This window comes from Magnolia sinica, chromosome 1, assembly GCF_029962835.1.
Source record: "Magnolia sinica isolate HGM2019 chromosome 1, MsV1, whole genome shotgun sequence".
Lineage (NCBI taxonomy): Eukaryota > Viridiplantae > Streptophyta > Magnoliopsida > Magnoliales > Magnoliaceae > Magnolia > Magnolia sinica.
Window position 1 is genome coordinate 47,381,418 of NC_080573.1, and position 72,089 is coordinate 47,453,506.

The 72,089-nt window shown below is 39.0% G+C and overlaps 1 protein-coding gene across 2 annotated transcripts; it reads right to left on the minus strand.

Annotated features, from left to right (window-relative positions):
• Positions 1-5,218: 5,218 nt before the first annotated feature.
• Positions 5,219-56,455, minus strand: LOC131248257 (pentatricopeptide repeat-containing protein At4g21300). Of its 2 annotated transcripts, XR_009172176.1 has the most exons (5): positions 53,693-56,455; positions 31,693-31,813; positions 6,861-7,042; positions 6,543-6,649; positions 5,219-6,027 (listed from the first exon to the last, which is right to left on the minus strand). XR_009172176.1 is itself a non-coding variant. In XM_058248452.1 (2 exons), exon 1 carries the CDS (start codon positions 56,258-56,260, stop codon positions 53,693-53,695), a length of 2,568 nt encoding a protein of 855 aa, XP_058104435.1. In that variant the 5' UTR covers positions 56,261-56,455; the 3' UTR covers positions 31,481-31,813. The 2 variants fall into 2 exon arrangements, 1 of the variants encoding a protein (XP_058104435.1); XM_058248452.1 differs by lacking the exons at positions 5,219-6,027; positions 6,543-6,649; positions 6,861-7,042 and having other exon boundaries at positions 31,481-31,813.
• Between the last annotated feature and the right edge of the window lie 15,634 nt (positions 56,456-72,089).

Below are 72,089 nucleotides of genomic sequence, written 5' to 3' on the forward strand. Positions count from 1 at the left end.
TGTATTCCAAACTGTCCTAGGTGAGTTGTACAAATTCAGCCTCATTCATGACTACTTTGCATTAGTTTTTCGTTCTTTTAAACCGAGCAATATAATTTTTGCATGATTCACCTATTAACTATCAAAAACTTGTAAAATTGGTTATAGAAATTTTCCTATCCTTATAGAAGAGTTGGTCATGAAATTTCTCTTCCATTTCTTGCCACATTTGAATTGAGTTCAACAACAAATACCAAGTGAAAGCCATTATGATTAAAGAATAGCCAAATAGTTACAATTTGTAATAATTGTTATTGGTCAGTTCTCCACACTGCATGGTATATCGACCTATGTGTTATATGGTTGACTAATTATGTCACTTGTAAATAGTGAAAAATTAGGTTAGTAATTTCTCAGGAATGGATGTTGTTGATCGATCCATTCAAGATAAGGTTTGTGGTAAACTATAGTGGTAGTTCGACAAGAACTTCTTCTACCACTTCTTAGACAAATTGTAAAACTTGGCCACGGTCCAAATGACGAGATTTATCCATTAGAGATGGCTCAGTACCTACCGGGTATTGTTCCCCATTGTGAGGGATATTCCTAGGGAAAGGCTGCCCTAGATATTCCTTAATTTCTGGACTTATAGGAATGAAATTCCTATTCTCCTATTTAGGTCATCTGAACTTAACAAGTGGAGGAACATTCCACATTTCCTGTACTTGACCAAGATGTGTGTTCCTTTGTAAAAGAGACATTGGGCATACTAGTGGTATTAGCACCAAATTTCTGACAGAACTAGTCTCAATAGTTTGATGAGGCACGACAAGTGTTCTTTTAGTAAAAATAGACATCATCTTTTTCCAACGCTGAGTCTAATTGGCCATCCATCTGTTAAAAGTTTCGACCTGAATTCGTGACTGCTTGACCTGGACTTGTAACTGCTCTGTAATATGTTGAATCCCCATTTGCATATTGAATAGCCCGGCCATCATTATCTAAAGAGGATCAGTCCGAAATGAAGATGCTTTATCCTGGCTTGGATTAAGCAATGGGTTCGGTTGTGAATCTAATAGTTCAAGTGTTGGTTGCACCTATATTTCCTCCTCTAGTACAGGAGGTTCATTAGCTCCAAAAGTATTACGAGTATTTCTTTGGTTCATATTTTACTATTACACTGGTATATTTACCAAAAATCTAGTGTCCCAAAGGGCGTGCTAACAATCGTTAGCACTCTTGTTTCTTTTTCTTTTTTCTTTTTTTTCTTTTGGTCACGTGTGACATGTGCAGGCATGCCAGAACTGATTGTATGGCTCAATTCAAACCAAACAACTTGACCCCAAGCACCAAAATAAGCAGATACGTCGAATGCGATTGTATATGACTGAGACCTGAGAAGATCGATCACCTATTCAACCACTCGCAAGATTAATTATAAGAAAATCAAGCAATTATCGAAGGGTGGGGTTCTTCCTCTGAAGATAAGTTGCACCTTGCCTTCTGTACAAATGGACTTTTATAAGTAGAAACAGTCAAATAAAAATGAAATATTTACAGTCAATCACAGGGAGCAACTGTAAGATGCCTTTCTGAAAAATGAATTAATTGCATTAATACTGGGAATAGTCTAGCGTAAAAGCATACCTTGGATTACAACTAAAGATTACCGCTAATGGATTATAACTAAAGATTACTATTACTGGATTATCAGTACTCCTATGATAAAACTAAGCTATGATAAGGAAAGATAATTTAATTGGTTTGGTGTGAGATTCCCTACTTCATTGAATCCTTGTGTTATTTATAGATCTCTTTTGTGGCTATCTTTCAAACATTTCTTTATTTATTTAACGGTTATGATAGCTGATTCGTTGCCAATTTGGTCTTCCAGATATTTCCTTCTCCTCTTGATATGTGTCATTTTAACCGCTCTTTCCAATCGACCACTTTTCCACCTCTAGGTTTCTCAGTCGTGCCTGGTCATTAGATGACATGTATCATCATACCAGCGCCAGCTGTAATTCCGTGAAAAGCGCTCTAAATATCTCTAAAGATCTTTCGCATACTATACATTTTTCGTGCAATAACACGTGTCCTTTTTTAATAGGCTATCTCAAGAATAATTAGAACTGCAGTACAACATATGTGTATATCCGCTTATCAATAAAATATGAATTGAACACAGCCCTTATTTGGACCAAAGTTTGTAGAGGCATTACATCGCAGGATTTGATTAGATGATAAATCACTATAAAATGGGGCTCCACTAGACCTATCCTGATTACCTGCGTCCAATCAAATTCAGCCATATAAAGTCTATACTGACCTCAGTACAGGCAGTGCACTAACTAGTTTTCATCCTAATCATCCGCAGAGGGACTGAAATCTTCTGCAATTGTTTTATCGAGCTATGTAAAATACCGAAGCCATGTAGAGCCAACCACGCTCTATATGTAAATCCACTCTGTCCATTATGTGGGAACATCTATTTAAACTGTGCATACAAAAAAGCAGCCGGGTAAAAAATTCTGATGGACCACACCAATCAGAACAAAGTAAAATCGCTCCTAAAACCTCAGTTCATACAGTGTGGCCCGCCTAAGTTTTGGAGCTCATTTTTGTATCTTCACTTCATCCTAGTGAATTACACCTGATTAACGGGTTTGTTGTAAGATAACACACCGTTGTAACCCACACACAAACTTATGGTTAGCATCCCGTCCCCATTTTCCCCTTATACCCACCTGAGTTACAGAATTGGCTTAGTTTTACAGATTTAACCATAGAACCTGATGAAACGTAGTGGATTTTACATATACGACTGGTGGGCCCCAAAGAGCTTGGGTCTTTTCGGTTTCCAAAGAAAAAAAATTTATTTGTGAGATTGTAACGTATACCATCACGTGAAAGATTAAAACCGTCTAGAAGACACGATATCAAGATAAAGGCCCAGTTTGGAAAAACAAAGCCCATTGGATAAACAAGTAGAGACAATTGTAAGCACAATCTTAGCCGTTGGATCTAAAGACTTCTTATGCCTGTCAGAGAAAAAAATAGACAGAAAACATTTTGAAAATGAGGGCTGATCCATTCACTAGGTGGGCCACACCTTATGTTCAGCCAGACCACTGGTTGTCCATTCATTCGAACAGCCAGGCAAGACCGAATGAGTAGACCAGTCCAATTTTAGACAAAATTGATCTTCATGGTGGGGCCTACCAATTTAATGGTACAGATGCCTTGAACAAGTGGGATGTTGGCAGGAAAGATGGTATGAAACTACAAGAAACCATGTTTAAAGTTTTTGTATCCATCTTATTCTCAAAATGTGAAAATCTTAAGGCTGCCCCTTATTTTTGAGACATCTTTTGAGGTCCTTATATGGTATCCAAATAAAATGCATTATATTACATTGCTTTCCTCCTCTCCTCCCCACCTTTTCTTTCTTTTTTTAAAGTAGTGGTTGAGAAAAGTTTATGCTTTCCTGGGACCCACCATTTCCTAAATTAATCTCCAACATCCATTATACCAATAGTGGTCTTTTTAATCATTACCCTCACATTTTTTACTTGGCTAACTCTCTCTCTCTCTCTCTCTCTCTCTCTCTCTCTCTCTCTCTAATTTAAGATACTAAGATCAATTGGCAAAAATATTTCATTCTGAGAGTTGTTTTTTGTGTCCATCATCTATGGTGAGGCCCATTGTACTAACGGTTTGGATGATTCAAACATGACTCTATATTGACCTCCCGGTATATCCTATAACAATACATTGGGACGTAATGGTAACCAAGCTCCCAAAAGAGAAACCTACAATTTCAACCACTTCTCCTCTGTGGATCCCACCACTTGCAAACGATTTCCTCTCTCCACATGCATTGCACGTGCAAATCTTGCTAGCGGACACCGAGAGCATCCATGTGCAGTGCCTTTTTCTTAATAGCACGAAACATAAAGAAAGTCTTCGTACGCAATTGCAATGGCGACGTATAACAAGACATTGATTGGCAGGACGGCGAGCAAGAATTACACGTGCACAAATTTTAAATAATGATTAGACATCGTGGGCGCATTTGGATGCACAAGTGAATTGGATTGCAAAATAATCACATTTAAACAAAAAGAGTGAGAAAATTGTAAAGGCGTTTCCATGTAGCTAGTAATTGCAATCTCGAGCCAACCCCACAATGTTAATGCTTGGGAGGTAATTACAATTTGGAAATCTCTACTCTGTTACAGTTGCATTTGGGATGCGACAAACATCATGAAATTTCATAATTAATCAGTCTAATTTGGTGCAAAATATCATGATATCTGGTGCAACCAAACACACCCATCACTACAAATATCAATTCATTTCAATTGGGCATCCAAACACCCTAATCTCTGAACTGGATCAGTTGTGCTGTAATGTTCTTGTTGAACAGCAATCTTGTACATACGTTCTCACGTGCGGACACAGACGTGCTTGGTGAGATAGAGCTGTATCTATTTTCCATCGATGTGGATGTATCCGTTGGGTTAGGCTGACGTTTCACCTTGCTTTTCCTAGTGACAAGATCCGAATCAATCATCAGATATTCCACACCTTAAATGGGCCGCGCCAAAAAAGTAGCCACTCTCACAATCCAAACGGAAGGTCCTTTCATCATGCACTTTTGGCCGAAAAATCTCTAATCGAAATGGTTGGGAGCGTCCCATCGGTGTGAATTTTGTGGAGATGGACAACCCAAAGTGAGGCCTACCTAATGATATGTTTGGACCTCCACAGCCTAAAAACTATGCCAAGAACATGATAGTAAACTTTTTTTTTTAGTGGAATTTGCACCATTCATTATTTTACTTGGGTCCATTTGATACCATCAATTGGATGTTAATGATTGCTTGAGCAATGTAAGTGGAATTTAGAGATATATATACTCTATCCATGTTTGACAATTTAAGTGGTGTGGATAGCCCTATTAGAGTGCTACATCTGAACATATGACCCGCTATCATTTTGAAAATGTTATTATATCATCACATGCATTTAGATATATTTTGGTGGAGAGAATATGAATTGGTCAAAGATAGATGTAATTAGTTATCTAAATGCTCTTTCTTTTACTTAAAAAACTATATTTATAATGCATAGTTAATCATCTAAAATGACTACTTGCATGTAAATATTTACTCCTGAAAACTCTCATTTTTACGACAGCAATAAAAATAAATAAATAAATAAATAAATAAATAATAAAAGGAAAAAAAAAAAAAGTCATGAAAGGTAAAAACATCATGTGATGTAAGTTTGAGTAATTGGGGAGCAAGTATACGTAGAACAGGAAATCCTGAATTTATTATGCTTGAGATAAAACTCGACCACCCAAATTTGGGCAAGACTCCTCTGCTAGTGTTGCAACATTTTGAAAATGGTTGTGACCTCATCCTCCTAACACATGGCACTGTTGTATGTCCATCCAAACCATTCAAATTGTGTGGCCCATTGTGGATGCAGCATATCTTCAAAATCAAACTAATCAAGAAATCCTAACCTAATGAACAGTGTCTATCAGATGGATGCTAAAAAGCAAAATACTGAGCGACCCAAATTCCAATGGAAAAATCAGCTATCCGGGTGCTACTCCATCTAGAGCTGGGTCAACTATTTGGACGGTTTGAATTGCCCAGCATCCATGCCATGAAGAAAACTAATACAGGAGTCTAGTCCAATAAATTACAGATGATCGACAATCTCCAGCTTCAAACGAGGTGCACAATGTTGTGTAGCTGGAAAGACTCGTACATACATTCACACATGCAGGAAATGCACGAGAAAAGGCTAACCAATGAGAAGCAAGAGGTGAGTATCTAGGAAGCAATGAATTTTCAAATGTGTGACCTGGAAAGCATAGGTATACAATGATGGTTTCTTTACCTGATTCCAAACATGTATTCCATAAGTCATGGCTTTGGTTTGGTTAGAGGGCATTTTCACACATGATAGCTCTGCATCATCTAAAGATAAGATTCACCCCCCATTACATGTCTGCCTTCAAGCCATTGACTTCAACAAAAAAACAAAATAAATAAATAAGGAAAAAAATATATATTATCATGGCTTTCCAAAAGATATGTGGCTGATATTACTTTAAATGAATGCTGTTTGGTGTGGCGTATCTGCTGCAGTTCCAAACGGGCACTCTCTAAACGTGCCAACAATGACCACTTGTGCAAGAACCGGCGCATTCAATGGCCAGCCCAATGGTGAATGGTGCTTAAATAAAAATCAGGTCATGCCCTCATCAGCTGGGTCATGCTTGCACCAAAATATAGAAGGTTAGATGTTGTATAACCAGAGGTCCACTTTTGAAGCTGGCCCACCTGCTGAGCGGGCAAACAGGATTTATTTGCTAGGATAAATTCACCCAGAGGCTCACATGATAAAGTGTTCAAGATCTCAAACAAATCACCACGTCAGCAAGTATGGGGTACTTGTGTTTGGTGCATCTGCATGCATGTATGGCTGCAAATAGCATGCCTCAACTTCACACACATGATAGAGAAAGTTGGAAAACTTACCCTAGAGAGTAGGTTGTATGGCTTTCTCTCAATCAGGTCGGCATGGATGCCATGGACAATAGGTTGTATATCATTGTCATTACCCACAAGAACTAGCAGTTGAGTACCTATAAAATGTTTGGAATATAACATTTCCCATTGAGTATTTTCTCAGCACACAACTAACTGTACATGTAGGTCCCACCTTTTGGAGACCCTGATCATTCATGCATTGGACCCGTACAGTTGGGCTCAGAACAGAGATCTCCCCGTCCAATTGGGCCTCAATGTAGACAATACCCAAAAAAATAATAATAATAATAATAATTGTAGACATACCCCAAAAATGCACCCCATGTGATGGCCCTGACCATCTGACCAGATACCAGTTGGAACATTGAGCATTGGGTGTGATTATCCATATCCATTCAGATTGCTGGGATCACTTGATAGTGGAGATACTGCGCATCACCCATCAAATGAAAGGACCCACCAAATGAATGGCTCAGGTTCTAGTGCCACTGCTACATCAAACAAACAAACAATCACTATATCCGATCTAGTTCATTGTCCCACCAGATTCAAGGTTCATGAAATTAGCTAAACAAAAAAGAGTATAATCATCATTACCACCACAGAAGCCTTATCCAAATTAATTGGGGTTGGCACAAAAAAAAAAAAAAAAAAGTAAATGAAATGCAATCTTAGTGGGAGTGGAAATGAGGAATTATCTTGGGTCAATAATCCCAATCGATGGCCAGAAAGTAATCACAAAATGATCACTTCCGATATCTTGGTCAATAATTCATGAAAACGGAGAGATTGAGAAGGATATTGTTCACAGAATTAGAGCAAGGTGGATGAAGTGGACGTGCCTCTGAAGTTTTATGTGACCACCACATAACCAATCAATGAAAGGAGATTTTATAGGAAAGCTATAAGATCAGCCATACCTGTAAGATAGAATGTTAATCAGTCAAGGAACAACACTTTAATAGAATTAGTGTGGCTGAAATGAAGATGCTGAGATGGGTCAGTAGCAAGATGAGGACGGATAGAATTGAAGTGAGTGCATTTGAGGAAACTTAGGATTAGCCTCAATAGATAATAATAAGGTGAGGGGAAGTAGACTCAATGGTTTAGCCAGGATATCAGAAGACCAAGAACTACATCAGTGAGAAGGAGTCAGCAGGTCAAGTTGAAGGCTATAAAAGGGCAAGGGTAAGGCCCTGAAGAACATGGGGGAGTTAGTAAGAAAAGATTTGATGACCTAAGGTTTGGCTGAGGACACAGTCCTTGATTGAGTGGAATGCCCGAACAGGATTCATGTATCCAACCCTAATTAGTAGGGATAAGGTTTAGATGATGATGATGATGATGATGATAAGTGGTCATTGTGTAGATCTCAGCCACTCAGCTATTTCTCATGTTATTATTGGAAGAGATACACATGCATGAATTGCTTATAAGTGCGGCTGCCATGATGATATTGACAGCCCATGTCTAACAAAAACTCGTTAATCAAATTTCTGTGGCAGTGATTGGAGGGGCCATTTTTCTAATCAGATGATGATGTTTGGGTTCATGAGAATTGAGGCCATTAATGGATCTCAGTGGATATAGAACTAGCGCATCATAGATTTCATGTTTGTTCAGAAAAGGTAATTTAGTGAGGCACCCAAATCAGAACAATATTTTCTTAGGAGGAATTATATGATCCTCAACCAAAGGATATATGTGGAGTCCATGTCTGGGTGATATGGACCATTGATCTGATGAGCATCACAATGGATGTACCATGCCCCAAAATGCCCTCAATGGGAAATCATGACCCTTCCATTTGTGAACTGCAACTAGATGGTTGTGAAAAGACATGCACTGAACCACCTTCAACTGAATGAAGGCCAAAGACTGAATGACTAGTATCTTTAATTGAAGATATCTTCAGGGAATGGTCCACCCATTAGGCAGGTCATCAGGACCAGTGAAGCATGCGAACCAATTCTACAGATTAGGAACCCAGGCTACTATGTGTATCCTCTGGCTGAGGATCATACATTTCCTCATTTCTTAATGCACTTACATATTCCTCTGAGGTTTGTCTTCTATGAAGGGGACAATCAAATCCATTTCCAAGATTAGAGCAGCTAGAAAGATGATATTAAGGACCTTAACCTTACCAAAACTGCCAGGTAATAAAGCTAAGCCTATGATTATGCATAGGTGGCCCACGCAAAAGATTTTAAGATATTCGTTACAGATAATCATAGTCACGTCAATGCATCTAATCTATCATCATTATAGAAAGAAAGAAAGGAAAATTAAAGAAAATGGTGTTGGTGGCCTAATTTCAAGCAGAACATTCAACTAGAAAACAATTAAATAGGCGGGGCCATGATAAAGGCAGAGGTAAACACTCTCAAACCCAAAAACATATTAGACTGCAATATCATCCTCCAATTTTCATATGGGAACATTTGTAGAATGAAGATTTTTCATTCCAAGAATCTATAGATCTGGATCTCTCTAATTCAATGGGCATTCTATCATATTGCTCTGAAAAGAACTAGTGAATAGGTGTTCACTGCTATTTAAAGACCTTCCTAAGCTTGTTAGGTTATTTCCATATCCTTCAACTCTTCTTGAGAGGCAAAAGAGTGACTTTTTTCAAACAGTCCTAGTTCACCATAATAAGAGGGAGACTTCCCCGAGTGACCTGCACTCCTCAGATTACTATGGAGCTCATCCTTTGAACCAAATCAGTTCCCATATAGGGATTTCATGTCTTACACCATCAATTGGGATGATTCTTGATATGTTTCTTCATACAATGACAATAACAAAGAATCACGCCAGATAATGTTACCCTAATTGCAAAAAATCCTGTAACATGAACTTTTTCTTGAAATAATAAAATTTTAATGACAATAATAGTAATAAGGTAACATAGCACATGTAGGATGGTATAGAAACCACCTCCTTTGGTGAGTTGGAGCTGAGGGATCCCTTTGCAGATTCCCACTAAATCTCAAAATAGATAAATACATAAATGGTGGGAGAATTGCAATGGGATTCACTCAGACCACAAACTCATGGAAGGAGATGATTCCCACACAACACGTGACCATGGGCACAATCGATTTCTATGCAGCACCACCACCACCACCAACAATAATAGTGGTGGTGGCAGCATTGGTGATGGTGGTGATAGAACCATGTTAGCTGGTAATTAGATTCCTTCTAGGAAAGCCCCTGGAGAGGCCAACTTGTTGGCTGATTTGTTAGCTGCGGACAGCTTTTTATTGCCTTAATGGATAATTGTACCTTCTTTTATCAATAAATTTTTATTATTATCAATCAAAGTAATTGTAGTAATAAATAACAATGATGATCATCATCATCATCATGGTGAAGATTTCGAAAACAATGTCACTAATCTTCTTCTTCCTTTTTCTTTTTTTATGAGTTCTAATTAAAATATATGGGGAAATGATAGTATGCAACCAATAACATAGAAGTACTATGTAGCTCCCTCCCCACAGCATGTAGCAAACAAGTGTTGCAATCAGGACAATTGATCTGGTGGGCCACTACATGTATGGGCTATAAACCGAAACTTGTGGTGATTGTACGAGTCTGAGCATCCAGTTGTTGAGAGTTTTGAGGTTGACTGTGGACTGTTGCGTAACGATTCCTTTTGCAAGCCAATTGCTGGGTGGCTATCATAATCCATTCACCATTCTTTTCGGCGTATGGTCAAGGTGTGCCACCAGACCAACAGTCCCAATCACCACACATGTTTGCCACTCATACCATGACCGAGTTGCAGAGTACTTTTATGAAGAGCTGCATACTAGCTGCTCTCTGAAATATACTGTTTTTGCATATTGATTTCAGCCACAACTGACGTCCTATACTGTATGTAAAACAAGTATAGATAAATAGAAAAGTATCAGGGATTCTCAACTGTTCCTCCACTATAACTAATGCAATTAAATGAGACGTGGCATAGTCATTCATTGCTCTTAATCATTCCCCCTTTACCATACAAAAGTGTTAACCATTCACCATTACTCAAAGATAAAGCTTGGCCGTGATAACTAGATTGTTGCGTATACCGTGTTGGATGTGACCAGATATCGATACTAGGACAGGATACACTAGGATACTTGTCGGAAATGTTTTAAATGAATCCTATTGTGTTTTGAAATTCTCACAAATCTAACATTCTTATCATGATTGGTGTACAATTTTGGTGAGCTTAAGCATTTTAGCAAGGTTAAAATACGATACCAAGTTTAATCTAACTAAAGGTTAATAGAGGGGGTCAAATATTTCATCCTAAAACCTTAGTTGCAGAATCCTTCTAACTAGGTGATGCTCCCACTTTGAATCGCGCTTCAGACTATCGCTCCCACTCTCGCTTACTACCTATTTATGCTTGTTCACATTCTGAAACAAACGCTTCCCAGCTCCCACACCCAAATTGGTAGCCACTCCACACTTTGTGCAACTATACATAGATCTAAATATTTATGTGATAATACAAACTGGATACCCATATCCATATAGTGGATTTTTTGAGAAAGGTAGAGATGTCTCCCTATTGTCATGTCCATGCCTGAGTCGAAACCCATAACGGTGTTTTGAGGACCAAGTTATGTGTCTTTTAAATATATACATAGTTTGGCCCCAATGATTCATCACATGTTGATTATGAGATCTTCCACGATCCAATAGATCCCATACATGTGCAAATCACATCTACAATTGAGTACTTCAATTGAGTGAATATTCTGCATCTTTGTTTTTTCAATCAAGTAGGGTTGATGGCCTAGTGACATTTTTAAGCCCAATGCTAGGCATCCCCTAGCATTTATTGTTTTAAATGTTCAAAGAGAGTGCACAAACTATTATGTTAACAACCAAAAGTTAGATGTGTAGGTGGCCATTTGTAACCAAATAAATAACTCACCCTTGTTAGCCTTGCCATCTTCCATCAACTACAAAGTCCCACAACATGTGTGAGTTACATGCCATGAATGAGTACTAAAAGTGGGGGTGGCGAGGCGAACACCAAGGGCAATCTGAGTTAAGAGTTCAGAAGAGTGCAAAGCTACATTGCTTTGATGTAGGCAGATGATATAAAGAGATGCTTGGCTTCAACACTATTTAGCCAAAATGGTTGTTTTTTTAAAAATAAAAATAAGATTAAAATTAAAATTAAATGCCCATAAGCAAACAAGTTTGGTTGTGACCAGTCATAACCCATGCAAAAAGCAACCGTTTCCCTAGTAATTTGTTTCCGGTATGGAGCCACGTCGCAGTATAACCGCTGTCAGGAGTCCCACCTACCCGGCTTTAAGTTCCGGCAAAGCCCGATAGAGATATTGTTTCAGCTTCAAAACTACAGCGTGCGTTTTACTAATAGGCTTCAAAGCCGTTGCTTGCTTCAAAACGATTATGACCATCTATTAAAGTCAAAGGCTTTAGCGTGCAACGGCTTTGAAGCCAGCAAGCAACGGCCGCGCAGTAGTTTTGAAGCTGGGTCATAGTCTTTATTTTATCTAAAGTAAGTTGTGCTCACGTTTTTTGTCTTGCTTTTATTAGCGGTTTGGCCTCTTCACGATAGTGCCCCTGATGACACCATAAAGCGTCGTTTGACATTCTTATGCTTGCTCGCTTTCACTCTTGGATCTGGATTTCTGCCTCCAGAACTATCCCAGCCCGGATCCAGCCAGGTTTACAGCTCGCTTGCACATGCTCTTGTTATCCTCAATTGTATGGATACTCCGTGGTAAGGATCACAAATGTCATTAACAGACATTAGGCCAAGTGAGGAGATAATATAGCATGTGCTGCAATCAAAGGTGGAAAGGTGAGGCCATGGGAGCATCTGTAAACTCGTTGGCAACTAAAATGCATGGGGATAACCAATTCACTTCACTGACAGTGTTACATTTGTATAGCACTAGAGAAGCTTAGCAATATCCATAGATTGCTTTGCATTGAGTTTGAATGGACCATGCGGACTCAAAGAGGATTCAACCACATTGGAAATCTTTGTTGCATAAAGTGAAGGAAGCAATCTCGGCTAGCTAGAGTAGACTGCTTGTAGGCCGGCTAGAGGAGTGCAAAGGTCTCATCTTTGCAATTTTTCTTAGTTGTTTTTGTTTCCCTTTTGGTTTTATAAAATGTCCTTTCAAAAAAAATAATAATAATGACTTTGGTAGATGACCTACCTTTAAAGGCCAATGTTGTCATGTGCAAATGGATCTTCAAAATTCAAGCATAGAGGCCAAGGTGAAGTCGAAAGATATAAGATGATGCTTGTTGCTAAAGAATCTTTACGGAATTGGTGGGACATTTTGACTATGAGTTGTTTCAAATGGATGCCAAGACTTCTTTCATAAATGGAATCCTTTCAAGTCTTTATGACGCAGACAGAAGATTTCCAACTGGCTGGAGAAGAATCTAAAGACTGCAGTTTCATATCCATCTATGGACTTAGCAAACAAGTACACAATGATACTTGAAGTTTTATGATGCGATCACAAAAAGAAAATGTTGCCAACAGCTGCATTCATATCAAGATTTATAGGGAGAGGGTGCAGATACTGATGATGCATCATGCATGTTGATGACATTCTGTCATCTGAGAATGATATCCAGTTATTATGAGAAACAAACCAATGCTGTTAGTGATTTTGAGATGAAGAATCTTGATAATGCTTCACTTCTACTGGGCATCCAAATACATCATGCGAAAAGCCATTAGATTTATCAGAAGAAGTTTCTCAAAAAAGGTTTCAAGTGGATAACTGTAGTTTGAGTGAGTCAACTATTCATAACAGTAACAAGCTTAGCATGTCATAATTCCCCATGAATAAATTCAAAATGGACAAAATGAACAAGTTCTGCCGGGCCTCATCATTAGGAATTTTGATATTCCTCCGACTTGCACACAGTTGGATTTGAATATTTCTTACTAGTTTTCTTGGGCGTCACTAACATAATCCAAGGTTAGAACGCTAGGAAGTTCAGGAAGTTCTATAACTCAAGCATGTAAATGGGTATGTGTTGGTTTGTGGGCATCTGATTCAATTGAGATGCAGGGTTGCTCCGACTCTGATTGAAAAGAGTGTAAAGATACTCTTAAATCTGCTTTCAAATATATCCTCATGATGACTAATGGATCCATATCCAGGAATATGAAGCAAATTTGCACACCACTCTCTTCTTTTGAAGCTAAGTATATTGCATGTTTCAGGCCACCAAAGCATTTTGTTTGCATAACGTATTATCTTCCCAATGTGATTATGCCTGATCAGAATAAGAGGCTCCTGGACTTGCTTTGTGTAATGAAATTGTTGTCACATTGTCCAAAGATGCATGTTGTTATTCTAGGTCGAAACGCATTCAACTTCAATACCATTACATTCAAGAGAAGGCTAACTAGAGTGAGGTTAAAGTCTTATAGATTTCTTTTGAAGATAATCTAGCTGATCCACTATCCAAAGGGCTTAATGCAGAAGTTAAAATAAGTCATATTATAAATACTAGTAAAATTGGCACGTGCAATGCACATGGAAGAGGAAGTGGGTTGCAAGCCGTGGGAGGGGGGAGGAGAAGCAGTTGAAAATTTGTGGTTTCTTTTAGGAGGTTTGCTACAATATGTCTCAATGTATCGAGTATCATTCTACAATACGCTGGAAATCAAGACCATAGCCGCTAGATCTGGAATCATATTTGAATTATCCAAAACATTTATATGATGGGCCTCACCATGGATGAGGGAGTAATATTTCAACCTCTTGATCATTGAACTTTTTTCTTTTGAATATGGAAAATCTCCTGAACCATTGTTTTGTAAACCATTTACGGAAAGTTTAGAATCTTCCAGTCTTGAAGATTTTTGGGGCAACCATCATTGTGTTTTGTATCTCATCAGATTACGGTTTGGATTGCGAAACATCAACCCAGATCTAACAGCTATAGTCCCGACATGTTGGCACATATTGTAGCCATAGTTGTCAAAATCCTATGATCTGCATTTTGCAATTTGCAATTTGTTATCTAAGTCGAATCTTAGGCAAAACTATTGGAATCCCTTTTTGGATGAATCCTATGATTCTATGATTTGAATTATACGATATACGATTTGATTCCCAATTTATGATTCAAATTATTCTTGTTCTCTTCTTTTTTAAATTTTATTTTGTTTCCTTTCTATATTTTTTGACTGATGGAGGCTCTCAGAATATTTTAAAATTGGTCAATCGTTTTTTTTAAGAGGTTAGGTCAATCGTTTTTTATCCTTTATAAGAAATTAAATAATGGATCTTGTCTTCAACCTTAAATTGTGGAGCTTGTTTTAATGATTTCTTGCATCTTAATTGGTCGAGACACTAAATTTAACTATGACCTATCTGGAATATTTTTTTGGACAGTTGCGATCATGTTGACCTATATGTATTGGGGTAATGGTGGTCAGGATTTAGCTTGAATTTAAAAACTTAATTTCTAGCTTTTCTTTGTCATATCTTGATTTCCATTTGTGTTGTTCCAGGGTTTCATTATGTGATTTTAAACTCAGGTTTATTTGATTCTTTACATAATAATGAAAACCTATGAACAGACTTGTTTTTTAAGGGAAACCTTTATGACTTTGTCTTTAAAGCATGACAAGGTTTATGCTTTGAGGGAACATTATTTTGAAGTCCAAGTTGGTGGCAATGCTTCTTTTGGGTTTAAGTTCATATGTTAATTATCCAAGCCTTTTTCTTTCTTTCTTTCTTTCTTATTCTTTTTTTTGTTTTTCCAGTTCCTAGAGTTTGGACTTTTTGGGAAATCCTTTGGACTTCTAATCACATCAATCTCTTGATAATATCATTCTTTCATTTGCAGTCAAGTTTTTCATTTTGAAGTTTTGATAATGACTTCATCAAAATCTTTCAACTAAACAAATAACCACGTTTAGCTTGACTTTTATTAAAATAATGCCCAACAATGTGCAGTAGTAAAATATTCCACAATTATCTACACAGGAATGATATAATCTTGAATATTTTATTGTATCCTATTTTTATATTTTATGACTATTATTTCAGATTTTTTCTATATTTTGTGTAAAAGATTATTTTTTTAAAAAAAACTATGAATTTACAATTTCAATCCTCTTGCAATTTTATGATCCTATTCGACTATCAAAACATTGATTGGATCAAAACGTTGATGTAGGACAATTAACCACTTGCTCTAAAAGCTCGAACTGTTAGAGTATGGCGAATTAATCCTTTTATCTCATATCCTAGGCCCCACATCTTATGGGTTAGGACCTCAACCGAACCCCCTTCGTGGGCCCCAAATCACATGGGTCGTCCACCCCGAGTGTGTCCCCGCATCCCACGGGCTACCCCACTCGAGCCCGGTGTGAAATGTGCATTACTCACCCCTGGTAAGGAGTCTCGAACACGAGACCTCCCCCGGGGCCCTAAATCGCATGAGTCACCCACCCCGAGTGTGCCCCTGCATCCAATAAGCGACCCCACTCGAGCCCAGTGTGAAAATGCCCCTGCATTAATCACCCCCGGTGAAGAGTCTCGATCACGAGACCTCCCGCTTTGATACCAATTTGATGTAGGACAATTAACCACTTGCTCTAAAAGCTCGAACTGTTAGAGTATGACGAATTAATCCTTTTATCTCATATCCCAGGCCCCACATCTTATGAGTTAGGACCTCGACCGAACCCCCTTCTTGGGCCCCAAATCGCATGAGTCACCCACCCCGAGTGTGCCCCTGCATCCAACAGGCGACCCCACTCGAGCCCAGTGTGAAAATGCCCCTGCATTAATCACCCCCGGTGAGGAGTCTCGAACACGAGACCTCCCGCTCTGATACAAATTTAATGTAGGACAATTAACCACTTGCTCTAAAAGCTCGAACTGTTAGAGTATGGTGAATTAATCCTTTTATCTCATATCCCAGGCCCCACATCTTATGGGTTAAGACCTCGACCGAACCCCCTTCGTGGGCCCCAAATCACATGGGTCGTCCACCCCGAGTGTGTCCCCACATCCCACGGGCTACCCCACTCGAGCCCGGTGTGAAATGCGCATTACTCACCCCTGGTAAGGAGTCTCGAACACGAGACCTCCCCCGTGGGCCCCAAATCGCATGAGTCACCCACCTCGAGTGTGCCCCTGCATCCAACAGGCGACCCCACTCGAGCCCAGTGTGAAAATGCCCCTGCATTAGGTTCACACTAATAACCAAATTTCCCTTTCAATTTCTTAAAAACCATTCTCAGGCCTTTCAATATTTAGTAGTTTTAGTGACTTCCAATGACCAATTGTAGGCTTCTTCTTTTTTTTTTTTTTTTTCTTTTGCCCCTATTAATTATCATCATATATAACAAAGATGGGCGTTTAAGTCATTCCGTGATATACTACCTTCATCATCATCATCTAAGCATTGTACAATTAATTGGGGTCTACTGCATTAACCCTCATTGATATGCTACCTTGACAAATTATATACATGACCCCTTTGTTATGCTGCATTATAAATTATTTTATGGATGATGGTTATTGCCAATAGACAAAATGTGGGCCGTACAGTAAGGATGTGTGGATGTGGCCTTTATATTGGGGTTTTAGATTGATTCCTTATTTGTGTTTGATTAGATTGACCCCTTAGAAGTTATGTCTTTTCAACATTATTAATATAGGTAAAGAATGGGGGGAAGTCCAATCTCTCTCTCTCTCTCTCTCTCTCTCTCTCTCTCTCTCAGTGCAAGGACTTCATGTGCAAGGACTTCATGTGCAAAAGGCTTTCGTATGAAATCCGCGCACGATCAAAAAGGGCTCGGAAGCCATTTTTGGAAGCAGAGAGGGTTCCAGCCTTCCAGAACCCTAAAACCCTAAATTCTCTCCCAAATCTCTAGATTTCTCCGGATTTTTTCACATTATCTTCCGAAATCACTTCCGTTTTCAAGCAATAATCTATTCAAAGAAAGAAAAAAAAGGGAATCAGAGATTTTCTTTGCACTAACCTATGAACAAGATGCTTCGATTCGAATGGCCCACCAAATGCAGCTTCCAATCAAGGCAATCTCTCCTACAGGTACGGAAATACACCCTTTTGAAAGTTTCTCTCTTCTTCTTCTTTTTTTTAAAAAAAATTTTTTTTACCTATTTTTTAAGATATTTACGCACAATAAAAAATTTCTTAGTCTCCTCCGACGGGTTTCGTATCGCTGGACTACAATACCGATAATATCGACCGATAGTATCAATATTTCAAACACTGGCAATATCGATAACACTGATAGTATCAGAAATTCTAGGTATCGACGACATATCACTAAGTATCACCAATGTATCGCCAATATTTTCGACTGTGTAAATTCTAAAGTCGCTTGTATCACCAGTATTTTCGACTGGTTAAATTTCAAGTGTCGCTTGTATCACCAATGTATTGGCAATATTTCAATAATATTTCCAATATTGATATCACAAAAAATATGTTTACTAAAATAAATCCATTTTAGTTTTTTTTATGTGCACATGGTTGTATGACAAAATTGCATGTTTGTGTGCGTGTGCATGCATGGATGGATGGTACCTGCATTGGTATTATATAAATCATGGATATATGCATGTTTGAGTTATTTACTTTTACGTGTTCTAGTTATTGTATGGCACCTACATTTGTATTATATGAACTCACTTTGGTTACAATTGCACAGATCTATTATAACAACATATGCTTTTAGGCCCATGTTAAATGGAAATTTATTATGTATGCATTCTATTTATAATTTTTTATTCCTTAATATGCAAATATGTGTATCTTAGTATCTTTTTAAGTTTCACTGAAAAATTCCACCAATTTCCCCATGTTTTCCCACATTTTCGATTATCGGCGATATTATCTGTGATAATGATATTGTTTCTGTACCACCGGCCAGAGAAACTTATAGCAATATTGATTACTCGAACATTGCTTGCGGTCAACAATGAATAGTTTTATCCCCAAAACAATGGAAGACTATTTTGCATAGTTTCTCTAGTGTTTGAAGTTATAAGTGTGTGATTATGTGTCTTTTAACATTTCCTAAAGTTTTATCTAAAAATTCCATAACTTTCCTAAAGTTTTTCAATGTTTCCCTCAGATTGTAATATATTATGCAATACATGCAACATTTCCAAATATTTCCTATGATTCAGTATCCCAAGGATGCAACACATAGTGCAATCATGATACTTAGAACAGAGGATAAGATACAGTGCAATCCCGATACTTAGAACAGAGGATAAGACACAGTGCAATCCCAATACTTAGAACAGAGGATAAGACATCCCATCATTTTTCTATGAACGCCTAGATCCCTAGAAGATAACCATCACTGAGACAAATTTTTATTAGGATCCATTGGTGAATCTATTTCTTTACACTTCACAGCCTAGATCAACTATATACTTCTTTTGGAATAAAAACGACGCTAGATTTGGAACAAGTTGCCTCAATCCTAAGGAACTACTGTAGGCCTCTAAGATTCTTGATTTCAAATTTCTTCCATGGACATGCCTTCAAGGACGTAAGACCTACAGAATCATCATCAATGAGAATGATATCGTCCACATAGACCACCAGGAATATCATGCCATCTTCTCAATGCTAAACAAAAAGGGAATGGCATGCACCACTCCAAAGAAAACTAAACTAGGAGATAATGCTCTATTGAATTTGTCAAACCAAGCTTGGGGGATCTCTTGAGACCATGCATGCATTTTTTATTTTTATTTTTCATACAGCCTCTTTCTTCCCTTGAATCAGAAAACTCAGAGGATCTATTAAACTTCTTCTACAAGATCTCCATGAAAAAAAAAAAAAAAAAAAGGTTCACCAAATCCAACCCACACCACAATCAATTATGCAACTATAGAAAATGTTTTAAGTTAGTTGAAGCCATAAGTCTAGTTACTTCAAGTAGAGGCACCACTCCCATGTTTCATAGATTTTCTAGGGCCTTCATTTCCTCTACCATAGCCTTCTTCCAATCAGCGTGAGAGATAACATCTTTCCAAATGCAAGGCATGGTAGCAGTAGAAATAGCATGAGTAGGAGAACTAAGAAGTGACACATTGTTTTATAGAATAACAAATACAAGCATGCTTCTGTCTCATTCATATACAAAAACAAACAAAACAAAACAAAACAAAACAAAAAAAAAAAAAGCATATTAGAAGAAACAAAACAGATGAAAGGAATAGGCAGTGGGTTAACAGAGGATAGAATAGCAGGACCACCATCTGGAGAAGACGCTTTAGTGGTTTGAGGTTGCTTCCTCACTCAGCAAGACCCAATTGGTGACCAGGACACTTCCTCGCTCAATAACATGGCGTTCGCATTGATGAAGTTGTCCTAAAAAATTGCATGTGATCCATCCATGAATGAAGACTTTAGCCTTAGATTTTGAAAATACTCCCTTTTTATTTTTAATTTTATTAAATTGAAAAGGGAGCCTAAAAAGACTCTAAACCTCACCAAGGCAGAATATAATGTTGCAACAAATCTTCTAGCAAAAGATGAATAAATGGGAGCTGAGGGGCGTCTGAGTCAGTTTACTTTGTTCATATTATTATTTTGTGTGCACGGATGCATATTTATAATTCTAAGCAGTAACGGAGAAAGTGTATGGCTAAGATCAATATGGGATGACCCATTGTGCAAAATTTGCAGCAACTGGATGATCTCAGCCATACACTTTCTACTAGATCTAAACAATCGATAGTTGGCAATCGAGATCTAGTAGAAAGTGTATGGCTGAGATCATCCAGTTGCTGCAAATTTTGCACAACGGGTCATCCCATATTGTGCCTGCCAATCTGGCCAGGATTGGATGGTCAAGATGATTGGAAATCATGTTGTATATGAATACGTGGATTTTCTTTTCTTTTCTTTTTTTCTTCTTTTGAAAGGTTAAGAATAATAATATTAAAGGGCCAAAAGGCAAAAGATACAACGAGGAAACAGAAAAAAGGGCACAAAAATGACTTCACTTCAACGGGGATCCCATTCCCTAATCAAGAAAAAATCCTTTGAGACTGCTGAAGAGGGAGAACTGATGGTTCCTAAAACAGCGGTTATTCCACTCCCCCCCAAATTGTCCAGAATGCTGCCAACGATGCTAACCTCCAACTCCTAACGCTACCCACAACAACACCATCGTGCCAAGAGGAAATAAGACCTGCTGTCGAACTAGGCATTGCCCACGACATGTTAAAAATTTGGAGGATGTTGGACAATAAGACTGAAGCGAAAGGACGGGAGATGAAAAGATGTGCAGCAGATTCTGCATTCTCCATATGAAGGGTACAAACATTAGGGAGAATCATCCCTCGCTTGCTTAATGTTGTCGATGGTAAGAACTTTATTGTGACCCATTAGCCACACAAACACTACTACCTTAGTCAGAGAACCATAAGACCAGATATGACAGCAGATGTTGCCAGGCATGTACGGCATCCTGAAACGAACATAATTGTACAACGATCTGACTGTGAACAGGCCAGATTTCTCCATCTGCCATCACAAGGAATCAGAACATGCCGAGCTTGGTCTAATACCTTGAAGAAGAGAAAGGACTTGGGATAGCTCATCCAGTTCAACATCATTCAGATTACGTCTGCACGGAGGGATCCATACCCTTTTAAGAGCAGTGCCAATAAAATAGTCTTTCACAGAAATACCTTCAATAGAACAGAGAGCAGTGAGATTGGGATAAATAGAGCTCAAAGGTCTGTACCCTAACCATAGGTCATCCCAAAAATGGATTCTGGATCTGCTGCCCAAGGAGAAACCAATATCCTTCCAGACTTTGGGCTGTAGCTGCATGATAGATTTCCATAGAGATAAAGCTCTGTAAAGAGAAGAATGCCTGGATTTTCATCCATTGTGTGGGGTCCCGTATTTGCCTGCTATAATGGTCTGCCATAAGCTACCCTCTTCACATCCGAACCGCCAAATCCACTTGCCCAACAGGGCCAGGTTCATGTCTTCCAAACGCCTTAAACATGTTCCCCCTTCTTTAATAGGATTACAAACCTTGTAAGAATCGAGAAGGTGAAATTTTTTCTTTGAAACTGCTCCAAACCAAAGGAAATCCTTCTTGAGTTCCAATTTAGACAATACTAACTTAGGGCATTTAAACAATGAAAAATAATAAAGCGGGAGATTGGAGAGGATGGCTTCAATCAAGGTCAGCCTTCCCCCGAGGAAGAGGTGTCTATTCTTCCACGGAGATAATTTCTGCTCCATCCTTTGAATAACTTTATCCCAAAGGAACTTGGGAGGTTTACCTATACACAAAGGAAGTCCCAGGTAAGTAGCGGGGAATGAAGTGGCTGGGCAACCAAAAATTGCAGCTAACCGATTCACTGGAAGATGGGTGCCCAAAATCTCACATTTAAAGAGACTCACCTTTAAGCCAAAGACCACTTCGAAGCAAGTGATGATCTTGCGGAGGTTGTCAACCATGTGATCCTTCGCCTAGCAAAAAATAATCGTATCATCAACGAATTGGAGATGTGAAATATTGAAGTCAATGTTCTCTATCTTAAAACCTTTGAATAATCCAACCTCCTGGCCCTTTGACATTGTCTTGTTAAGTGCCTCGGAAATGACGAGAAAGGGGAGAGGGGATAGGGGGTCACCTTGCCTGAGCCCTCTAGAAGCCGCAAAATAACCAAAGGGGGAGTCACTGAGCAGAAGTGGGAAACAAGCTGATTGGACGCAGAAATTAATCCATTTTCTCCATCTATTTCCACACCCAACTCTTGATAGCATATAGTCAAGAAAATTCCTGTCAACATGGTCATATGCTTTCTCCAAGTCCAATTTGTAAATGATGCCTTGAGATCCTGCCCGATGGCAGGAGTCAATACACTCGTGCGACATGACGGCACTGTCGATAATTTGCCTTCCCGATATGAAAGCACTTTGGGACAAGGATATAATCTTTGGGAGAATGGCTCGAAATCTTTGAGCTAAGATCTTGGCAACGATCTTATAGGGGTCAATGATCAAGCTGATGGGCCGAAAATCCTAAAGATTTTTAGCACCTTCAATTTTAGGAATCAACACTATAAAGGTATGGCCCATTTCAAAGGGCAGAGATCCCGAGGAGAAAAAAAATTAAAGATAAAACTTTCTAATCATTTTTTTATTACCTCCCAAAAAATCTGAGAGAAGGCAAGAAGGTAACCATCCGAACTAGGAGCTCCGTCAGGATCAAGAGACCTAACAGCATCCTAGATCTCCTCTGAAACTTCCTTCTCCAACAACTCAGCTTCAAAACCACATAAGGAGTTGAAATGAAGACAATCCAGGATTGGTCTAACCACATTTTCCCCGATGAGGGAGGGGCGAAAAAGGAGGTGGAAGCGTCTGAAATCAGCCTTTTGTCCTCAGTTCTGGTATCGTCTATCAAAGCAAGCATATTCTATTTGAGCGGTCTCTTGCACTCTCCAGGCCATGGAAGAACTTGATATTTTCGTCCCCCTCCTTGAGCCACGTAGCCCTCAAACGTTGGCGCCATTTGATTTCATCTTCCTTTAATAGACTCGTGTATTCTGAAACAGTGTTTTAAATATCGACGATATCAGCCGATATATCCCATGATATTTCTTGTATCCCACCTGTGCGATACGAAATGCACAAGTATTGGGATATATCCCACATGTTTGATCCGATGAGCATTTTTTATTTTCAATCCTTTTTTTTTTCTATAAATCATGTTAAATTAGTGTCAAATTGTTACAAATCCATGATTTTTCATATTTTGCATGAAAATTCATGGATTGGGAGCTGCGATGTTGAGATTTGGGGAAAATTGAAAAAAATTAAAATTTTCCCAATTCTCATAAATTGGTTGCAATCTTTGTGTCCAAACATAAAATTAAACAAGCATGTAACCTGATTTAGTGATCCTTCTTTTGCTTTTGAATGTATTGCTTGTGTTCTCACATGCCTTCTTACATTTATAAATTATATGAATAAACTTTGAACATATTTGCATCAATTCAGTTAGACAACGCATAGATTAGGACCCTATACAAAGAAAACCTATAATGTGCACTTGTTTTTCGTAATATTTTGATTGGTAAGTGTGTATTGATGTCTTTTTTAACAATCACTAAAATTTCATTGAAAAATTTAACCAATTTCCAATGTTTCCCCATGTTTCTAACGTTAGCGATACATTACGCGATACAACCGATATATCCTATGCGATAACTGATACGTATCCATATCCCAAGGGTGCGATACGTAACGCGATACCGATATTTCGAACACTGTTCTGAAATAAGATGATCTCTTTCAGCTTTTACATCTACAGCTAAGGGGCTCCTCTTCTAAGTCCAACTCCTGGATTTTCTACAATAAGGAGTTGGACTCCTGCTAATGAAGACCATAAACCTCCCGGTTCCATAGCTTTAGGTTCTGTTTCAAAATCTTCAATTTTTGAAACAGGCGAACACCTGGAGGGACTTCCACAGAAAAAGAAGACCACCACTGAGCCACTAAATCCCAGAACCCATCCACTTTTAACCAAGCTAGCTTGAAACGAAATGGGTTTGGGGCACCAGTTTTCCACATCGACTTCTGAGAGGAAAGGATTGTGGTAAGAGATGGGATGAGGAAGACATCTCTAAATGACTTGGAGGAAACGGCTCTAGCCAAGAATGAGAGACCAGGAAGCAATCAAGTCTGGACATAGCAGAAGATTCCCAACCATTAGTCCAAGTGAACTGAGCACCTCCCAGGGGAAGGTCAACCAGACCGTGGCTAAGAAACCTTTCATGCTATTGGAAATGCAATCATCATTCAACTTCTCATGAGGGAACCTCACCACATTGAAGTCACCTCCTATGCACCAAAGAACACTTTATCTATTAATATTGTTTGATAGTTCTTCCCAAAGCTAAGGTTTCTAATTAGGCAAATTGGGATCATAGAAGCCGGAGATAATCAAAGTTGATTTTAGAAGAAATGTGTAGAAGTAGAAGAGAAAGGGTAGAGAAAGAGAGAGAGGCTAAGGCAACTTTTGTTGTATATGTTAGCCTATTGATTAGCTCACACACACACATTAACTTAAAAGAGACATACAATGCTCCACAAGAGTACAAAACATACATACACACACAAACACAGTTATATGTATCTCTGCACTCCCCCTCAGGGTAGAGCATAGATATCAATCATGCCCAACTTGGAATACATAGAAAGAGGATGATGATGACCAACATGGGCCGTTGCTCCCCTCAAACACAACAAAGCAGGATACAAGATCTTCGATTGTTGGTTGTCTATAGAATGTAGCTTGAACTTTCTTCATTCATTGAATCTTCACTTCAAATCAGAGGCCAAAACGAAACTCGACAACCATCGAGTCACCAACTCATCATCCACATAGAAAATTCTCTCACAAAGACATGCAACATCTCACAATACATGAGTGAACTACACTCACAACACTTGAGAGAATACATACACACAATAGCATGTGAAGCCACGTGTGCAACACGTGCAACACTATGTGAGTGAATTACACTCACAACTAACAACAAGAGCCTAATAAAGGAAGATATTATGAATGGAAAAGGAAATCTCCACTACTTGTAAAAATCCCCCATGTCAAGTTGAGTCAAGCATTATGTCGAACAATTCGTGTGCACGGTACATCTAAGCACAAAACGAGAACATCAACTACACAATCGCCATCAACATAATTCTACATCGCATTTCTCATAACATCAGAATATGAAGGAATAAAGAAATTCCAGTAAAAACCCAAAAATAAGGACCAACGACACCCATTTCTCACAACAAAAAAATATATATCATAGCACACCCAAATCTCAATGAAACTTCATAATTCTTGTTTCTGGTGATTGCACATGATCAACCGCACTTGCTCCATATGGAAAATTTGCCTAAGAAGAAAAAAACCTTCAGAAAAACAGAACAAAAAGAAAACCGAAATTTGGAATTTTTTCAATTTTTCCCTATTTTCGTTGAAACACCACAAAAAGCTTATCCAAAAATTGCATAAAATTCACCATTATTCTTCTAAAATAATTATTTTTCAGAACTCTTATTTTTCTGCTTCAAAATGCCTATGCATACGGATGACGTCAATAATGGGCCCCACTATCGTAGGCTGTGATCGGGTGTCGACTATCGTATGCTCTGCCACCAAGTTGAAGTTGATTTGAGAAGAAATCTATAGAAATAGGAGAGAACGTAGAGAGAGAGAGAGAGGCTAGGGCAACTTGTGTTGTATATGTTAGTATATTGACTAACTAACACACACATATATTAACTTGAAAGAGACATACAATGCCCCACAGGAGTACAAAACATACATACACACACAAACACAGTTACACGAATCTCGACAGAGATAACCCATTTGAACCCACAAGCAACATCCTTGAACCCATTTAAAGTCGAAAATTTGCCAACGACTCTATCTTCCTCGGCCCATGTTTTTGCATACCACATAATGACTATACCTCCTATTGAACCTCGAGCATCAATAGAACCCAACGCTTCTCTTTCCCCACAAACATTCCACCATCTTCGAGTTGAACAATTGAAGCTTACATTCCTGAAGGATAATCACGCTCGCTTTAGACCTTCTACATACATCCCAAACAAACAACCACTTCTGCTAGCAACCCAACCCTCTAACGTTTCATGAAAGCAACTTCATTGGAAAACTAACCTTCCCCAACAAACCCTATTTGCACACCTCGAACTGGTTTCACCTTCAAAGTACACCGACAAAACCAGACGAGAGAGCTCCTTACTGCCTTTGGAATTCTTGGCGTTCTTTCGATGATTGGGCGAAAGATCTAACTGTTGGCCTCTCTTAATCACGAGCCAAAACAAGGCCACATAATCCTTGTCTCTGTCTACAAAGATCATGCCTAATTATCACCCACATGGCCCATTGCATCTCTAATCCAACACTTAGCTCTAATGATTAAGACAAGGTTACCATTTTATGTAGTCGGCGCTTCGAGAAGGAGAGAGTGACTCTTGGGAAGGTTGAGAGCAATGTTGTTAAATCACATACGCGATCATGTGCGACCACATATTTTTTTTTCGAAAAATAGGGGAAATTCAAAAAAAAAAATGTTATATATATATATATATAAGAAATAAAAGGAAACTTTCCTAAGTTAATAGATAACTAATTTTACATATTTAAAATACATTCGAGAGAAATAAAATCAATTAAACAATGATTTAAACATCAAGTCATTCATACTAGTAGTGGAAGAGAATAGAGATAAAGGGAGAGAGTTACACACTTACACATTAGTAGTGGGAGAGAAGAAAGGGAGAGAGAAGAAAATGAGAAAGAGAGGGAGTTAGAGTTAAACTTGTAGTAGAAGAGGGGGGAGAGAGAGAGAGAGAGAGAGAGAGAGAGAGAGAGAGTTACACAATTACACAAACACATTTACATAAAAGCAAAGTTTGAATCTAAAATTCTTCAATCTTATCCTGAATCTTGTAGTTGTAGTCTTGTAAAATGTAGATTCTTGATTCTTGAACTCTTGCTTGATTCTTCAAAGTTGAATCTTGTCTTGTAACTTGTAAGTTGTAAAAATAAAAAATGTTTTGACTCTTGAGTGTAGAGAATAGACTAGAGAATGTAGAAACTAGGAAGAGATATAAAAATGTAGAATAGATTCAAATTTCAATAGAAATGAATGTATAGATTAGAATAGAGAATGTAGTGATGCAGGGCATGAAAATTAAATATGATATGCAAGATTTCAGGCTTTAGATCACACAAATTTTAAAACAATAACAAAAAATTCCACATCCCACATAAAAGTCAAGCATTCAACAAGGGGAATCTATGCAGGTCCAAGCATACACATGTTAGGGCTGGATCAATTAAAAATTATAGACTAAACAATACTCAAAGGAGAGTAAATTCATCCACACAAGCAAAGGATTACTTCCCAATCCAAGAGATCCACATGTTTCAAATCAGGAATACCTAGGGTTTGCAAAAGTGGAATAGGACTTGGGATTTAGGATTATCTAGGGTTAGGGTTAGGGAAATAAGGCGAGAGAGAAGTGAAATAGAAGAGAGAAACAAACCCAAGATGATCCACACGTGTGGACAACGGCCCAGGCCTAACGCACGTGCATGGGATCCTGCCCGCACGTGTATGGGGCCCACGAATCTGAAATCAGCCAGCTAGGTGCTGGTCTGCTAGGGGAGGTCCATCTTCACGCCAAGTTTCACGCCGATCAGATGTCTGGTTTGTGCACAGTGCTCCGCAGAAGTTTTAGCCCTCTTGTAGGGCGAGATTCTGGAAATCTGTTGTAGGGGAAAGATTAGCTGCAAACGTGGGTGGATTTGATGAGGGAATGGTTGTAGGAGATGAGGAATATGGATCGTACGAGATGGGGGTGATTTGGGATGGATGTAGCTTCGCACCACGGTAGTTAGCCCTTCGAAGAAGGGAGGGTTTCGCACCAACTTAGGCTTCACAACTCAGAGAGGAGCAGGAAAACGCAGAAATTTTATTCAATCTTCAATGAGAAAAAAGACTACAGGGGGTACCTATTTATAATAGAACCCTATACTCCAAAACTCGTGCCATATGCGCAACCTATTACTTGGAGACAAAGTAATCAAAAATAACAACTAATTAAAACAATTTAAACCATCGATGATATTCCTAATAACAAAAATAACTGAAACTCAAAATACTAGATCGTTTAAAATAGTGGGTCACGATCATGAGAACCCATGGTGGGATTCACATGACGATCGGGTCCACTCCAAGGGACCAAAACGCAGTCCTCTAGCTAGGAGGTCCTCCTTGGATGTCGTCATCGATCCAGATCGATGGTGGGGCTCTCCTCCTCCTTGCATACGTGCGTAGGGGGGCATGCGTGTGCGCGTGATGTCTCCATCATGTAGATAACTAGAATGTAGAGAAAGAGAGATAGAAATGTAGAATAGAATAAGAAATGAAAATGAATGAATGTAGATTGTAGAGAATCTAGAAATTAAAGAATGTAAAATGTATAGAGAGAGAGAGATAGAATGTATGATTGTCAAGGTATTCAAAATCGGTTATGCAACGGCCATAACGGCCGTTACGTAACGGTAACAGTCATAACCGTTACGCGTTACGGGGTCGAAACGACTGTAACGGCAGTTACAAAAAAATGGCCGTAACGGCCCCATAACAGTCCTGTAATGGCCCTAACGAACTGTAATGGCCCCGTAACGGTCCAGTAACAGCACTTTTTAAAAAATAAAAAACAGCCATAATGGCCGATATGGGGGTTCTAATGGCCGTTATGGCCCGTATCATAATGGTAACGGTGGTGGCCGTTACGGCCACCGTTACCATTTTGGAACACCTTGATGATTGTATATGTAACTATGTAACTATGTAACTAATTAACTATGTAGAATGAATGAATGAATGTTATGTAACCATCTAGTATCTAGAATCTAGAGAATGAATGTAAGGTTATGTAAGAGAAAGATAGAAATGTAGAAACAAGAAAGTAGAAACTTAAAACTAGAAACTAGAAAGAGATAGATGTAGAAAATGAAATGAAATGAGAGAAGTGCAAGTAACTATGTAATGTAAGAGACTTGGAACTTGGAAGTAGGAATCTTCAATGTATTCTTGTTTCTTCTATCTTGATTCTTGATTGAAACTTGAAAGCATGAAAGTTGGAGCTTGGGCCTTGGCAACTTGGAACTTAAGAGTTGAAAGATGAAGAATGTAAGAGAGAATGCGAGATTTGAAAGTAAATGAGTAAAAGAGAGTTTAGAGTGAACGTAAATTGCAAATAGAGGGGACTAGAATGCCTTTTTGTAGGCAAAAAGCCGAGATTGTGCAAAAATAAAAATAAAATTCCCAACAGTCAGATTTCTGACCATTGGTACATATGCGATCGCATACATCGCATACAAAATATATGTGATCGCATGTGCCATCATGGCATATGCGATCAGTGCATATGTATGCGCATATGCGACCGCCCTTGACAACATTGGTCGAGAGCATCCACTGAGTCAATTCTATGGAGGTGAGGGACATTTGTCTCAATAGATAAAACATCCATGTCCAGAAAAAGAGAGGGTCTAAAAACCACAACCGTCTGACCCTTCGATTGGGAGACACCTGATCGCTGGGGGCCGACACCAAGGCCAGGGAATAAGGGTTGGGATAAACGTGGGATGATAGGGAAGCTGGGATTGGGGAGGGGGATGATGGGAAAAAGGGTTGGAAGGAGGAAGATGGAAAAGGTTAGCAAGCAGATGGTTAATATATGTGCCAATCTAGGGCCCGTTTATTTGGCAAAAAGTGGATAGTGATATCCCACTTGCTGCAAATTTTGCCCAGTGGGGCATCTAATACTAGACCTATCAATCTTTCCAAAACTGGATGGTCTAGATAATTGGAAATTTTGATAGAATATGAACATGTATTATTTTCTTCTATTTTTTTAATTCAAAGTACAGGTGAAAGCGGCCAGCATTGGATGGTTAAATCTGGGCCAATCTGTTTATCGATCTGCGCCTGTCAAATTAGAAAAAAAAAAATAGATGGTCAAGATCATCTTCTGTGAATTTCCTCAGTGGGACATCTAATCAGGGCCTGCGATTCTAGCCAAAATTGGAAGGTCATGATGATTGAAATTTTGATTGAATGAGAACAGGTAGAGATTTTTTTATTTTTTCTTTTTACTCGGAAGTACAAGTGGAAATGATCAAGAATTGGATGTTTAATATCTGAGCTAATTTGGGTCTGTTGATCTGAACCTATCGATCTGGCAAAGATTGGATGTTCACAATCATCCATTAGCTGTAAATTTTGCCCGTTAGGGTTATCTAATTCTGGGCTACGGATCTGGCCAACATTCGATGGTCAAGATTAATGAAAGTTTGAAAGAAAGTGAACAGCTCTTTCTTTTTTACTCAAAGTACAGGTGGAAACCAAAAGAAATTGGAAGGGTAGATCTAACCTAATCTGGGGTCTGTCAGTTTAGGCCTGCTGCTGTGACAAACACTGGACACTCAAGATCATTCATTTCCTACAAATTTTTCCCAGTGGGACATCTAATATTTGGGCATGCTGATCTTGCCAAAGTTGGATGGTCATGATCTTGGATATTTTTGTTTACTGTGAACAAGTGATTTTTTTAGTTTTGTTCTCAAAAGTACAAGTGGAAACAGTTGGGAACTGAATGGTCAAGATCTGGGCTGGTCTGGGGTCTCCTGATATGGGCCCATCTTTGAAAGAAAAAAAATAGAATGGTCTAGTTCACCCATTTGCTGCAATTTTTATCAGATGGCCATCTAAAACTAGTTCTATTAAATCACGAGAAAAATGGATGGTCAAGGTGATACCTGCTGGCCCCTTGAGACAAATGCACATAGTGGGACACGTGTCAAGGAGGATGGTGAACCACAACCATCCTAGCCTTCTAATAAATAATGGCATTTATGAAAAGTGTATGTGGTCAACAATTTACAATATGTGCATCATGTAGATTCCAAGAAAATAACTCCCAAATAGAAGGTGGGGAAAAAAGAACACTGAAAATTTTGTGAACTCTCACACAAGTGAAAACTATTACTTCCGCCTTTATTTCAAGCAACTTCTTTCAAAATTCCCAAACTAGCCCTAGAATTTCTTGGGAGATTTTCTTGGGTTTTCTCTACGTTGTATAGAAGTGCAGATCACCATTATGAGCTTGTGTGCTACTGCTAAAATAATGATGATAATGTTCATGACAAGACCAAAACAAAATAGGAATACTTCTTTTTGGCAAAAGAAATGTTAACTTCGGAATACAACAAATTTTTGTTGGCATAAGTATCAGAGGTGTAGTTTAAAGGATCTCTCCTTTGTTATTTTCTTTTTGGTTTGTTTAAAGAAACTCTGCTTTTACAACCAGATAAAGAATCTGACAGCGTAACATCATCTTTTGACAACAGTTAATCTTCATTTCATCTCTAGTTTGTGTCAAAATTTTAATTGTGCAAGAAAAAATAAATACTGTTTTTTTTTTTTTTTTACTCACAATATTGTACACATACCCTTACAGTATATAAGCTTATCAATTATTGGTTCAGCCATGGTGATTTGGCCCACCATTTTGCAGCTCTGCCACGCTTTAGACAAAGCTGCACCTGTTCTGCTCAACCTCAAACTGTGTACCTAAAAAGAAATATGTACATAAACAAACAAACAAACTATAAGTGACAAGATGTTGCAAGTAGTGATTTCCAATATTTGTAACTTCAATTGCAGGTGGAACATATGGAGTTTTGATATCATATTTGTATTAACTTTGACTGCATGTAGCATTTAGAGCTGGGATATCATATTCATATGCAAGTTTGAAGCATGCAGCATCTAGAGCACAGATATCATATTTTTCAAAACTTAAGAACTAGCACCAGTACAATTGGCATATACTACATGCCTCAGCAGCAATACCAACGTGAGTTCTTCCTATAATACCCAAATCCTTCAAATCCTCTAAGCCATTGTTGGAAATGACAGACATTCACGCATGGGATCATATGAGATACAGCTCAGAAGTACCCAAGTATTTTATATAATAAAAAAATATATATACAATAAAATCTTACGAATTTGTACTCTAAAAGTTAAATATACATGTCAAGAATATTTTAACATTAAAAAATAACAATATAGCTGTATCACATGCCTGAAATATAGCCTCAGCTAGGTCTAACACTTACACCTGCATATGTGTCCAAATAAAATAGAATCTTTCCAACACATGTAGAAAATAGCTACTCCTATTTCATTGAAGTAACCAGTCTCTCACTATTAAAAGTGGAAGTGCTTGAACAGTTTAGATAGCTAGCTAGCATCAGAGCTATTATCATCCAAAAGCACCGTGCAAGTCACTAAATTCATTCACCTTCTGTCTCCTAGGAAAATTTTCAAGAAAAAGAGTATGCTTGAGAGCATCTGTCAAGCATATGCATAACATAAATGTTAATTGATGGTGCTTACTGTCATCACTATAGATTTAGTCCTGACAGTTTCATGTCTTAGATTCTTATATCATATCCTCCATAATTTCATGACAACTCAACCAATGAGCTGAATGTTGTGTGAATTCCTTTGCTTTGCTTTTCACTTCTTGATTGTCCATCATGATCCGTCAATCTGACACTAAATATCACTACTTTGGTTTTATTCCATGCCTAGTTTGGAAAAGTTACTCAAGTAGGTTACCGACTCACCCTACACAACCTAATTTTGAGCAAAACCTGGCCACAGAGTCATGAGACTCACATTATACAAAAGAGGACGTGAGCAAGTTTGACAAGTTTCCATGTGACTCAGCGGCTCTCTAGAGTCAATAGAAATTATGCAAAATCATGTTGTCTCAAATCACAAAAACCCAATGCATTCAAGTTGACCTTGTTGACTTGCCGTGTGAAAACTTTGTGATGAGGACATCACGTCACGTACACCCTGACATACGTATCAAAGGAGGAGGTGAGCCACACCGATTTCCCTGTGGCTAGGCAAGTACCCATGACCATGCTGAAGACCCCATGTGCATGTGCGAGCATCTGGAAAACCTCATAGTGGGAAGATGCACATGAGTTGCTTTATGGAGTGATCCAGACCGTTGGATCGGAGGGACGTGACGATTGGGCTATTGGATCGCATGGATTACATGATCGGGCCATTGATCGTTGATCGTCCACATCAGGTTTAGAATTTATTATCTTTTAGGATTTAGTTTTTTATTATTTTATATTTGGATATGTTATGAGTGTTTTGGTTGATTTTATTTAGACTGAGACTATTTTCGTTAAGATTCACAAGATAGGGGGATTATTGTAATTTTTGAAACTTCTTGGATCTATAAAAAGAGGGGGGGGGGGGGTGTGAACTCTCTAAAATTGGATTTTGTTATTTTAAAAAAAAAAAAAAAAAAAAACAGAGAGAGAGAGAGAGAGAGAGAGAAAAGCTCCTGCTTTCTTCTCCCATCTTCATGCGATTTGAAGATACTTCCATGCAATTTGGAAGGAAGATTGGTGCGAGGCTAATCTTCATCAACAGAGGTGCGAGGTCTCCATCTATCATCACACCATCTTCTATTTTCTCCCACATCCGGGTATTTTCTTCAGGTTCTTCATTTTCTTCATCCTAGATATTCGTCTTCTCCCAAACCCTACTTTCTCATACCCATCCACAATCCAAACCTTAACCGACCTAAACCCATCATCCCACAGTACAAGTGTGACCGTACGGCCACACTTGTGAATCCCACCTGCCCCTTTTAGTTTCCCACCATCATTACATCAAAACCCTTTTCTTCCATCCCTGAAACCCAACCCTAAACCTAAAATTCCTAATTTTCCTACTTTCTCAAATTACCCAAATAGTAATTTTCACCCTAGGTTGTATTAGGTTTCCTATTTTGAAATAGACTATACCCTATGCTAATTAGATGTCCCTACATCCATTAGATCCTATTTTACTTTTATTTAATGATCTTGTGTTACAATGTTGGTAGCTTAGGCTAGGATTATGCATGGTTTTCTTTTGATTTTCATAATATTTGTGATGATTATAGCAATGTTTGTGTTTTTTTTGTTAAATATCTTAATTCAGCTATTTGATCTCACATGTTACTTAGTTCATGCATCGGTCTTACATTAAATTTAGTATCAAAGAACAGTTTTAGCGTATGTCAGTCTATCAAAATTTCCTCTCAAGGATGAAAATTTTCTACAGAACCCATTTACCCAAATTGTAAAAATTGTAGACGACACATTTTGTTGAGTTTAGTTAGCCCTTTCCTAGGTTTTGTTGAGTCCCCATATAGATCTATGCCATATAGGATTTTTGTGTTGCATCTAGGTTAGATTCATATCTAGGGTTAGTAGAACATTAATTGCATATAGGATCATATTGCTGATTTTTTTTAGAGTATCATATTACTAAATTTCAGCTAGCCTTTCTACTTATACCATTGCTGAAATTTCAACATAGTAATCTCGGGGTATCACATTGCTGATTTTTCAGTTTGGCACCCTCAGATTACTACCTTGCTGAATTTTCAACATAATATTTGAGGATAGTTGCTTGCTGAATTTTCTGGTTAGTGTATCCAATTTGATCTCTAAGTTAGTTTTATCATTATCCTAGGACCTGGAGTTTTCCTTTTGGAGTTTCCTTGTGTATGTCACTCGTTCAGGACGTGGTTTTGATCTACAACCCATAATGAATCTAAAGAAAATTGCTAAGACCCTTAATGTTATCAATAACCATCTGACGACCATTGAAGCACACAATAGAACCATTACCACTGAATTAACCGCGACCAATGCGTGCATCAATCAACATGAGGACTTCTTACAGGAAAACCCCGACACTAGAGAAAACGTTCAATCTAGGCTGGAGATCAAGTTGATAGGCGAGAGCGTGGTCGTGGCCAAGGCATTGGTCGTGGTCGAGCATATGTGCCACCACCACGTGAGAAGCATTATGACCGTTATGATCCAGATGCATAAGTCATGAAAGGTGTGAAAGTTGAGGGCCCCATTTTTTATAGTCGCTTAGACCCCAAAGCATTCCTTGATTGGGTGGTAGACATGGACCACTATTTTGAGTGGTATGATATGTCTCATGCCCGTCGAGTGAGATTTGCCAAGATGAAGTTGGTGGGCCAGGCCAAACTTTTTTGGACCATTATGGAGCGTAAAATTGAAAGGAGATGAGAACCCCTAGTTGTGCACTGGGCCGAGATGAAAAAGATCTTTAAAGAAAAGTATCTCCCTCTTTCTTATTGCCAAAGGCTCCTAGACCAGTGGCCGACCTTATGCCAAGGATCCATGACTGTGTCAGATTACATCGCTAGGTTAGAGTACATGATGCGATGTGACATTAAGGACCCGATGGTTACATTGTCCAAATTCAGGATGGGCCTCCGATTTGAGATCCAACGAGAACTTTATTCTCGTGATGTTGGTACATTGATGCAAGACATTGAACACTACCGCAAGGCACCAGTTGGTAAGCGTTATGACTCTCGGGATCCAAGTGTCAAGACTTACTCTCAATGGGCTAAGCCTAACATGGGGAGTCAGTCTAGGCCCCAAATTAGGTCCCAACTCAACCCTGGAGATGTCAAAGGAAAGGGGATAGCAAGTGCTAGCTCTAGGGGAGGTGAGCAAACGCGATGTTTCAATTGCCATGGGATTGGTCACTTTACACATCAATGTCCATCGAAAGAGAGGAACAAAACCCGGTAATTGACAATGGTGAGGAAGAAGGAAATGAACAGGGCGATTTTGAAGAAGAATTTTATCAGCCCAACATCAATGGTGCTAGTGATGAGGAAGTCGAAAAAGAAGAGACTACACCACTTGCAGTAGTCAGGTGCGCCTTGACCAATGCTAATTAGAATGATGATTGGCGTTGGACTACAATATTTTACACCTATGCAAAATGTGGAGTGTTTGGGGTTAAAACCTGAACCACACCCTCAGCCCTATAGAGTGTCATTGGTGAATGCATCTGTTATACCTGTTACCCAGCGATGTCTCGTGCCCGTTAATTTTGGATCATATTCAGATTCATTATGGTGCGACATCTTACCTATGGACGTTAGACACATCATTTTGGGACGGCCTTAGCTATTTGACCACGATGTGACGATATACAGCCGCTCTAATGTATGTTCATTCATGCATCAAGGCAAAAAATTATCTTTATTTCCTCTCCCACCAAAAAGCAATGCAGAGAAGAAAACTGAGGGGAAGTCGGGTAACCCAAGGGATACGAGGAAATCCCAACCTAAGTCTCTCCATGTAATCAACACCAAGGAGTTTGAGAGAGAGACTACGGTAGGTTCGATGGTGTACGCCTTAGTGGCGAGAGAAATTACACCCCGAGGTTAGTGTAGAGGGACCCCTTGAGGTTAAGCCCATTATAGATGAGTTTCACGATGTATTTCCAGATGAGCTTCCACCCATGAGGGACATCCAGCATGCCATTGATCTTGTCCCTAGGTCGACTCTACCAAACCTTCATCATTATCGAATGAATCCTACAGAGCATGCGGAGTTGAAGAGGCAAGTAGATGAGCTCTTCAGAAAGGGTTTCATTTAAGAGAGTATGAATCTGTGTGTCGTGCCAGCGCTTCTCACGCCCAGGAAAGATGATACGTGACGCATGTGTATAGATAATCGAGCCATCAATAAAATCACGGTCAAGTACCGGTTTCCCATACCGCGTCTTGATGATATGTTAGACATGACGGCGGGTGCCACAATCTTTTCGAAGATTGACATCAAGAGCGGGTATCACCAAATACATATATGCCCAGGAGATGAATGGAAGACAGCCTTTAAGACGAAGGATGGGCTATAAGAATGGCTAGTCATGCCCTTTAGCTTGACTAACGCCCCGAGCACATTTATGAGAGTGATGACCTAGGTGTTGAGACCCTTTATGAGTAAGTTCCTCCTGGTGTATTTTAATGACATTCTTTTCTATAGCACATCAAAGAAACAACACCTCCACCATCTGAGGCAAGTTTGCGGGGTCCTCGGAACTGAAAAATTATACACCAACCTTAAGAAGTGCACATTTATATCAAAAAGAGTTATCTTGTTAGGGTTTATCGTATCATCTGAGGGCATGAGAGCGGACCCCGAGAAAGTCTGGGCAGTAGTTGAATGGCATGAACCGCACAATATTCACGAGGTGCGAAGTTTTCATGGCTTAGCAACTTTTTATAGGCAGTTCATTAGAAGATTTAGCTCCATCATGACTCCCATCACGGATTACATCAAGAAGGGGGAGTTTGTATGGACTAAAGCTGCCTCAAAAACATTTAAGGAGATTAAGGGCAAGATGAGTGAAACCCCTGTCGTGCGCCTTCCAAACTTTTCTAAAGTCTTTGAGGTCGCTTGTGATGCATATGGGGTAGGTATAGGTGGCATGCTCAGTTAGGAAGGGCACCCCATTGCTTATTTTAGTGAGAAGTTGGATAAGGCAAAGCAACGATATTTCACCTATGACAAAGAATTCTATGTGGTTGTCCAGTCCTTGCGCCATTGGCGGCATTACCTATTACCGCAAAAATTCGTCTTATTATCTGACCATGAAGCCTTACGTTATCTCGGCTCCCAGAAGAAATTAAACCCTAGGCATGTTAAATGAGTCCAATTTCTTCAGGAATACTCTTTCATTCTTAAACATAAGGCTGGGGTCGAGAACAAACCTGTTGATGCCCTTAGTCATCGTGTGGGGCTACTCCAAAGTATGAAGTGGAAGTGAATGGGTTTGATCGACTGAGAGAAGAGTATCCTACATGCCCAGACTTTGGTGAGTTGTATACGTCACTACGAGATGGTCAGTCGACCGACAGTCGCGAGTTTGTCATCATCGATGAATTCCTATTTAAAGGTAACAGACTCTACGTTCCTCGTAGCTCCCTCCGTGATTTCCTAGTTTAGGAACTTCATGCAGGAGGGGTATCCGGTCATTTGAGAAGGGACAAGACCATTGCCCTTGTGGAGGATATATTTTATTGGCCAAGTCTCAAGCGAGATGTAGCCAAGATTGTGAGGCAGTGCATGACTTGTCAATTAGCAAAGCAGAGGAAGAAAAATACAGGATTGTATACGCCTTTGCCAGTACCCCATGCTCCGTGACAAGATATTAGTATAGATTTTGTGTTGGGCTTACCGAAAACTATCAAAAAACACGATTATGTATTTGTGGTTATGGACCGTTTTTCTAAAATGGCCCATTTCATTCCATGCTCGAAAACACCAACTGCCTCCAATGTGACTAAGCTTTTCTTTAGGGAGGTAGTGCGTTTAAATTGTCTACCTAAGACCATAGTGTTTGATCGTGATGTATGCTTTATGGGCTATTTTTGGAAGACACAGTGGCACATGATGGGGACAAGGCTTCAATTTTCATCTGCCTATCACCCTCAAACAGACGGTCAAACTGAAGTTGTCAATAGGAATCTTGGAAATCTGCTTAGATGTCTTGTGGGTGATCACATCCGAACTTGGGATACCGTTTTGCTTATAGCCGAGTTAGCATACAATAATTCCATCAATAGGTCCATAGGCATGAGTCCATTTGAGGTTGTGCATGGCTACAAACCTAGGAAACATGTAGATCTCATACCTATGTCTGTGTCCCATAGGCCATCTGAATCCGCACATGAGTTTGCACATCACATACATGAGTTGCATAGTGAGGTCAGGAAGCGAATTAATGTAAGTAATGAAAAATACAAAGCGTTTGCTGATTCTCATCGTAGGTTTCATGAATTTCAAGTAGAAGATTATGTCATGGTTCGCATGAGGCTTAAACGGTTCCCACATGGGGCCGTTAAAAAGTTACAAGCATGTAACGCAGGACCATACAAAATAATGTAGAAACTGGGTCCTAATGCGTATGTAGTAGACCTTACACCTACCATGGGAATTAGTTCTACTTTTAATGTGGAAGATCTAGTACAATACAAGGGTCCTGCTACTTCACATTTTGATCCATCCACCAACACTCCCACAGACCATGACCTAGTCCTAAATCCATGGCCCTTACCTGACCAATCATCCAAGCCATTATCACATTTACCTTCCTTGCCTGCTCGAAGAGAATAGATAGAAGACATACTGGATACACAAGCAGTTTCCACTCGACATAGAGGATTTCAGAAATTCTTTGTCAAGTGGAAGCACATGCCGATTTCAGACAGTACGTGGATTATAGAGGACGAGCTACAGCATTTAGATCCAGACATTTTGGAGCACTACAGGAGTTTTAGTCCGCCAGAGGCAAACTCTTCTTAGTCAAGGAGAGTTGATGAGAACATCACGTCATGTAAACCCTTACGTACGTATCAGAGGAGGAGGCAGGCCGCATCGATTTCCATGTGGCTAGGCGAGTACCCGTGATCGTGCTGAAGACCCTATGTGCATATGCGAGCATTTGTAAGACCCCATACTGGGAAGATGCACATGGGCCGCTTTATGGAGTAATCCAGACTGTTGGATCGAAGGGACGCGACAATCGGGCCATTGGATCGCATGGATTACATGATTGGGCCATTGATCGTTGATCGTCCACATCAGTTTTAGACTTTATCATCTTTTAAACTTTAGTTTTTTATTATTTTATATTTGGACACATTATGAGTGTTTTAGTTGATTTTATTTAGACTATGGCTATTTTCGTTAAGATTAAAAAGTGACTATTTTCGTTAAGATTAACAAAGACGGGGGAATTATTGTAATTTTTGAAACTCCTTAGATCTATAAAAAGAGGGGGGAGTGTGACCCCTCTCCCATTGGATTTTGTGATTTTAAATTATTATTTTTAAAAAAAAAAAAAACGGAGAAAAGCTCTTGCTTTCTTCTCCCATCTTCATGCGATTTGAAGATACTTCCATGCGATTTGGAAGGAAAGGTGTAAGGTCTCCATCTATCACCACACCATCTTCTCTTTTCTCCCTCATCCAGGTATTTTCTTCAGGTTCTTCATTCTCTCCGTCACAGATCTCCGTCTTCTCCCAAACCCTACTTTCCCATACCCATCCACAATCCAAACCCTAACCAACCTAAACCCATCCTCCAACGCCACATGTGTGCCCGTACAGCCACACGTGTGAATCCCACATGCTTATTTTGGTTTCCCACCATTATTACATCAAAACCCCTCTCTTCATACCCGAAACCCTAAACCTAAACCTAAAATTCCTAATTTTCCTACTTTCCTAAATTACCCAAACCTTAAATTTTCAACCTAGGTTGTACTAGATTTTCTATTTTGAAATATATTATAACCTATGCTAAATGGATGTCCCTACAACCATTAAATCCTAGTTTCTATTTATTTAATGATTTTGTGTTACGATGTCGGTAGCTTAGGTTAGGATTATGCATGTTTTTCTTTTGATTTTCATGATATTTGTGATGATTATAACGAAGTTTGTGTTTTTTGTTAAATAACTTAATTCGGCTATTTGATCTCAAATGTTACTTAGTTCATGCATCGGTCCTGCATCAGTTTGCCAATTTAAAAGATTCTCGTAAGTAGTGTTCTAAGTATTACTATCATTTCATTTATTGACGACTTGGGACACGAAAACATGTATCGAAATCATCAATAATATCGCAAATATTGGGAATGTAATGCTCTTTGAGGGAAACATTTAGGAAACACTGGGGAAAAGGTGGAATGCTTCAATGAAACTTCATATGTTAAAGGGCAAATATTTACACACTTAGGACTCAAAATATCACAAAAAAACAACTATACCTAAAAGGTTTCCATTTTATAGTAGTTAAACCATGAACTGTTCAACAAAAGCAGTATAATTATACAAAAATAATAATAATAATAATAATAAAATAAAAAAATTCATATCATTCAAATATCATACAATGCAAGCAAACACAAATAATACATCTAAAAACTAAAGAGAACAAAAAAATACCTTTGCCCCAACCCACATAAAGTTATAACTTATAAGGCTGCTCAAAGTCATCATCTACATCTCCACTAAGGCAGCCATAGTATTGTTGCTCCACATATCGGCCATGTCATACCCCAGTCACAGTATAATAATACCAACTCATGTACTCTCTCACAAATTACCAATACTCATGCTCTTCAAACGTGATTAGTACGCCCATCTATAGGTAGTGTTCAAATGATATGGATTAGCTGCAACCCTGGATGGGTGGGTGCGCCCCTGACCATGGGCCCACCTCGATATATGCATTGTAAATCCATGTCGTCCATTGTTTTGCCAACTTATTTTAGGGCATGGTCCCAAAAATGAAGCAGATAAAAATCTTAGGCAGACCACACCACAGGAAACAATGGCCATCAAACACTCACCATTAAAAACTTCCTACAGTTCACCGTATGGTTTATTTGTCATCCAACCCGTTGACAAGTTCATGCAGACCTACATGAAGGCAAAATACAAATAGCAGCTTGATCGAAAACTTGTGTGGCCCCCAAGAAGCTTTTAATGTTAGGAATTCAATCCCTACCGTGTGGTCCCCCTAAGATTTGTATATGCTTCATTTTTTGGGACCATGCCCTTAAAAAAGCTAGCAAAACGGATGGACGGCTTAGATGTACAACGCATACATCAAGGTGGGCCCCACGATCAAGGTCGCGCCCACATGGTTGGATCCGGGGTCGCAGTTAAGCTATGTCCGTGTTCAGAGTATCAACATCGCTACATGTATCAATTACCAAAGATACGGAAACATGTATCAATATCTCCAATGCTCGAAAAAATATTGTTGTCTGAGGGAATTATTAAGGAAGCATTGGCAAAAAGGTTGAATTTTTTAGTGAAACTTCAGAAGATGTTAAAAGGCATGTTTACACATGTAGGAATCAAAATATTGTAAAAAAAAAAACAATTATACACAATAAGTTTCCATTTTATAGGGGCCTAACCATGTGTTGTTGAAAAATCAGTATAAGATAAATATATAAGATTTATAGCCAATCAATAGCTTAACCAATACTCATTAATATATAAATTTTCCATAGTAATTAACAATGAAAATCACATGTTCTAATATAAATTTTTTTTTAAGGAAAATTTAGTATTTCACTAATTTTCCCATTGTTTCTTAGATATTAATTTTTCCCGCTATAAATTCATGTCAATGCATGGATTTCCATTTCAATCCATGCTAAATTTTGAAAAAAAAAAAAAAAAAAAAAGATTTTTCATCACCTTTAAGTTCCAGGTTGTCTTTGTTCCAAGTTGAGATTTCTCGCCAAATACAAGCTTTGATTCAATAAAAACTGAGAGTAACCGTAATCACCTAAGGAACAAAATTCTTACAAAAAAATCCCAAAAATGGAGATTTTTTGGGTATTTTGGAACTTTTTCCAATTTTCTTTCAAATTTTGCCTATTTACAAATATTTCCCTGGTACTAGGGATATTAATGCTGATATCAGGGATATTATCGACGGTCTCACCAATATCAAAGGGCTCTTATAAGGAATTCTTCTCAAAATATCAACGATATTGATAATAATGCCAAATATTATCAATATAATAATAATATATCAACGATATTTGAAATTTTTTAAACTACCAACAGTTTCGGTATCATTGACCTGGCAATACCAATAATATCATTGATATTTGAATCAATGTCCGTACATATTGCATAATCATGATCCTCTGCGACAGTTGCGGCTTTACACCTTCATACCCATATGACTATCCTGCATACAAATGCCCATAGTCATATGAGTATAATGGATATCCCTATTTGTACCCATAGTCGTAGGAATACTACTGCAAATATCCATAGCTAGATGACCGTGAATGAATATTATAAGTACCGCTGGAATCAACCATCCCATGGTCATAATAGCCACCACGTGCGGGTAGCATTAGGCCAAGCGGCATCATCCGTCTATGAACATGGGGACAAGGTCTAGTTGTTATCTTCATCACTCAAGCTCAATCCATATCACATCCCGACCTGTGAAGATGCATGTAACCTTCATCTGTATGTATCAGGATCCTCACCAATGCGTCAAAGGAGTCGCCCTAAGCCTCTACATACCATAACCTCATCAACAACAATCCCCATAACCACTGCCCATTTGGCCACGACAAAATTAGGGCCTTCATCTTGAATTCGGCGAAATTTACCCACTCATAGAGTGGGGTCTTCATTGCCCTCACCCTCACCATCAAAGATATGAATCTCTACCTATGAACATCAAGTCCAAGAGGTCATGCTCTGGAGCCACCCACTGTCTGCCTACAGTTGCCTCTCTCGCAGTTTCATGTTGTAGTTGCGGAAGGCAAATTTCTGGAGCTTTTCATAACCCATTTTGTTCTTATTATTAGTATGGATGAGCAACCATATGCTCCAACCACATGGCTAAGAGGAAATACTATGAGCTAGCACATAGACCATCATTAACTGCAACGTAGGAACCTCGAGACTATACAAGGACCACCACTCACCTATCAATTCATCAAATATATCTATTAGTTCAATGCAGTAGCATAGGTGGACTACTTGGTAGTAACAACTAACTTAACAGTTCTAACTATGAATAGTACACTTACATTATGAAATGGACCTTAATAGACAATATGGGACTTTTTTTATAACAATTGTTGGCTCCATAATGCATAACAACGGCCGGCGTTACAGTTATGGACCATTATATAACCGTTTATAGATACCTAGGGTGTCATTTGACGCTCTCAATGCCTTTGTAGCCTTAAACAAGAATAAACCTCTAGCATCTTTACTCTACAATAGCCATCAATTATAAATAGAATTATGTATTAGCTACATACTATTTGATTTCACAAAGATGCTATAACTATACATAGAAAAATACATTATCTCATTTCCAAATTATGTTTTTCCTTCAACTTGGGGAATAGTTGTGTAGATTCCATGAACGGTCATTTTTAAGGCACTATCATCCTAGAGTCGATGCCTATGGTGGTACTTCAGAGTTTAGGAAATATGTTGAAATCCAAATAAAATTGAATTAGAAACAAAGAAACAAATATCACAGTAGAAACAAATAGCAACAAGAATAGAAACTAACCAACAACGTGAAGTGAGTGCTCAATGACCATATGTGATGAGGACATCCGAGCACCATACCAGAGGAGGAGGGCTGAGCCAATCTCCTTATGGCTAGACAACCATTACATGGGGCCCACTTGGCCCAATTCACATTCCTAGACACATTGAAGACCCCACATGCATGTTCGTGCATTCTTGAAGACCCCACACCAGGAAGACGCACATGGGCTACTTTTACACTAAATTCACATTCCTAAACACTTTGAAGACCCCAAGTGGGTCTTTAGACGCTTAGAACCGTCAAAGAGCAGGTTTGGGTTAATCCAATTGTTGGACTTCTCGTAATCCATGGTCAAACATAAGAATTGACGATGTGTGGCCACTTTAACACTAAATTCATTTTATCTTTTGAAATTATAGATCATCAGGGCCTGACCAATCTGATGAATGGTTCTGATCATCCTGTAGGTGTCAAGTATGGGTCCACAACATCCTATTAAACAAATTCCCACTTGATGGTAACATCAAGATCACCTAATTACGAAATCAATCGCTGAAACTCAATTGTATGGCCTTTAGGACCCTTAACATTGTAGAGGGATGGTTTTGGAAATAATTCAACAGTGGAATTTCAAGGATGACCTATGAATTTCGAGATCAACCGTAGGATTGAGATTTAGGCCATTGAATCTCTTGATCGAGCATTAAACATCATCTATCGTGGGGCTAGGGATGCCCTGATCTCAGATGGTCCTAATTCTAGTGGTTAAAGTTGATGGTCGGGTTAGATTTCTCAAATGCATCACCGTGGACCCCACTTTAAATTTAGGGTGTACACCAGCGAGTATACACCCGTTGTACACTGAACCTCAACACCTGGTCAAAATGGGTTTGACCCGAAAACATCTGAAAAAGGAGAAAAATCTCCTTCCTTTTCTCATTATTCCCGCTAGTAACGACGTTTAAAAACAACTGAGATGTTCGATAAAAAATGGCCCACCATCAAGGACCGCGTGAACGATCTGAACCATGCGTCGTATAGTGTAGAGGATTCCAACCAAACCCCTAATTGTTGCGAACCTATTAGCACACTTGTGTGCTCACAATCTCTTACACAAACAGGTGTGCGAGCAAGCATTTTCCGAAAACGGAAACACGTTTTGTTGCTTAGCTGGTGATCCGTAGGGAGAGATCTCCATACATCTCAACCCTTCATGAGAATGCATCTAAGCATTAGTTCATTATTAGATTTAGCGCTTCCATCGTTTAGCAAAGCCGTTGTGGAGGAATCTTTCGGTTTGGGCAGCTGGCAAGATCATGGCCATCTACTTGCTTCTAAAAGTTTTCTTAAGGCATCCTAGTCATTGAAACTAGGGCATCCGAATGCCCTCTACATCAGTTTAAGAGATCTTGAGAGAAATTCCTTCAACGCGAGATATTCCATATGAAACCTAAAATCTCGTGACCCACTAATCAAATGCAAATAAGACATGGAACAATGGGTCCCACAGCATCCCTGTGACCAATCTGGTCTATCCATAACCATTAGATCAAATGATCAGCCATTAGATCACAACTCGCCATTGGCGATGGAGTCATCTTCCCCGTTTAACCGAAAAACTCATCATCTCAAGGTTGGCCCCGTTCTCTAATCAGAGACGATCATCGGGTGACCCATGGCATTAGTAAATCATCCTCATTGGTTGTTAGAAGCCATGAAGTTGGATTTGGACACGTCACCTGCAATTTCAGCAAGAGATTCACCGATTTTATACTCGACTAGTCGTAACTAATCCAACAATTAGTTGGTTGTGAACCATCTAGAAGAGGATTAGAGAGCCCTTTATAAACCTCCCTTTTAGGGCAGCCCCTTTCCAGAAATGGAAAGTTAAAGAGAGAAGTGTGAGCGTCATTTTCTTGCCACACTAAGTTGAGTCTACTCGGTTCAAGTTGTGTGTTTGGGCCGAGTCTAGACCCTATCTGGCTGAGTAAAATGAGAGAGAGAGACAGAGAGAGAGAGAGAGAGAGAGAGAGAGAGAGAGAGAGTAGTAGTAGTAAGGGTTGTGGTGCGACTGTTGGGTCAAGTTCAGAAGCTCGACTCACTGTCGAATCGTAGTGTGACCCAGACGAGTTCGGATCTGGTTCTGTCCATCTTCAGTTGCAACAGTGAAGTAGAGCAAGGAGAAAGAGAAGAAGAGAGGAGGAAGAAAAGGGAAGAAGGAGCTGAGTTGATCGTTGCAAGTCGAGTTGACTCGCTGGCTCGACTCAATCGAGTTTTTTTGCCAAAGTTGAGGCTCCGGTGTGGTCCAAGAGTTGTTGTTGGATGTCCCAGTAGCCTTTTGGATGAATAAAGAAGAAGGGAGGAAGGTAGCTGGGTGTCATTCATCATTGTCCGAGTCAACTCGTTCACCATTGCCGAGTCAGACCGAAAACTGAGCTGGTTAAGCTCTTCTTCTGTCAGTCATATATGGGTTATGCATCGTTTCAACAAAACAGATAATCTCTTTCTTATGCTGAAACTGAATCACACTGTATTATCATCAAGTGGCATAACTTGCTACTGAATTAACGCTGAGTTACCTTCCCTACTTGCAATGAACTATTATTCTCTAACCAGGTTCAATATCTTGGGGTTAGACCTAATTTGTTCTTGGTCTCTCTCAGCCCAGCAAATAGCAAACAGAGGGATACAGTCATTACTTTCAAGGCTTTGTGTTGCTAGCCGGTGCCTCACCAAGTTAGGTATTGAATCAACTCAATATTTAAGTTAGTAGTCCCTACTTAATCTCCTATGCTGAATTCGATTCGAATTTAGTATTAGATTAGTAATCTTAGCTCATTGGATTTTGCATAGGAAAACTCATTCCCTAATTATCACAATGTGCCGATTGAAACACTTTTGTTGCGCCTAAGCTTGACCAAGCTAGGGTTGTTAGAAATCTCTACGTAGAGGTGTGCCCAACTCCCAAATTTACTATTGGAATTTGAATTAAGAATTTGCAAAGAGTTGTGTTATATAATTTGATTTGATTTGGTTATAGAATTGTAGGATTGTCCCTAAAACCCTCGATTGAGTATATCCAAGACAAGTGGACTCTTCTTTGAAGGTGAGGATCACCCTTCACGCTTTCCAACATTATGATAGTTATTTTAGTTCAATTATTTATTTTACTTGCTTAATATAGTATTAAGTGGAATGAATGATAAATGTTAATTTCTATTTGAATAATTCTTCATATATGATTGATGATTGGATTTAAATTCAAGTATTCGAACATATTATGAATCTCAAATATCTTCATTCTGGTTTAAGATGAGCACTTTACATGTGCATTTGTTATCGATATTGTACGTGGCTTGTTTTGCCACTTAGGATTATTGGATAATATTTTTCAAGGTCCTCGGACTAGTGGCCATTTTGTGTAATGAATTTAATGGAATTTTGTCATATACTTACCATCTCATAGATCATATATGCTTATGTAGCTTTTGGGTTAACCCCTCTTTATCGTATCCTTGAATGGACTTGTTACCCATTGGGGTTTTTGATGGACTACTTTTGTACAAACTTGTGATGGTATGTTCTACCCGTTTTATCATGATAAGCCACTAGTTGTAGAGGCTATATCCTACTTGTTGAAGTCTCGTGAGCCGAGCATGGTGGTATGGGACACTATTCTTAAGTTGTCGGCCTATGCTGGTTGACGAACATCCCATAGTGACCTTTGAGCTTTCTTAGAATGCCTGTTATAATTGGACTAATAACGGTTGGGCTAATCGTGCATTTCATGGCATACGGACGTTATCGGGTGCCTGGTCGACTGTTTGGAAAGACCAATGCATTATACGAATGTCCAACTTTTTGTGAGCTTGTCACGTAAGCACGTACTTGTTGTACTTTCGCTGGTAGCTAGCCACTTGAGATTGCATGTGGGTTTTTCCCCACTTGTGGGTTTTTCCCCAAAGCCAGTTGGATGAGTATCCCCAGGCTGATGTGTATATGCATACATCCACGCATTTAAATAAGAATGCATTATGAATTGTTTTGTATGATTCTTATTTTAAAACTACCATTGGCTAATGTGTTATCTCATTTGTTATGATCATTATGAATGGTTTAGTGTAAACCTATCTTGGTAAACTATGTTTAACTATTGTGATAGTTTAGTAAATCTTGAGGGGTATACCTCACTGGGATAGCCATTGATGTTATCGAACCATATTTAGTTGTTGCAAAAGACGTAGATGATATGCAGGTTGGCGCACATGTGGAGCATGAGGAGCTAGATGACCTCGCGACTCTAGATTTTGGATTTCATTTATGTTGATTTTGTACTTTTCTGTATTTGTAAGTCTTGATACATTGGTTCGTATAAGCCCTATGGGCAGCCACTTGTATATCTTGCGTATCTGTAATGTATATATAGACTTTTCCTTTATACTTGATTTGTCTTTCTTCCATTGCGACGCTCACTTAAAAATTAAAAATTTTAAAAAAAAAAAAAAAACTATATGGTAAAATGTGGGCTATCTTTAAAGGTTAACACTTGGGATTTTAAAAAACAAGTACTAAACTCGGGTTACGAAATCCGGGGTATTATAGCTTTGCCCATCAGTCATCATTACCTCCTCAACCCTCCACAATCTGAGTACGTTTCTCACTATAATCAACATACTTGGAGGAGTTGAATACATTTCTAAGTCCTTCCTTATGCATGAGTGGGCTCTCTAGCACAATAAAGTTAGTGGAAAACCATGTTGCCCCTAGTCCAATTATGTCCCCCCCACACTTCCTGTGCATCGTAGCCAATAATTAAGAGTATATGTGAAGTTTGTCACTCCTCCATCCTCAATTGTGCTCTTCACTATTGACATCTCCCTTATCGACTATAGCTCCAAGTTTATTTAGTGAGCCATGCACCAAGTCTCGTATAAATTATACTTGTTCATCAATTTCTTCCTAGCCTTCACAAATGCAATACAATTATTCATAACGATTTGGACAACATTCTTCAACTCACCTCTCGTATCACATCTTTTGTCAGTCAATTAGTGTAGGGCGCATCCGAATTTTGTGGGACACCTCAATGGACTTAAGGAATATTGTCTTCTCTATATAGCACACCCATGAATATATTGTTGAGAATCTGATGGGCCCAGACCACCAATCACACAACACTATAACATCGTAGTCTTCCTAGTTCAGCTTCAACGAAGATACATAATTCTATGTCTCTTGCACTAGTTGATCGAGGTAATCCTAATATCATATCCACTTGGCCACACGAAGGCCTAATATCATATCACACACTTCACTTAGCCAACACAAAGAACTAATATCATATCCCATACTTCACTTAGCCAACAAGACGACCTAATATCATATCACATACTTTACTTGGCCAACACGAGGGCCTAATTTCATATCACTTGTTTCACTTGGCCAATACAAGGGCCTAATATCATATCACATATTTCACTTAGCCAACACGAGGGCCTAAATCACATTACATATTTCACTTGGCCAACACGAGTATCTAATTTCATATCACATGTTTCACTTGGCCAATATGAGGGCCTAATATCACATCACATATCTCATTTGGCCAACACGGGAGCTTAATATTTCTTTTGACCAACACGAGGGCCAAAGTCCGTTCTTCATCTTCTTAGGATGTATGCATGGATATGCTAAGCTAAAATGCCGAATGTACAAAAAAAGCATGCACTATCCTATCATTAACAAGTTATTATATATCATTCATTCAATCAGTTATGAATCATCAGTAGTGGGCTTATGGCGAGGCCAAATTCTTTTAGTGGGCTTTCATAAGACCCGTAAGCAAGTGGGCATTCCCAAGGCCCATAAACAAGTGGCTCTCACAGGGCCCATTAACGAGTGAGATTTCCAAAAGCCCAATAGGCAAGTGGGCTCTCCCAAAGCCCAATCAACAATTGATAATTAAGTACATACATAATTATTACAACATGCCAAATGGACTATAAAATCACAAATATGATCATCATCATAACCACACTTCATTATAACCGAACATCATTATTATCACATCGAGCGACCAACTATGCAGTTAGTCCAAATGTCATGTGTGGTCCAAAAAATTGCATCTAAATGCCTTACTTGAATGGGCCGATTCAATGATTAACACACATCACGTGATACAGTCCACATCAACAGTTCCATTACGTACGTCGGAATCGGTTCGTTCAAAGGCCTAACACTCCTATCAAAAGAGGCCCGTGGTTATGGCCGCGCAAGTATGATCATATACATGAATGTGGGCCTCAGTTCCCAAGAAAAAACATCAATGTGGGGCCCACGGTCAGACCAACCACCGTAATGATACAAATATATATATATATATATCAAGTGGGTTTCACAGTATGGCCCACCAAGTTTTACATCAAACTAATATTTGCATTTTCAATCCAGCATAGTAGAAATAAACTTATGAACAACCAAGGCCCTCCCTTGGAATATGGAACAGTTTTCATTTATTTGCATGGCGATATTTCCTCTTATGCACCTTGCTCATTTGGACTGTTTTTCATTTTATTTTTCATAAGTTGAAGATTTTTGCCTAAAGCCCTAATCCTAAAAATTTGGATTCCCATTAAGAAGAGGTCATACATGCATATGGGCAAAGAAGGTGCCTAACAACTTCCTTCTCTATAACCAAGGCCCTTGCTTGGATCTTTGGAAGTTAGACCATTGGAGTTATTCAATCAAATCCTCCACCTTGACCCTTGGTTATTTAGTCCTATGGCTTCCAGCCTTTAATAGATTCTAAAAGTTTTGAATAGTGGTGACTCTTAGAGGTGATACACTATGATCGGCCTAAGAATTTTTACAGTATTCTCAAGCTTTGAGTGTGTTGGGGGCCATGGTTCAGTGATCCGAATTGTTGATATGATGGGCACCACCGTGGATGGCCCACGCACCAAAAATAACTAGAGATCCTAGCCATCAAATCAAACTAGAATACAAAGCATATTGTACAAACTTTCAAGTTGAGCCTCATATAATACCTCTTCCAACATTTAACACTTGTCCAAAGGGTGGCTAATGGCTCATCTGGCACGACCAGAGGGTGGTGCCCTCTCTCTCTCTCTCTCTCTCTCTCTCTCTCTCTAAGTGTAAGTGACTAAGTGCAACTTCTAAGTTGTTTCGAGTTATCAAGTAATCCATTTATTAATAAAATTTCTATGTTCGAAGTTTTTAATAATTAATTCTCTCGTAATGTAACTTGTTGATTGTTTTGTTAAATTTTATGTAAATATAATATAAGTTAATTTTTCAAAAATAAAAAATAAAATTTGTGCAATCGCATATGTGAACAACATATCCTAATCGCATATGCAATTTGACAACATTGCATGTAGCTATTAATTATATCAGCATGATTTTTTACAAAGGCCTTAATAGTGGGGCCCGCTTAAGCGCATCACATGCATGCAATTTCTACACATGCCAACTACCAAGCACACAGGCAAACAAATGCACTCCTTAAGTGCAGTCAGCATTCCAATTGGGAAATGTTCTCCTCTTGCATCTCATAATCCAACTGGCAAACAAACAACATATGTATCTCAAGGAGGTTTGTTAAGCCAACAAAAGTGTGGAGCCCTACACATCTACACAAGCACACATAAAGGCATGGAAAATGGGGGCAAGATCTTAGCTTTCAATCAGGTGTCACCCTGTTTAGATCTTTTTGCCAAAATCTGTGCTATTTTAATCAACGGTTGGACCACTATGAACCAAACAAATGGATGGCTACTGTATCTATGTTTTGTACATTGTGGTCACCTTGGCTAGTGAAACATTCTGACTTTTAGGCCACAAGATCCAACAGTGAGGCCCACATGACCGAAAGTTCAGATCTTGAACATGTGTGCCACATCAGTGCACATACTTACATGTAGACAAACAGGCATCAGACGCATATGGGCTTTAGCAGAGTCCCCTTCACAATTCCCATATATCATGGATGGCATAAGTCTTAAAAATCAGACACGTTAGACAATCCCATATATCACGGTTTACTTAGTTGCAATGAATTCCTACTGTTAACAGTTTTATTTACTACCGTAAGGTCCATACATTTGAAGGACACCAATATGGCTAGGATTATGTGATAGATGTATGTTTTGAACCATCCACAATATTGGAAACAAGATGGAAGGTTTCATTTGATACGTAATGTGCTATGAGAGATCAGAGATGGCTCTACCTTATTCTGGTTCTTCCAGCTCGAACGTGTCATATCCTCCAAAAAATTTCCATTTACAGCATCTCTACAAATTCTACTACAACCATTGTCATTGACGACATATAATGATTTCAAAATTTTCAACATTCCTGCTACTTTGTTAATGTGACCATTGGATTTAATCTCAAGGCTACCATTAAAACATTCATAAAATATTTAATATAAACATAAACTATTCATATAATATTTATAGCAAAATATTAACCAGGTACCCAATTAGGTATCCAACCTGACTCGGGTTCTAAAAAGGTATAAGGCTTGGACTCAAACCTGACCCGATTGTTTAATAGGTCTGAAATTGGACCTAGACCCATTTAAATCGTCTCTAAGGTACCTGCAGATCCGTGTACCCATTGACAGCCCTAGACTTGTGCAATTTAATTCATGTGCATGGGCAAGTTCATAAAACCAGATCATATAATGGGTGCCACTCCACCATCATTTCAGAAAAATAAACTAACAATTAAAGCAAGCTAAACAGCATTAAAGCTCTACCAATATGACAAAAGAAATTTTGAAGTTGAGAGAGTCCATGGGATTAAAGAGGATATTCACAGCAATATTGCCAACATGGCACACTCTCTAAAATGGCACATGTGTGGATGATCCAGCTATTCATCATGTGAGGTCCGCCATGAACATACCATGACCCAAAAACCAGCCTGAGTGGGGCACATGTGCATGTTCAATATAGAATATTTGGCATCTCTTTATCACCAACCATTTTTCTCATGCATGTGACCCCCTAACAAGTTCAACATCCTGATCTTTGGACTCAAGCATGTTCAAGGCGAGCTGACCTATGAATGGATGCATGGTATTCAAAAATGGTTATGTGACAGACATAATGGCCGTTAGCGGTAACAGTGGTGCCTGTTACATGACACAAGGCTGGAATGCCCAACTTGAAGAAAAAAATTTGCCCGTAACGGGCAATACGTGATCATAATGTATCAATATGGGTCCGTAATGGGCCGATATGAGGCCAATACGACTGTTATACAGCCCGTATCATAACAACCATAAGCCCGTATCATAACAACCATAAGACTGGCTGTCACGGTCACTTCTACAGTTATTGAATACCTTAAATGAATGTGCCACGAATCTCCTCTTAGCACTTCTTTTCACAAAAGTATGACCATGAAATCAAAGGGAGGGACTAACCTAGTCATCGGATTCCATAGGTATTGGGTACATGAGGTCTGGTTTTGGAACATAGCCTGCTTCTCTTAGCTCCAGAAGGAGACACTTCAAGAACAAATAAATCTGTGCTGACTGTGGGTGACTTCTGTCCGCTGCAATAAACATATGAGTTGTGCTGTTGATCTCAATCCAGCTGCAACCAGGTAGCTTTTGCACCCCTCTTTCCTTCATCAAGCTACGCACTTTCAGGACACCCTCCCATTTACCAGCCACAGCATGGATATTAGACATCAAAACATAATACCCCGAGTTCTGAGGATCCAGCTCAAACAGGTGTTTCGAAGCGAGCTCAGCAAGTTCGACATTTCTGTGAACACGACACGCTCCAAGAAGCGCACCCCAAATACCAGCATCTGGTTTGAATGGCATGCTTGTTATGAAATCAAGTGCCTCATACAGTCGTCCGGAACGCCCAAATAGATCAACCATACAAGCGTAATGTTCCATCCGAGCTACAATCCCACATTCCTCAATCATGCAACGGAAGTATTTGAAACCTTCATCCACTAGGCCAGAATGGCCACAAGAAGATATTATGGCGAGAAAGGTGATATGATCCGGCCGAATTCCTGCTTCCTTCATTTCTCGGAATAAACCGAGTGCATCCCTCACTAGACCGTGGGTCCCATAAGCAGCAATAATACTATTCCATGACACCTCATTCTTCTCTTGCATATAGTCAAACACACGACGAGCAAAAACTAAATCGCCACATTTGGCATACATGTCTATTAGGGCGCTCTTGGCAAAGAGGTCTGATCTCAAGGCACCTTTCATCATAAAACCATGAATTGCTTTACCATGAATCAGCGCTGGTATATTTGCACAGGCTGAAAGAGCAGCTGATATGGTAACACAGTCACATCTCATTCCTTCCAAACCCATCTGGCGGAAAAGATGGATAGCCTCTTCAGGTTGCCCATTCTGGGAATAGCTTGAAATCATTGTGTTCCATAACACAGCATCTCTGTCAAACATATTTTCAAAAACACGGCTACCAAGATCCAATCTCCCACATTTAGCATACATATCAGTCAGTGCACTGCCCACATAACATCTTCCATCAAATGCATTCTTTAAAATGTAACAATGAAGCTCCTTCCCCAGCCTCAAAGCAGCCAAACAGGAACAAGCTGGAAGAACACTGGCCAATGTCACTGCATTGGGCTTCATTTGTGCTCTTAGCAACCAACGGAACATCCCTAAAGCGTCATCACTCAAGCCATTCAGCACAAAGCCCGAAATCATCGCACTGCAAATGACTATATCTACTGTGCCTGTTCTATCAAAAACCTTACGTGCCATATTTACGTCCCTGCATTTAAAATATATATCTATGAGTGCACTCTTCAAAAATGCGTCCAAACATATTCCGTTTCTGACAATATAACCATGAATCTCCTTACCTTGTTTCAGACCAGCCGAGACTGAAAACGAAGGAAGAAAGCTTGAAAATGTGATCGAATCCGGTTTGACTCCAGCTGATTGCATCTCATAGAACAAATCTAATGCCTCACCACTAAACCCATTTTGGACACACCCAGCAATCATCCCATTCCAAGTCACCAAATCCACCTGGCCCATGATATCGAACAACTTACGTGCATCTGGCAAGCGCCCACATTTCGAATACATGGCCAGCAGCGTGTTAGCAACAGACGCATCCATATCCAAGCCACATTTAATCACAAGCCCGTGAAGCTGAATGCCGTAGTCAATCTTCCCCTCTGAAGCACAGACTGATAGGACACAAGCAAAAGTCACTGAATTCGGTCTCGTTTCTGATTTTCTCATAGTACAAAACAGCCCTAAAGCTTCATTTGCATCCCCATTTGTCACAAACCCATTAACCATCACATTCCACAAAACAGAATCTCTTTCAATCATTCTATCAAACAGGCGGCGTGCATCGTCAATAGCATCATTCTCCGCATACATCTTAATCAAAGAGCTAGCTACAAAGACATCTGTATCTAAGCCCATCAAATGAATACTCTCATGAATCAGTCTTCCCAATTTAACAGCATTTAAGCCAGAACAACCCTTAATTACATATGGGAATGTATATCTATCCGGTGAAACACCACCACCCAACATCTTGAAGTAAAATAACAATGCGAATTCAAAACAGCCCATCATGGTAAATCCCCTAATCATCCAATTCCAAGGCAACGGGTACCACTTCTCGACCCGAGAAAACACACTTTTCGCATCTTCAAAGCTTCTGCAAAGAACATACATACCTAAAATCCTTGTTGCAAGGAAACCCATGTCACTAAATCCGTTTACAACAACTTGGGCATGAACTTGGCGCCCTTTCTGAAGACCAGGAGGGTTGGAAAATTCTTGCAACATTGACGAAAATTGACCCGCAAAATTTCCAACCAGATTTGGGGAAAACCCATCGGAGTCTACGTGATTTGGAGCTGAATTTGTTAGATTTCTGGGGACTAATGGGTTGGATTTTGAGGGTAATGCAGAGAAGATTGAGAAGCGTTTGCAGATTGGGAAGAGATTCTTCTCATGCATTGATTTTCAAAAGGTGGATATCATTTATTTTTTAATATTTTTGTGGAGGGAAGGTTGGGAAGTTTTGCTGCGGGAGATATTATAGGGATTTTTTGGGCGGGTTTATTTGAAAGGAATCCAACGGCTACAACACACCATTTCATCCATCTGAACGGAAGCGGATTGGCTGGTGTACCACACACCAGCTATATAGCCGCTGTAGGTACGTGTCGTGCGAAGACGACCGCTGACGCTCCTCGAACTCCGAGTTGTACGAACGGTTCAAAGGAGAAGTTACATGGCCCACAGTGATGTATTTATTATATCTACGTCGTTTAAAGATCATTTTAGAGTATTATCCAAAAAATAAATAAACCATATTCAAAGATCATCTGAAAAAATATCATTTTAGACTATTATCCTGAAAATGAATCATATCCAAGGATCATATGGGCAACGTTACAAATAGCAGCGGAGGTAATGATTTTCGCCGTTAAAACTTTCATAAGGCCCACTGTAACGTTTATTTTCCATCCAATACGTTCATAAGATCACGAAGACCTGGATGAAGATCAAAAGAAATTTCATATTGATCCAAAACTTCTACAACCCCAAATATGGTTTCAATGGTACACATTCAATCCCCCACTGCATTTTGCAGTGTGGTCCACTTGATAGTTATATATATCTTATTTTTTGTCTCAAGCCTTAAGATGAGCTTGCCAAATGGATGGACGGTTTGGATATAACACAAACCTCATAATCAGACCCACAGAACTTGCTGACGAGAATACAACAGGATGCAGATGGGCTGGTGGAGCGCACACCAGCTATATACCTGCTGTAGGTACGTGTAGTGCGAAGACGAGCACTGACGCTCCTCGATCTCCCAGTTGTACGAACGTTACAAAGGAGATCAAAGTTACGTGGCCCTACAGTGATGTATTTATTATATCTACACAATTCATCTATTTTTAGAGATTATTTTACAGTATTATCAAAAAATAATCATATCCAATGATCAGCCGGACCACACCACAAATAGCAGCAGAAATAATGATTTTCACCGTTAAACAATTCGTAAGGCCCACCATAATATTTATTTTCCATCCAATGTGTCTAAAAGGTCACAAAGACTTGAATTAAGAAGAAAAACAAATTTCATATTAATCCAAAACTTCCGTGACCCCAAAAAGGGTTTCAACGATAGACATTCGATCCCCCATTGCTTTTTGCAGTGTGGTCCCTTGATAGTTAAATCTATCTTAATTTTCGTCAAAAGCCTTAAGACGAGCTCACCAAATGGATGGACAATTTGGATATAACACATACCTCATGTTCAGACCCACAGGATTTGCTAACGGCAATGCATCAGCTATATAGCTGGTGTGAGGTACACTAAGCGGATTGGCTGCTGTACCACACACCACCGATCTAGCTTGTGTATTTACGCCACCAAGTTCTAAGTTATGTGTCCATGAGGTATGTGTCATATCCAAACCATCCATCTATTTTTTGATACTGCAGTAAGGCTTGAGCTGAAAAATAAGCTAGATATAGAGATCAAGTGGACCACACTGCAAAAAGCAGTAGGGGATTGAATGTATGCCATTAAAACCCTTTTGAAGGTCACAGAAGTTTTGGATCAATATGATATTTGTTTTTCCTCTTCGACTTAATATTTGTGACCTTATGAACAGATTGGATGGAAAATAAATGTTATGGTGGGCCCTATGAATATTTTAACAGTGAAAATCATTATCTCATTGCTATTCGTGTGTGGTCCATTTGAACTTTAGATATAATTCATTTTTAGGCTCATGCCCTAAAATGATCTCGAAAAAATGAATGAATGGTGTGGGTATAATAAATACATCACTTTGATCTCTTTTGAACCGTTTGTAGAACTCACAGATTAGGAGCATCAGTGCTCATTTTTGTCACGACTGGTTCCCACACCAGATATATCACTGGTGTGTGGTACATCAGCCAATCTGCTTCTCAGATTAAGGGTTTCTTCTTCTTCTTCTTTTTTACTTTTTCCTTTCTTTTTTTTAAAAATTTTGTAGTCTTATTATCTTTTCCAGCTTTGTCCTCTAAGTACTAAAAAGGTCAATTCTCTCTTACTTTTTCAAAAAAAAAAAAAAAAAACTTTTCATTAAATCAGCTAATAGTATAATATAAGTTTGGGAATGCTTATTTAAAAAGCCACATATTGACATCTCACCTAAAAGCAGAACGAAACTACTTTTCAATCTTGGTTTAGCTTCGATCAAAAGACAACATTATATGGATTGTACAAGATAAATAAGATACAGCTCGGTGTTGAGTGTCAAATATTGTATATTTTTCCTTGTTTATATCTTAGTTTTATTAATATGATAATGTTTAATGGGTATATTTATACATATTTATATTGCAGGGTGAATCTGAGAGCTTGAATTGAAAAGAATGTTAAAAACATAAATTTGATGCTCAAGAATCACCAAGGCAAGGGATGGATTTTAGGAGACCAAGATTGAAGATTTCTAAACCCCAAGATTCAAGGAAACCAAGTGGAGAATGAAGGAAGTCAAAAGTGCAAAGTGCAGAAATTCACAAAATCTGAACTTCACTGTCTATGTCATCGACCGCCGGTCGATGACATCGAAGTCAGTGTTCAATGACATTGAACATTGGTCAATGATAACGAAGAATTACATGAAAATCAAGTTTCGTTGTTGGACAAATTGGATGCAGTTCTCAATAACATCGAAGCCTTGTTCGATTGCTCGAAAACCAGTTCAATAACATCGAAGGTAGTTTGATGACATTGTGATTTTTAGAGATTTTTGGAGCAACTCGCTGAAAGACTCTGGACACATTCTTAATTACTCAAACACTCTTTGATGACATTGAAGGTAGTTCGATGACATCGAAGGTATGTTCAATGACATGAAGAGTTATGCAGTGCGAAAAGGCGTGACTTCCACATTCAAGTTACGTTCGATGACATCGAAGGCGTTATACAGAGTGCGTAAATTTGAGTCAGTTTCTAAAGATGGCTGGACAAATATTATAAATATGGGTTCTTTGAGGAGTTCTAGGGATGAATTAGGTTACAAGGAGCAGAGCCAAAGGGTGGAGCAGCCTCCAAAAAGTTTTTCTTCTTTCCTTTTCTATTTTTAATGTTTTCTTTTAGGGTTTTAGATCCAATCATGTCTATGATTGGGTAAACCTTTTGGCTAGGGCTAAGAGGAGAAGCTTGTAGCGTGTTGGGATGATTTTCTTGCTTTGATTCTTGTTCTTGTTGAACCTCATTGATTTCTAGTTTGATATTAAAGGAATATTTTCAGTTTTCTATGATTTATTGTGACTCAAATTATAATAGATGTTGTGATAACGTTGAATATCTTCTTTTCCTGTTTTGAGATTGTGAGATTGGTAAATCTTGTTGTTCACTATCGTCTCCTAGGCATGGTAGGATGATGAAATTCCTTCCAATCATAACAATACTCCTTCATTGAGGATTAGGTCAATAAAAAATTTAGAGATTTGATTTAATTGTTTTATCTTTCAATTGGATATGATAGAACTTCAAATCCAATTATGTTCCTTGAATTAAATAAGGTAGCATCTTAGGGCCCATTTGGATGGGAGTATTAGGGTGGAGTACGTTGCAGTGGGTTGGAGTGCACAGAAAATGAAGCCATTTATTGTAGAACAGTGGATTGTCTCCTATCCAATTGGAGTAGCCAATCCAGCGCCCGTATGGTGTGCACGTTTGGACAGTTAAGCAAATCCAACCGTGGCAGATGCGGTGGATGTTTAGCCGGGTATGGGATTGTCATGCAATCCAATGGGTGGAGTGTTTGGACGGTCTAGAAGAATAACTGACGGTCACTCTCTGTATTTGAAAGGGTGCATTCAACGGGATTGGGTACTCCACAGGGTACAAGATGTCTGTGTCTCATCTAAGCCGTTCACTGGGTACCGTCCAAACCAGTGTCTCATCCACGCCATCCATATATATATTGACCTATCAGATGGTCAGTTCAGAAACTCGTAAACGTAGTGTGGTCCACTTGGTCTTTGCCTATCTACAAAATGGATCTGAAAATTTCAAAATAATCATTGTCTACAAAAGACGCAGGCAAGATCTGAAGTTATAACATTATGGTGGGGCCCACTCTATAAACACTGGAGTGTTTAAGGCGTATCTCAGTACGCAAAGCAATCTCAAGCAACCCCTAGGGGACTGTCCATGTCAAATATGGGCCGCACATTCATGGATGTGTTCCATCCATTCCATTCATTTCAAACCGATAGAATTGAGAGATCCATGTCAAAATTAAAACTAGAGATGTCGAGAGATATCAATACCACAAAGAAATTCCAAAAACATACACGCGGCCTATAATATACTAAACCATCACACGGCTATAGTCCACAAAAACCATAAATATAAGTCGAAAGAAATAATCAAAGTTACAACAATAATATTTAAAATTTAATTATAATAAGCAAGGCAAAAAATAGAACTAGCAGCCCCACGAAAATCGCAACGACTTTCTCGCTATCCGATCGAGCAAGATCATCAGTCAATGTCGCCCTCTCCACCACCTCCTATCTCGTCTGGGTCGACTAATAGGTAGACCCAGTCGTAGCGTGTTAGATCTCGATCTCAGCAGATGCAACGCAACCTGTAAACACGGAGACTCTGGCAGTGGTCTGGATGGCTCACATGCCTTATGGAAAAAATTGTCCCAGCAGGCTATGGCCTCCTTCCAGTTCTGAAACGCGCGGTGCCTACCGCCACTGTATCCCTCAACTTCTACTCGCGCCTCATCCCAAGTGTTATATATCCCAGGGCGTCGTTCGACAAGGACAACGTAGAACTTTTCTTTACCCATCTGCAATGGCATGCATGGATTATGTAGTTAATATATCAAAGAATGAACATCCGTAATTCAAATAAGCAATACTTATCCTATCTTCTGAATATCAAAGTCGTATGTACGTACCCTTCCTGTATTATATGAACTGACTAATCCAATCTGAGTTAATGTGAGCAATGCAAGCATGTGAGTAGAGATACTAAATTGCTTCCATAACATACTTAGTCATTAAAATAACAGTCATATTGGTATACATTAGGCATACCATTCCATCACACAAAAATTCAAAATATTAAAAGAAAAAAAATTGTTAGTATACAGAAACAAACATGAAAACAATATAAGTTATTACATGCTCATAATAGAAACCAGCATAACAAACCCATTGACCACACCCTATCAGACAGAACCAGCACCTCCATCACCGAAGTGATCACGGAGTTTTTCCTTTAACCACTTTACTCGACGCTCAGGTCGAAGACTAACAAAGAACGATGCCAACAACTTGTCCTTACTCAGGACCTCACCAACGTCGATATATTCTTTGGTGGTCAGGCCTTTCACCTCCTCGAGCACATCAAGTATTTTGTTAGTAAGATTAACCTGTTTGTCGAGCCCAAATTTCATCATTGACTCAGCAACGGTATTCAATGAGGCCCCGAGTACATCACATGGACAAGGCGGGCGCGATCGTTTCCTTGTTACTATCCCTCCGCGAGTACCATCGGAATCAGGAGTGCGAGTGGGAGTGCCACGGGACCCGTGATGTCCCATCGCAGGACTGTCCGATGGTAATGGGATGGTCCCTGTGGAGTCTGTGACGTAATCCTCTAATAGATCTATCGTATCATCCATATCGTCATCAACAGAATTCCATGCTTCATTAAGGTTTCGCTGCAGACGAGAAGAAGATGCCGACGCGGCCATACTCCTGCTGTCTCGTACCTAGCAGCCCGTTGCTTGGTCGGATCCGCATATCATTGCGAGGTCATCTATCCTGTCGATTCGTTTACCGCGGAGTCTTACAGCGTTTGGGTGAGACTGCTAGAGGAATAAGACAGATGTAATAATGGGTAAATATTACATAGAGATGGATGATAGGAAATTCAAAACCAGTAAAACGTACCTTGAGATATTGCTCATAGACTTCATCAAGGGTTGTCACAACCATCCTCTTAGAGTCCCAACCGAAGCCACTTGCTGTCTTCACTGCAGTATACTCTCGCTTGTAATATCTCACCCGATTGGACACGTTTTGCCATGTGACAATTACCTCAGTATGCTTTGTAACTTCGTCGGCCACAATCTGGTAAGCCTCCCGCTTAAATCTGTTATCAGCCTTACGGCCTAGTGTAACTTGTTCGAGGAAAGTATTGAACAGTATCTGGTCCATAGCACTTGTCCATTTGATCTTTGACGCTCTAGATGAAGGCTTTGCGAGAGATTTCATGGTTTTTGCACGTGGTGAACATCGGGTAGCTACTGGCGGTGTTTTTACCGGTGACTGGGTCGGTGTGGATGTTTCGTTAAAGGAGTCTGTCATTTCACCTGAATATGAAGTAGGTATGATTTTTTTTTACAAATTACAACTATAATCATTAAAGCAGCAAATATTAAGATAGGCTTATGTAACATAAATTCACTGGTCCTTATAAGTATCCAACAAACCACCAAGTGTGTAACTCGGTGATCATAATTCACTAGTTTTCGAAGCTAAATAAACCTTAAATATAACGTCACCAACTTATATATGAAAATTAAATAGAAAGTATCATCATCTACTCCTACTATTTTGTTGAGCATCTGCACACATTCTAGCTACAATGTCATCGTGCATTCGATTCCAAGCATCTTTTTCACGTTGTGTTACTCCAAGTAACCATTGCTGCTCATCGTTTCTTGATAGCTCTTATGGGGTTGGGATACCCTCCACATCGGCACTAGATATAGCAGCGAAATCATTGTCCTGAGGAGACTCATTTTGGCCACGTATATAATTGTGTAGGACACAGTAAGCAATCACAATCTCAACTTGTGTTTGAAATTCGTACTGCGTAGCACTCTTCAAGATGGGAAATCTGCCTTTTAATAAACCGAAACATCGCTCGATTGCATTACGCAATTGTGCATGTCTGTAATTAAACAGCTCCTTCATGTTCACAGGACCTCTCCCTGTTCGATATTCTTATAAGTGATACTGAACGCCCCAGTATGGAGCCATAAATTCAGGTGAATGAGCGTATCCAGCGTCGACAACATAATATTTTCCTATACATTCGAATCAAGGTTATATTAAGACTAAAATTGGATACAGTCATAGTTAACAATTAGATTGACACTTTCATAACAGATATACAATACCGTTTGACATAAGCAAGGGATCATCTGATCGGGTCAATGCATTGTGTAGCACTCTCACATCCAAAGCAGAACCCTCCCAACTGGCCAACACATGTAAATTTCATATCGAAAGTACACGCTGCTAGTACATTTTGAGAGAGCACCCCTTTGCAATTGGGGAAGCTCGCGTGGTTAACCGCCAAAACATGCACTGGAATGTGTGTACCATCAATTGCACCGACGCAATCCTAAATGTGAAGAATCAATGACCATGAAGCGACCATACATTAGAAAGAAATAAAAAATATGGACTTAGAAAACATACCCATTATAAATATATCAGAAAGTAAGCAGACCAATTTAGATTTGTTTGGATCTCTGATGGCATCTTTATGCCGGCCGGTTTAACTAAATCAGGGTACATTGATCTAATTGCCTGCAGCACATGGTGAAAGTGCCGACTGACTGTCTCACTCGATCGAATAAATCTGTAACCCATGACCGGGTTACGAACATTGTGCCCCAACGTGTGAAGGAAAATAATTACTTGTTCTTCAAGACTAACATTACGCGTATCACGGAGTCGTGTCTTCTCACGTAGCAGCGTACATAGTTCAAAAAACGATTCTCGATTCATCCTAAGCTGATCTACACAATCTCCGTCACTAGCTCTAATAATAGAATTGATGAACCTTGCTCGCTCATCATCCCCATGACGCGCCGGTTGCTTGAACATGTACGTATGACAATATTCCCCACCAGCCTATACACAAGCTGCCACCGCTTGAAAGACAATTGTACTATCGGGCGATTCCTCATCTAAAGAATCCATCATCAACTGATAACCTACACTCTTACGTGTGTATTTCTCATAAATATACATTGCAAATAATAGTGGGTACAAATATAAAGTTTGGACGAAGGTATATATGTACATGACTACTTAGACCTCCATAGTTGGCCTCTAACAGTGGCTATAATTCTTACCTGTGAGTCCTAGCTGAGTTTATAGCAACCATCAAAGGCATGCATAGAAAAGTGTCAACAACAGTAGTGCCTACTATCCGTAGGCCCTGCTGAGAAAGAAAATCCAACCAGTCGTTTGATGGCTAATGAAAGATGGTAGAAAAGTAAAGTAGAAATAAGTATTAGCACAGAAAATTTTCATTTCACATCTCTTTCATTCCTTACTTATTCCTTAGATAAATCATTGTATGTGTAGAACAAAATTAAAGGGGGACCATAAAAGGAACTATAATTCCAATTCAACTTAGAGAGAACAAAGACTTACAAGATACGGAGATGATTCTTCAGGTTATTTTATCTATTCATTTGTGGACTGTTGAAGAAAACAGTGGAAGGATGTAAATTTCCTTCCACTGTTGGCAATTGACCAACAAATAGAAATCCATAAAGAACAAAATTTTTCTATAGAATGATTAGAAATCCATTGTGGGCCCTAACAAATAGATGGATCAGATTGTTGATTGGACTAATTTTCTGTAAACATTCTTGACCGTCCATATCAAAGGCCATCCATCAATTTATAAGATTGCTAGTGATGCTTGCATGTTATTCCATAGAAGCTATGCTAGACCTGATTAATAGTCTAGATTAATAGATTGAAATGTCTAAGTGTCCTAATGCAACTAGAAGCACTATAACTTACAATGTGTTGTGATGCCTGAGCATTTCTCTTTTACTATTTTCTTGATCCTTCCTCAGACAAGATGTTGAACTTGTTCATTAACGGAAAAAGAGAAATGGTGGAGTGCAAGCATTTTCACCATAATTTTGGTGAAAACGGCCTCATGAGGCCTACTGTGATGTATTGATAACATCCACTCTGACCATCATGCAGGCCATTTCGTATTTAAGCATGGCCCCAAAATCAGGTAATGGTTTAATTGGACCATACCATGAGGACACTTGACATAGGATGTGCACCCCTATGTTCATTGGGAGCCTAGTGTGTTGTGTATATGTTATCCAACCAAATGAATGAAACATCTTTCTCACTACTGTTTAGCACATGGTGCAAGTATCAGATTAGCACATGGAGTACATGGAGTACTTGAAGATAAGATAACGATTGGTGGCGCATGTAGCACCCTATGTGCCCACTACAAACATATGCAAATATTTAAATACTTGTATGAGTATCCTAAATTTCTGAAACATAAAACAGAAAAGCATTTGGAAGAAGACATTTTCATTTATATGGTTCTGTCTGAACCATATAAGAGAGAAATGGGAAATGAATGGCCACCGTTAACATTTAGTGAACAGCAACTCCATCAATGTCATCATCAAGATCGACAGGGGTTGTGCAAGCCAGATGGATGGTATGGACCATGAGACTCATGTCGCATACATGGTGCATGATAATAGAAGATGGGTAACTCCAATGCCCAGTTGGGCACATTTGGCTTCAATGATTTCCAAATTCACACAAAGAAGAAAAAGGCAAATGTGTTTTACATGAATTGGTACATTAAAAGATGATTCGAAGACATGCTTCTGCAGTTTTTGTGGCATAACTTCAGGGGATAATTGGGCATGCAGTTGTTATAGCAGTTTTTGGGAAACATACCATAACTCTGAAAATTATATAAAATTACAAACAATATCAAAAACCCACACCAGAAATCGACCAAAACTCATTAACCTTCGTACTGAAAATTTAAAAATTCCATGCAAATGTATATATGGGTTATGGCCCATCTAGTGGGGTTAAAAACAAAGTTAGATGAACCTGTAGATAATTGAACCATGGGCCCTGATTGCACACAATGAAAAGATTTCTCCTATGCAAATAGGCCCTAAATATTCTTTATCAGTTACCCATACAAGAATAAGAAGAAGACATGATAAATGGGAGAGAGCTTATAGAATGAAAACAGAAACATACCATATCCGTTTATCTGGTTTCGAGGAAACGAGAGAATGCAAGGAAAATTATATGACTCTGCTGATTGTTTTCCCTGCATAATCAGATGAAGATTTGAAAGAAGATTTTTTTTTATGTCATTAAATTATTGCATGTCAAAAGGAAGAAATTTTGAATTAAATAGGACATATGGGCGCATTCTCGTAAATAACTTGAATTGGGAAAAACAAAAAAAAAAAAAACAAGTCCAGAGTAGCAAAAAATTGTAAGCTAATGAGAGTAATTAAAACATTAATGTCAAGCAATATGCAGAGAACAGGTGAAAAGTAAACAACTAGAGAACCCAATATTTGACAACTTCTATCAGAGACCCCTGGCTTCAAATTCCCCCAATAGTTGGCTAGAAATAAAAAAGTTGTCATTGAAAGAAATGAAATCAAAATCCAAACAGGAACTACTCAAAAATAATAAAAAGAAATTGATAAAAAACATCAAAAAAGCTAATACCTCATTTGTGTAAAGACAAAGAACAAAAAGAAGAGAGATAATAGAATTATATATTCACTTGCTGATAAATCATGCAAACTTCACAGTTGGAGAGTTATATAAAAGAGGTGTGCATCTATGCATTTGGGTAAGAAGGTGGGATATGTTAAACAAGAAATACTCACGGATCAACTATCCAAATTTTTTTTAATTTTTCAGTGGCATTTGAAAAATGAGCAAGCTTCCTCTATCGGTGTATGCAGGTTTTGAAGGACATGACACATGCACATAAGGTTATCTTGTTTAAAAAAATATATAAGATTAACGTGTCCAGTACGTTGGATTACTAATAGCACCCTCGAATCTTAGAATCTAAATCACTGATGCAACAAGGGTAAACCAGATTTAGCAGGCAATCACTGATGGATGTGCCTCAACACCTGGGTCCCAATCAGAAATAGACTGAGTAACTTGTTTCATAATAAGCTTTTTCCTTAAGAAGCAAACTAAATATGAACCCTGAAGAGGCCGACGTGGCAATCTCTCTTGAAACATAGTTTTTCAAGCACGTGAACCACTATGATTGAATCTTAGAATAAATTCACAATAGAAGTATATATTCACATGCTCAGAAATTATACAAATTTCACAGCTGGAGAGTTATATAAAAGAGGTCCAAATGTATGCATTTGGGCAACAAGGTGGGCTATGTTAAACTTTCGTACTCACGAATCAACTATCCGATACTCATTTAAATGATCAGTGGCATATGATAAATAAGCAAGCTTCCTTTGTCTGGTGTATGCAGGTTTTGAAATACATCCCAATCGCACATAAGGTCATGTTGTTAACAGAAAAAAATGAGATTAAGGTGTCCAGTACCTCAGATTACTGATAACACATTCGAATCTTAGAATCTGAATCACTGATGCAATAAGAGTAAACCAGATTTGGCAAGCATTTAGCATCACACTCATGATTAGAGAAATCACTATCCAGTCAAATGGTTCACCAATTACATATAATTTTTGGATCGATGTGCGTCAATAACTGGGTCCCAAACAGAAATGCACAGAGTAACTTGGTTCATAATAAGCTTGTCCTTAAGAAGCAAAATAAAAAAAAATTCTCCATGAAGATAGCAGAGTGGATAACATATATAATATTTTCAGGGATATTCCATTGTCTATCAAAATGTGAGAAAGAGTAAAGAGTGATCTACTATAATATTTCATCTATTTTAGCTATGGAGGCAGAAAATGCTAAAAATGAGAGAGGGGAAAGGTAAGAAAAATAATATGGAGCATACCAGAGATCTTTACCTAAGCCAATGGAGGAGATCAATGAACACTGAGTTGGAAATGGAAGCAAATCAGCAGTTGAATAAGAAAGCTGTTAGTTTTTTAGATTAAATGAAAATCGAAAACCGTGAAACCCCCTATTTTCTGGAGAACCCTCCCAGACGTACAATGAAGATTTCACAAAACCCCTAATATCCAGAAACCATGAGTAAATAGGTGGTGAAAATTAAAATCCTTCAGTTCAATAGAGACAGATTCAAGTAAAATTAGTCCACCTGGATGCGGCAATCCATGTCAGATTTCGTGAAAATGCCCCAAATCCAGAATTTGGGGGTTATCTGGAATCAGATTGAAGAGCAGAATTAAGATTTCACAAAACCCCTAATTTTCAAATACCAGGATCAAAATAATCTCTGAAAATCAACGACTGAATACGGACTGTTTAAAGAAGAATCATTAATCCAATTTAAGAAAATCGAAATAAAAAAAAGCCACAACGCCCACAAACTGTTTATATGGGGGTTATCTGGAGAAGACAACATCGTTACAAATTTGATTTCGCCAAACCCCCAAAAACCATAAACAAAAGCAAAGAGGTTTCTGAAAATGGAAGCAGTCAGTTGAATATAGAAGGATTGAAGCACAAACAAACCCTCCTGGATTCTCACATGCAACAAATATTAAGCCATCACACTCTAAAAATCCCTAACCCCCGATTTCTGGAGTGCACAATACATAAAAAAACCAGATTGCACAGGAACCCCCAAAATCCAGGAGCCTGTAACACCAGACATGCAGATCGGAAGCCAACGGCCCTCTCACAGGGTGGAGGGATGACATGCATGACAGATTCTAAACTATATGCCACCGAATAAGGCCATAGGAGGAAGAAGCAGTACCTGAGCGCAACAATGGTGATGGTTGTGATGGACTCAGTCGTTGAAAATACCTGAGATTTATAAGATTGAAATGGGGAAATGGTCCTTCCCGCCACTGCTCTCGCCATATCCAGTGACCTTCAATCCCATCCCTCAGTCCGTACGAAGGATTGGGATGGGCTCGAGGCAAATCAGGGAGAGAGGAGCGAATCCAAGCAAATCCAACGAGAGAGAGAGAGAGAGAGAGAGAGAGAGAGAGAGAGAGAGAGAGAGGCAGGATATCCGGCGATTTCAAGCAATCCAGCAGGACACGCCACCCTGCACATCTCTCTCTCGTCTAAACAGGCAGATGCCCGTACTCTGTTGGATAAGACTATCCTATTCAACCTACTACAACTGACTCTACCCTAATACTCCCATCCAAATGGGCCCTTAACAGCTACAAGTGGATCCTTGGCACCCTAGTTCCCACCTTTCAATTGATAGTTTTAATCAACATCATTCACAATTACTCTCTTTATACTAGATTTCAGTTTAGATCTTTTTCTAGTTCTAGTTCTAGTTATTTTCAGAATACGTACAAGTTTAGTCCCTATGGATTCGACCTCGGTCTCACAGAGTTATTACTATATCGCGACCCTACACTTGGGGTTGTGAACACTTGGGCAAGTTTTGGAAGTAGCCAATAGGCCAAATCGATAGCTCGACGGGCCTAACAACCTATTTCTACTCAAAATCTTCAAGATATTAGAACATTTAAACATACATTATTCTGTTAAACTCACCCATGCTACCCAAAACACCCAAAAAAGCCCAAGGGATAGCTAAAGAGGACCCTCAACACAACCCAAAAATGATTAATGGAGCAGATTAGCGAGCCCCCAGCCCATTTAACTTGATCTCGGCCTCTCGCCCAAGATATTTTTAATTCGCAAATCCATCAAAGACACATTTTTTCAACTCAAATGGTACTAAAAGCTCATGAAAACCTAACCAAAAGAATTCCCAATACCTTTCGGTGATAACAGTCGTATCCAATCAGTTATAACCAAAACAAGCAAGCGACAAGATCAAAATTAGCACCATAACTCGGAAAGACTCTAGGAGCACCAAAAGCATCAGCTGTTAAGCTGGAAAAAATCATTCCAAAATAAGGCCCTTGAGACAAAGGTGTTGAGGAAACAGAGCGGCGGGATTCTACTCATGCACCGGCTCTTAATCATGAGTAGGGCTTGGTCCATCATCATCCTTGGATTTATTTGAATCCTTAGGCGTGTCAGCCTTCATCGGGATAGTCTTGTCTATTTCATTTCTACTTCTAAGAGTGTTGATGGATTTAGCTTGTTCCACGTGTGGGTTAGGAGAATTTGAATGGCTTACTTCGTATTGTCTTTTTGGGTTAGGGTGAGGTTGGGCTGGAAAGGCCAATTTCTCACTAACAGTCAAGTGTGATTTAATCCTCAAAAATGACATTTTAAGATCATTTGTGGCATGCATTGTGGTTTGATTGAATTGTATTTCCCCTTGCATAAATGCTTGTAATGTGTCCTCAAAGGTTCTCTTTTGTGGTTGCACTTGTGGGGCGCTTTGAGGTGTAGGAGGTCTTTGGGAATGAGGTGCAGGTGGTCCAGTTAGGATTGTATGTGTTAGAATTTGGCACACTAAATGGGTATTAATAAGCATTTAGGGCATTTACTTGAACTTTCAACACATCCTAAAATGTTGAGATTGTAGGACAATCCTTTGTAAGGTATGTATCACTCTCACATATGCTATAAGCACTCTCAACGACCACATTGGTGGGTTAGATCGCTTCCACTTTCCTTAGTTTCATGGCCTCAACTTTTCAAGTGAGACCCGCAATCTTAGCATTAACATCATCTTCCTCTTTGAGGACAAATATACCCCCTTTCTCTTTAGGAGTAGACTTGAAGTTACTTGATTTGTTGGTGGTATCCCATGATTGTGCATTTTCAACCAACATATCAAAGTAATCACATGCCTCTTCTAGATCTTTGGTCATAAACTCGCAATTGCACGTCATCTCAACAAATTGAAGCGTATTTGAGTTCAGCCCATTATAGAAGAAACTAATTACTCACTATATTTCATAACCGTTGTGTGGACATGCAAGTAAGAGTTCATTGAATCTCTCCCAATATTAGAAGAATATCTCGTCTTCCTTTTGGGAGAAATTCATGATGGTGTGCCTTAAGGTGTTGGTTTTATGAACCAGGAATAACTTTTTAAGGAACTCCCAATTCATCTCAGCCATGTGCCTATTGAGCGCAGTCTCAACGAGTGGAGCCATGACTTGTCTCTCTCCTTCAGAGAGAAAGGAAACAACTTGAGTCAAATGACATCTTGAGAGACGTTATTGTAATGCAAGGTTGCTAAAATCTCATTAAATTCCTTGAATGTAGATATAGACTTTCTGAATAAAATCCATGAAATTTGGGAATGAGTTGGATCACGCTGTTGTCAGAAGCCTTCAATCTGACTTTTTGGGGTTGCTCGACCAGTTGTGATCCTGGCTCGACCGGTCGAGGGAGCTGCTCGACTTAAAGTCCAGTGAGCTCATTTTTTTGGGTGTCTAGGGCTCACGATCGGTCGTGGGGATAGCTCGACTGGTCGTAGGGGTCCCTCGACTAGTCAAGCAGTTTGCTCGTCCAGTCAAGGTTACTTAGAGTCATTTCCGAATTTAATGTGGACAGTGGATTTCTGTGTCGCTTTTCGCAAGGGTGCGAAAGGGAAGTTTCCTAAACTATAAATAGGGGTCTTTAGGGCTATTTTAGGAGACACTAAAGCTTTCTAAAAGGTTTTCAAGAGTTCCTAAAGGGTTCTAGGTTTATCAAAGGGTGTAGCAAGGGTGAGATTCGAGGTTGTTCGAATCGGGTAAGTCCTCTCTCTTTGTAATTGATGCTTTCATAGTGGAATTCTATCGCTTTGTGCCGCAGTTTTTTTTCCTGCAAGGGTTTTCCACATTAAATCTGTGTATTCTCTTGTGTGCTTGGTGTCATTGGATTGCTATCCTAGATCTAGATCTATGTGATTCCGCAGGCCAAAATCCCAACAAGT

Bases quoted from the DNA above. Each gene is read 5' to 3' on its own strand.
- LOC131248257 (XM_058248452.1), bottom strand. From the start codon at position 56,260: ATGCATGAGAAGAATCTCTTCCCAATCTGCAAACGCTTCTCAATCTTC.